The sequence below is a fragment of the Castor canadensis genome, chromosome X, assembly GCF_047511655.1.
Source record: "Castor canadensis chromosome X, mCasCan1.hap1v2, whole genome shotgun sequence".
Taxonomy (NCBI): Eukaryota; Metazoa; Chordata; class Mammalia; order Rodentia; family Castoridae; genus Castor; species Castor canadensis.
Genome location: NC_133405.1, coordinates 44,776,588 through 44,848,676, shown reverse-complemented (window position 1 = coordinate 44,848,676; position 72,089 = coordinate 44,776,588).

Below are 72,089 nucleotides of genomic sequence, written 5' to 3'. Positions count from 1 at the left end.
CCTAAAATATCACCACTGTGGGACTTTTGTGAAGTCCTCCTCTATGCTGACCTTTCACTCTTGGTCTGATGCCCCCATTCCTGAGCACAAAGCCTCCCGGGGACTTCCTGTTAGTCCGATGATTCATTTTATTGCTTCATCTGGGTCTTTCTTCTTCACCTGAATCAAAGCTGTTTACCCTATTACTTCAGGAGCTCAGTGAAGTTCTGTGACAGGAAGTATTCCTGCAGGATACATATTGTTCTAAAATTGAGTCAGCCACATGGGAGCCTTTTCCTGTATACATGAAGCGGGCTGGGTGCCCGAGGGCTATATTTTAATGTCACAGCTAGGTAAAGAAATTATTTCTTTCCTACAGTAAAATAAACAGACCCTCTGGGGTGGTGGTGGGTGGTCCTGCCTTTAGTACGTGGAGTTTACATAGCCATTAGCTTCCAAGGAGTTCACGGTGCTCCTTAACAGCAAAACAAAACGTGCTGTCCTTAGTGTATGAACATGACATCAATGACCTGTTAGCAGTAGGAGTTGGAGTAGGCAGTGGGCTGGGAGTTATTTGGCCAACAGCAGTGATGAAGCAGCACTCCTTCTTGCTTCCTTACTCAGGCTCCTTGTGACCAAGCACAGCCATTTTCCAGCCAAGATTAAGGCCTTCCTTCAAAGGGAATGAAGCCAATTTGATCCATAAGGCCCATTTCCCTGGCCCTGTGCTCTGTCACTTCAATTAACCATCTCAACTAAGCAGCCTTAAATGTGTTAGTGTCTAAAGGTTTTGATGTTTCTGAGTCCTCACCCATGACTATAGGAGTGCAGACTCTGGAGTCTAAATTCAACCCTTTGCTGACATGAGTAAATTACTTAACACTCCTATGCCTCAATTTCTTCATCTGTAAAATGGGAATAATAATAGTACTTGGCTGGCTCAATGGTAGAGTGCTTGGCTAGCATGCATGAGGCCCTGGGCTCAATCCCCAGTACTGCAAAAAGAGAAAGAAATAATAGTAGTAATAATAACAGTACCTACCTCTTAAGATTGTTACGGTTAAAAGAGGTAAGAAGTGTCAAGTACCTGGAGGAATATCTGGCATGTATTTATGTTTGTAATTAAAATTTAAACATGCAATTAATATTGGTTCTTGCTTCTTTTTGCCACCCTGGAGATTAAACTCAGGGCCTCACACTTCCTAGACAAGTGCTCTACCACTTGAGCCCCACCCCCAGTCATTTTTTGCTCTAGTTATTTTTCAGGTAGGGTGTGGAGCTAACTTTTCCTAAGCTGGCCTCAGGCTGTGATTCTCCTAACTCCCTTCCCAAGTGGATGGGATTATAGGCATTGAGTCACCAGCCATAAGTGACTCAATTGTTGTCCCCAAGAAGGGCAACAAGAGCTGGGGTAACTTGTCCTGCATACTCAGGTTTGTCCTACAAGCAAGCACCAATTTCTTCCCCATCTTCATCTGATTATAACCTAGATTCCTTGACAACCATGTAACACCCACCCCCAGCCCATCTTGACAATATTGCTCAAATACTTTATTTATGGAGAAGACACTGCTGTGGGTGCTGTGAAGAAATACTAAAAAGATATTGTCCCTATTGTCCACCTGAGGAGATGGACCAAAAGGAAGGCAGCAGCTTCAGTAACATGAACACCTTATTATGGTGCTTATAGCCCACACCCACTGGGACTGACCCAATACAGGCACAGCCCCAAGAATGTGCTTTTAACCCAAAGCTGGGAACACCACAACAAAAGTTCTGGGAGATATCTTTATAAGACATCCCTAGTTTAAAAAAAAAACTGGGGGGTCTGGGGGTCATGGCACAAGTGGCAGAATGCTTTCCTAGCAGTTGCAAGGCTCCAAGTTCAATACCCAAAAAGGGGGTCCTGACAAGGTGAGAAAAATCCACATCACCCAGAATTATAATGAATATATATATTTCTCATTTAAGCAGAAGACTGAGCCCTTAACAGTTTCCAAAGTAGCAGAAGCCTTGAAATAATTTTTATTAGCATTTATAAATTGTACAAAGGGGTTTCATTGTGCTTACACACATAAATATAGTGTACTTTGATCAAATTCACCCCTTCTTAATTGAAATAATTTTTAAAATAATGCAATAATTATTGGACAAACATATGATTCTACTTATAATGAGGTACTAAATATAAAACTGTAATAGCCAAATTCATACAGACAGTAGAATAGTAGCAAATTTTATGTTTGTGTATTTAACCACAGTTTTTAAAATATAAGGCTATGTTTTTCAAAATCCTCATATGGTTAAATTATACCATGTAGCCTCAAATAATTTCTAATCATAATGAGTTCAGAATAAGAAAAGCTGAAGGAGGACTGGATTAACTGAGAAACATTCTTTCTTTGTTTGTTGCTGTGCTGGGATAGAACTCAGGACCTCATCCATGTTAGGGGAAACCTCTGACACTGAGCTACACCCCCAGCCCTGGGGGAAAGTTTTATAGAGAAGGTAAGGGATGAACTGGCTGAGGTGAAAGGGTACAGTTTGGAGAAGGGGAAGTGAAGGAAGAAAAACTGGAGCAGAGGGTGAGAGCTAGCAATGAGTATGGTTATAATGAACAATAGCACAGTATCCCTAACTGAAAACATGTGTATGCTTTGGAGAGCAGTGGGAAATTTGGCTGCTTGAGTGACATGGGGCCTGACCTCAGAGGGACCTACCTGAACAGCAGGCAGGCATTTGAATTGAAAGTCTTAGGCACTAGAGATTCATTGCAGTCTTAAAATTTCACCATTTGGAGTGCTAGGGACTGAACTCAGGGCCTTGTACATGCTAGGCAGGCACTCTACCATTGAGTTACATCCCTGGCCTTTGAAATTGCTGCTGAAATATAAACATCAATAGTATACTTAGTTGTAATGAGCCAATGAGCCTGGTGTTGATTTTATATATATAGTATATATATATGATGTCACATACATGTATATACGATGTCACCATTGGAAGGAAGTTGGGAAATGAGGACAAGGGAACTTTCTGCATCACTTTTGCCATTTCTTGAGGGTTTATAATTATTTTAATATTTAAAATGTAGAAGGCTGGTGGCATGGCTCAAGTGTTAGAGTGCCTGCCAAGCAAGCATGAGGACCTGAATTCAAGAAAAGAAAATGTAGAAAATTGATCATTGAAAGTTGAATCAGTCATATGTGTGCATGATAGTTGGAAAAGTGGAAAAATTGACGCAGGATGAGAAAAAGTCATTCCTAGCAGGTATCTCCTTCCATAAACTTTTAAAAGTGATTCATTGAGAACAGAGATTGGTCCTGGGTAAACAAAACTGTCACTTGCAGTGTTCGGCCAAGGAGATTTTGAGTTTCCTCAATTTATGAGTCAAATGCTGTGTTTCTGGATATGGATGTTTGGTCTTGGAAGTTGGTGTTGAGAGTGACTTTTGACCATCTAGAAGTGAGTCAGGCCCTGACCTGTTTATAAAGAGACTGTGAGCAATTTCATCTGCTCAGCTGGTGAACCTCTAAACTGGAGCTTGTTCTCCAGGAAAACACAATGGAAACATCTCTAAAGGGCCATAGCCCACACAGAAGGTACTGAGCGTGGTACACTCTTCTGGAGCAAGTGAGCGAGTATCTGGCTACATGACACATAAGCCTATTTTGAGTGATGAAGACTCAAAAGCCCATCATTGTAAATCATCTGATTGCCCAACCAAGACATTCAGGATCCGAAATCCACAAAAGAGGCTGAACAGCAACAAGAGAATTTTTTCCTTCTCTCCTGCCTTGTGTTTCTCTTAGGGAAGACAGTTTGGTTGTGGTAAACAGGTGGAGAAGGGATAGAACTTGAAGGTCATCCTTCCATTCATCTCTCCTAACAGGCAGCTGCCATCCTCCCTATGCCTCACCCCAGCTAACTGTGACCCTGGATGAGCCGCTGGAGTAAATCCCACCAGCTAGCTACAGATGGTTGCCAGGATACCACACCAAAAGAGGAGATGGGAGGATGACAGGAAGGAACCAGAATCTCTTTGTCTGGTATTCTTCTTCCACTTGCTCTTCCTAAAGTTTCAACTTCCATCCCATTCAGTTTCTTGCTTCACATTTTTTTTTCTAGGGGACAGGGATCCTATTGCCAGTTGAGTTTGTTTTCTGCCTTGCACAACAGCTGACTTTCCTAATGCTTCTGAGATAGCTCAATTATCTTGATTGTTACAATTTGGATCTCAGAATTAAACCAGCTGGACATGAATATACAGAGGATTTCTCACTTAATAGCTGAACTTCCTGGATCATTAAAGAGTAGGAGAGGAACAGCCCAGTGATTGTTAATCTTGCAGAAAATGTAACAAGAAGATGACTGTTTGCTTCCTGTTGTATCCTTTAAGTTCTTCTCTGTGAAAGGATGTCTTGTATTTTGCCTTTCTGAGTTCTGGGGTCTGGAGCACAGTTTGGGGAGAAGTAGGGGTGTGGCAGGGTGAAGGGAAAGCAGAGGGGATTGTTTTAGACATCCCTGAGAGCAAGCAGGGTTCTTTTAGTTTTTGCATACCTTTCAGACTAGTGTCCTGCAAGGTTTATTCTGAAGGCATTTGCATGGTTTCCTTGTCATGATATTTGCATTCACCTTGGCAGGTAGCTGAGTTCCTGTTTTTCCCACTGCTCCTGTGTGACTCCAGTAAGGAGACAGAATGAGTTTGCCAAAGCCACTCACGACTTCAATGTCTTTCTTCAAAAGTCAGTTCCTGGGCTGGGCACCATGGCTCAGGGCTATAATTCTAACCACTAAGGAGGTAGAGATCAGAAGGATGGTAATTCCAGGACAGCCCAGGCAAAAAGTCTGTGAGACCCCATCTCAACCAACAAAAATCTGGGTGCTGTGGTGCATGCCTGTCAACCCAGCTACTTGGGAAGCATAAATAGGAATATCACTGTCCAGGTCAGCTGGGGCATAAACATAGGCCCTATTTGAGAAATAACTAAAGCAAAAAGGTTGGGATTGTGGCTCAAGTGGTAGATTACCTGCCTAACCAGTGCAAGGCCCTGAGTTCAAACTAGTACTACCAAAAAACTCAGTTCCACCCAGCCAATGGCTGAGAAGCACAATGCTCTGCAGAGCAGACCATTTACCACAGGTCAAAACTATACAGGAGGCCAAAATAATTTACCTTTTACTGTTAAAATGTGTGCTGAGGTTAGAGGTTGTTATGAAGAAGGGGCATACCTTGAGTACCTCATAACAGTTCAGCCGTATGACTGCATGCTTCTCTCAGTCTGTGTACTTTTCCTGTGAAGACACTGGACTACACAGCCAACCTAACAGTAAAAGGGGGGGGGGTGTGCATCCCCTTAGGGACAGGAGAGAAGCAACAAACAGAAATGAATGGCTATTCTCCATGTGATCCCATGGCTGATAGTGTCTTATGGCATTCCTCTGCCAGATGTATTTGCATTTTAGTAATGATGTCATCTAAATCATGAAGTCATCACAATCCAAAGGAAGGAATGGGCAATAGTGAAATTCCCAGGTACTGGGGACAAGGTGGCAAGAAAGGCATTTCTAGGCAAGTGGGCCACCGTGCCTCTGCCTCTCAGTGATCACTCAAGTGACTGTGTACTCTGCCCACTTTTCCTAGCATACAGCCTGCAGTGTTCTATTACAACTGTTGGGGGTCCTTAGTCTCTGGAGCACGGTTCTCAAACCTGAGTTTACATCAGCATCACCTAGAAGGCTTGTCAAATACACAAATTGCTATGCCCTGCTTCTAGAGCTTCTGATTCAGGTGATTTGGGCTGGCACTCAAGAATTTGCATTTGTGCAGGTGGAGTGGTTCAAAGGGTAGCACGCCTGCCTAACTAGCGTGAGGTCCTGAATTCAAACTCCAGTACTGCCAAGTAAAAGAATGTTAAGAATTTGCATTTCTACTTAGTTCCAGGTGACTAATGTCACTGGTCTTGTGACTGTGACTGAGAACCTTTGCTTAATGCTGAGAAGCACAAGCTCTGCAGCCAGACTGCCAGGGTGAGAATTCCCACTCTCATACTAACTGCATTCACAACCTTAAGTTAGGGACCTGACATCTCGTGCCTCAGTTGTCCTTAAGTTTGGTGGAAAGCGGAAATCCTAACGGGACCTCTCTCATAGGATTGGTGCGAAGTAGTTGAACAGTGTTTGGCCTCTAGTAAGCTGCATCACCCTCAAGCACAGAACTGCTGGACTACTTTTCTTTGAACTTGGAGTGGGCTGTAGACACTTCAGGGAGGATGCACACACTTGTACGGGGATTCCTGTGATGCCTGGCTATGGGGAAGGGTTTGCAGCTGCCGTGGTTCGCCCCAGAGACTGACTGCCCCTCTGGAGGAGTATGGCTGAGTCAATACTCGGTATTCTTTCTATCCCACCCTGCAAGCGCCCAGAACGTTTTCCAGAAGAATGCGCGTCAGTGTATCCACAAAGCAGCCCAAAGGATTTGAATAAAATATGGCCCTATAAACTCACAGACAAAGCCTTAGTTGTTGGAGAAGAAAGACAGCTTAGTTGAAACAGACACGTGCAGACCTCCTCGTGTGAGTGGAGAGGAGCTTGTGGCTGGGGCACGCGGCAGCGGTCAGCGCCGTGCGCATGCGCACACACAGGCTCGCGCGTGCGGCTTGTTGGACGTTTTTGCCTTTCTGCTTTAGGAGGAATCGTTTGGCTCATCTCCGCGGAAAGGCAGCCTTCCCCCGGATGAGGGAAACATCTCTTCCTCCCTCCAGGGAGGAAGGAACACACATTGAGTTTTGTGTGCACTGAGCCCCGCACCCAGCCTGACCTTCAGGGAAAATAAAATTGTTTTCCGTTGCTACTAAATTGGGCTATTGGGGGGGGGGGCAGTACTGGGGTTTCAACTCTACCACTTGAGCCACTCCACCAGTCTCCCTGTTTTGTTTTGTTTTTTAATGTTGGTTATCTGAAATAGAGTCTCACTTTATTTATCCTATTTGTGCTTTCCTGTAGCTGTAATGATAGGCACACGCCACCCTGCCCAGCCATTGGTTGAAAAGGGTCTCATGAAATTTTTTTGCCCTGTCTGGCCTCTAACCAAACCTGATCTCTGCCTCTCAAGGAGCTAGGAGCACAAGCTTGAGCCACTGTGGCCGGCATGGGCTCCAGTGTTAATAAACCACTAAGGCTCTTCCTGCTGAGCCCAGGAGGACTATTTCTAGGGGCAGTAAAAAAAGAGAAGTGGTCCAATGGAGACAGTGGCAAACCAGAGAATTTAGAGGGCTTAAATGGAGCAGCCACCACTCAGCAGCTATGAATATTTGACAACTGAAATTTGGGACTGTGTTGCTAGATCTTAAGACTTTAAAAAAAAAAAAAAGAAGTCAAAGTGCCAGCTTTTTATACGAAATCTCCTGATTTTTAAATCTTGTCCACCAACTGAATTAAAAAAAAATACCAGATGAGCCAAAGAAAATATGTTCACAGCTCATATTTGCTACCAACCTGTGACCTCTGGGTTGTTGTTATGGAAAAGATGGTTCTTTGGATGGAACAGGGGTTTATGGGCAGGCAGGTTGGGAGGTAGTAGAAAGAAGTGGGTAGTAGGGAGAAGTCCCTGCTCAAGAGGGACTCCCAAAGAGGAGCACATGAGAAGCACCATTTTCAGAAGTTGTGATAGACCCAGGCATAGTGATTCATGCCTGTGATCCCAGCTACTCGGGAGGTGGAGATTGGGACATTCGTTCCAGGCCACTGGGGCAAAAAGTAAGACTCCCATCTCAACAAACAGCTGGGCAGGATAGTGCACATCTATAATTCCAGCTACACATGAGGTGTGGTAGGAGGATTGTGGTCTAAGGCTGACCCTAGGCAAAAACATGGGACCTTGTTTGAAAAAATAAAGCAAAAAGGCTGTAGGTATGTCTTGTGGTAGAGCGCTAGTGTAGCAAGTACGAACCCTGAGTTCAAAACCCCAGTACTGCCAAAAAGAAAAAGAAAAGAAGTTACAATGGATCAGAATCATTGCTGACCTGCCACCCAGTCTTCAGGAGTGAAACATAGCAACTAACATTTATTAGACAGTCCATGGTGCGGGCTTCATTCTGAAAGATTTACATGTACAGTTATCCCTTGATGTTTGTGGGGGGATTGATTCCAGGACTCCCCACAGATACTAAAATCTTAGGATGCTCAAGCCCCTTATATAAAATACCATGGCAAAATGGATCAAGGACCTAAATATCAGACCTGAAACTCTGAAGTTAGTACAGGAAGGAGCAGGAAGCACTCTGGAAGTAATAGGTATAGGCAAGGACTTCCTCAATAGAACCCCAGCAGCCCAGTAACTAAGAGAAAGGATGAATCAATGGGGCTTCATAAAATTAAAAAGCTTCTGCACAACAGAAGAAATAGTCTCTAAACTGAAAAGACCACCCACAGAGTGGGAGAAAATATTTGCCAGCTACACATCAGACAAGGGACTGATAACCAGAATATACAGGGAACTTAAGAAACTAAACTCTCCTAAAATCAATGAACCAATTAAGAAATGGGCAACTGAACTAAACAGAACTTTTTCAAAAGAAGAAATTCAAATGGCCAAAAAACACATGAAAAAATGCTCACCATCTCTAGCCATAAAGGAAATGCAAATCAAAAACCACACTAAGATTCCACCTCACCCCTGTTAGAATAGCCATCATCAAAAACACCACCAAGAACAGGTGTTGGTGAGGATGTGGGGAAAAGGAACCCTTGTACTGCTGGTGGGAATGCAAGCTGGTGCAACCACTCTGGAAAACAATATGGAAGCTTCTTAAAAATCTAAACATAGATCTGCCATATGATCCAGCAATCCCACTCCTGGGGATATACTCAAAGGAATGCAACACAAGTTACTCCAGAGGCACCTGCATACCCATGTTTATTGCAGCGCTATTCACAATAGCCAAGTTATGGAAATGAATACCCCAGGCTTGCCCCAGTCAACTTCATGGAGCTGAACTTTGCTCTGTCTGGACAACATACCCCACAAATCTACTCACCACTGTAGGTGAAACACCCAGTTGGTAGAGAGCATGGGTTTCGTGCAACAATCTCATTTGTATATCCTAGGAAACCTAGCTTTCCCAAAGAGATGCCATAAAGGAGCTCTTGAACCTGTTCTTTTGGGGTCAATGAACTGAGTATGCTAATTTGCTAGAGTTGGGACAGTGGGAAGTAGTTACATGGTACCAGTTTTATTACTTGTTGCCTTAGGAACCAAGAAGCAGAGCCCTGAGGAGTGACCTTCAGGACAAGTCAGTTTTGATAAGAGGGACACCTTTAGCTTCTATTCCCTGGGAGGCTACTTTACATAGGACATTGCCAGAAAGAATAGGGGGGATCAGAATATAGCATGAAAGCATTGGGGACCAAGAGTAGAAAGGAGTGGGAAGGGAGGCCAGAAGGAAGAAAAGACAAAGTTAGCCTGCTACCCAGCTTTCCTAAGGGTCTGTCTTGTATCCAGGCCATTGGTGTGGCTGGGAAAGAGCCACAGTAGGAAGTGGGATTGGGAAATCCAATTAGTCCAAATTTTGGACCAGAGCCCCTGGTCTTTTTGGATGTTTTTTTCCATATTCGTGCATCACTACAGCCACAGAAGCAGAGGGGGTGTTTATGAATCTGCCCTTAAGGTCTTGGTTTATCATTATCTAAATATATATTTACCAAAGGCTTACCAAATGGGACTTTTTAAAGTTCTGAGTAATGTCCTTTCTGCTATTTTCTTAGGGAAATTAGCATGTTGCTCCATCAAATGGCTGGTTATTTATTCATGGAAAAAGTAACCAGGAGGACCATTTCCCCATATTGCTTAGTAACTTTTACACACACTCCTAAGTCTTATTTACATATTTGACTTAGGGTTTGCAATGACTGAATAACAGGAAATTTTGAAAAGGTTTTAGGGTATATATCAAAACTTCTTGGGTAGAGACAGTTTCCTGTCTACTTCATAATGTCAAAGGTGAAACTGGTGGGTTTTCCTCTCTCAACTACTGAATATGAGAATCCTTGGTCATTTCACAACATTTACTGGGCCCTAAATGTTGCCACCATTGTGCCAAGTCACAGATCTCCCACTTATTGAGTGCTTACTATTTGCCAGGTATTGGCTAAGTAGAGTATCTCATTTAATCCTGATAACCATACGGGTCCATTAGTGTTATGGCCTCCATTTTATTATTATTTTTTGGAGGGGACTGGGGGTTTTGAACTTAGGGCCTCAAGCTTGCTAGGCAGGTGCTCTACCACTTGAGCCACACCTCCAGCCCTTGGTGCTTGGGTTATTTTTGAGATAAGGTCTCATGTTTTTGCCAGGGCCAGCTTGGACCAAGATCCTCCTATTTGCACATCCCTTGTAGCTGGGATAACAGGCAAAGACCATCTCTCTCAGCTTTTATTGATTGAGATGGGGTCCCACAAACTGTTTGCCTGTCCTGGCCTTGAACCAAAATCCTCCCAATCTTTGCCTCCCAAGTAGCTAGGATTATAGGCGTGAGCCACCAGCTACAAGTCAGCATCTTGATAATAACAGAGCTGGGATTCGAACTCCATTGATTCAAAGCCCATACTTTTCCAATCAAACAACACTGCCTTGCTTCACTTTATCTTGAAATTGTGTTTATGCATCCATCTAACCTGCATGCCGTTTTGGTAAAAAGCTAGATGATAACTATTCCAGGCGACCATTCAACTCTGAGGTTGTTGTGTCTGAAAGCAGCCATAGAAAATACATAAACAAATGAGTGTGACAGTGTCCTCGTGAATCATTATTTATGGATGCTAAAATTTGGTTTACACCTGTCACAGCAGTGGGCATGATATGCCCAGTGGGCTCCTAGCCCCTAGCTAGCATAGACTGCTAGCTCCTTGAGGATAAAAGCTGTCTTATTCATCACATTCTTCAGGGCTTAGCCCTGTGCCCCTAGTTAGGGACCAGTAAATATTTGCTTAGAAGCAGTATAGAGTAACATCTATTGAAGGGCAGACTTCCACAATAGCCCAGACCCTAGATAGTTTGCTTTGGTTTAAATCCCAGCTGTGTCACTTTCTGTGTGACCTTAGGCAAGTCACTATAAGGTTACTCTCTCAGTTTCCTCATTTAAAAATGGGACTTGGTGGTGGCCTCATCAAACTCTTAGAGCAGTACCTATTACTATTATTGAAAGGTAATAAGATACTTCCATTCCTTCCTTCAAGGAACTTTTCATCTTACCAGCCAATTCACTGAAAACAGCAGAAAGCAAGTGAAACCATTTACAACCCAGCATCTTGTTTTTTTTGGTGGTACTGGGGCTTGAACTCAGGGCCTTCACCTTGAGCCACTCCACCAGCCCATTTGGTGATGGGTTTTTCAAGATAGGGTCTCAAGAATTATTTGCCCAGGCTGACTTTGAACTTTGATCCTCCTGATCTTTGCCTCCTGAGTACCTAGGATTACAGGTGCGAGCCACCAGTTCCCAGCTACACATCAGCATCTTGACAATAATAGACATGGATACAAAATCCTGTTTCTTTTACAACAGCCTAAAAAAATACCTAAGAATAAATTTAACAAAGGATGTGAAAGATCTCTACAAGGAAAACTATAGACCATTGAAGAAAGAAATCAAAGAAGACTACAGAAGATGGGAAGATCTCCCATGCTCATGAATTGGCAGAATCGACGTAGTGAAAATGGCTATACTACCAAAAGCAATCTACAGGTTCAATGAAATTCCCATCAAAATCCCAATGACATTCATCACAGAGATTGAAAAATCTACCCTAAAGTTCATTTGGAAACACGAAAAACTGAGAATAGCTAAGGCAATACTTAGCAAAAAGCAATGTTGGAGTTTTCACAACACCCGACTTCAAACTATACTACAGAGCAACAGCAATAAAACCAGCATGGTATTGGCACAAAAACAGACATGAAGACCAGTGGTACAGAATAGAGGACCTAGATATGAATCCACACAGCTATGCCCACTTGATTTTTGACAAAGGCACCAAAAACGTACGATGAAGACAAGACAGCCTCTTCAACAAATGTTGCTGGGAAAACTGTATATCTGCCTGCAGAAAACTGAAACTAGATCCATGTTTGTCACTCTGTACAAGTATCAACTCAAAGTAAATTAAGGACCTTAATGTAAGATCTGAAACTTTGAAGCTAGTGCAGGAAAGATCAGGGAATACACTGGAATTAACAGGCATAGGCAATGACTTCCTCAGTAGAACTCAAATGGCTCAGCAGCTAAGAGAAAGGATTGACAAAAGGGACTACATCAAATTAAAAAGCTTCTGCACAACAAAAGACATGGTCACCAAATTAAAGAGGCTGCCCACAGAATGGGAGAAAATCTTTGCCAGCTATAGAAGGCCAAAAGTCACATGTTTTCTCTCATAAGTGGAACACAGACCTAATACAAATACAGCAATAGTTTGAAAAACAGGTCACGCTAAGTGGAGGTCACATATAAGAGAGGGAGGATAAAAGAAGGAGGTTAAGAAGGGGAATATGGTTGATGTTCTCTATTCAAGAGTGAATATAGAATTTTTAAACCTGCTGAAACCACCATAAGAAAGGGACCAAAGGAGAAAGAAGAAAAATGGAGATGACCCAAATCAGGCTATAATACATATAAACATGGAAGTAACACAAGGAAATTCCCTGTGTAGCCATCTTAAACAACCAAAAATGTAATTTTTTCTTCTTCTTTTCTTACACAAATCAGGAAACAGGAGGACAGACAGGTCCTGCATGGGGGGGGTACAAGTGGGAGGAGTGAGGAGATGGGGAAAGGGCATGGGAGGGTGAATATAGTGCAAACACTGTGTACACATGTATGTAAATGAAAAAAAAGATATCTGTTGAAACTATTCCAGGAACAGGGGGAGGGAGGATGATAGAGAATGGTGGAAGGTCTGAATTCAAGTATGAAATATCTGATATATTCTAAGAACTTTTGTAAATGCCACAATGTACCCTGACCCAGCACAACAATTTAGAAGAGAAGGAAAAAAAATCCTGTTTCTGAAATCTTCCTGTCCTAGGTCTTGACCTAGACTTGGTGGCTGGAAGAAATGTCCTGAAGCCTTCTAACAGGGGACGCAATCTTTAGACCAGCAGCGAGATCCACAGCAGATGTGGCTTGTTTGCTCTGCACAGTGCTGTTCAGGTTGGTTTTGGCTTTGATTTTGAGTGTAATGTGTTTAGGCACAGCACACACACTTCACCTCACTGGGAACACCATGGCTCTCCAATGCCTTCAACTCTATTTCTCTGCTTAGCCCCGGAAGCCCTTGGAGTTTTGAGACCTCTATCTTGCACCTTCATTGGGGATCAGATGCTCTGGAGGAGCTGTGTTCTCTTCCATTCCTAAGTCTCCCCATCAAGTGCTGCCCTCCCTCAACACTGGCCCTCCTTTCTCTTGCCATCTCTTGTAGTTTCTGAGTTCATGCTCCATGCTTTGGCCAGGCTGAACTTTGTCCAGTTCCTCTAATAAATCATGCCGTCTCTCACCTCCAGTCACTAACACCTGCTATTTCCTCTTCTTGGCATGGTCTTAACTCCACTTTAGCAGATTAGTTTTCCCTCATTCTTTAGGTCTTAGCCCGGATGATTCTTCATCCAGGATCACTTCCCTGAAACCTTAAGTAAATGTTAAGAATACCTCCTCTGAGCCCTCATAAGACCCTCCGGTACTTTAATGGCAGAGACTGGCTACTTTCTCCCTAACTCCATATTCTTACTAGGCAGAGGGAAGATTACATTTCCCAGGCTCTCTTCCCATTTTATTGACTTCTGGTCACTTTCAAGTCTGGCCACAGATCTTGCTATGTGATACTCCATGAGCTGGCTTGGCTTTTTGGCCCACAGAATACAAGGGATCCATTGGAGAAGTCTGAGGAGGTCTATGGGATGGTGAAGCCATACAACAGAAAGAACCTAGATCCTGAGTCACTGCTTGGACCAGAGCTGCCCAGGAGAGCTGTTTGACCTCCACTGGCCTATGACGTGAATGATAAATAGACTTTTATTGTGGTGAACCACTGAGATGTAGGGGGCTCTTTGCTATAGATGCTAGAAGTAATTAATTTGACTGATGTATCTCCCGTATGTCATAGTACTTAATAATGTTGATTATATTTGCTCAGTTACCTGGTTTTACTAGTCACTAGAATGCAAGTTCCACCAGAGCAGGGAGTTTTGTTCTCCTATGTCTCCAACATCCGGAGTATTTGGCATTTACTAACTGCTCAATAAATATTTGCTGAATAAATAAACAACTGAGCATTTTATTCCTTTTCAAACCTACCTTGAAATAGTAGAAGGAGCCATGCCGTGTTACTGAGACCATGCTGCTCGATGTTGCCTGACAAGTAGTTGCCTTAGAAACTGCCAAACTCCCAAGTGATGACGGCTCTGGAACTGGCCTTCCAGGGCTAATCCCAACATACCTTCCTTCTCAGTTCACTTCAGTCATTGCCAGTCTAGTCCTGCCACCCCACCAAAACCTCTTGCCAAGGTCACTGGAGACCTCCAGGTTACCAAACCCAATAGTATCTTTTTTGTCCTCATCTAAACTTGATCTTCCAACAATGTTTGACACAGTTGACTACTCTCTCCTCCAACAATCTCCTCCATGTGCTTCTATGACACCAGACATTTTCCTTAATTCTCTAATACCTTTGCTTCCCTTTGGTCTGTTTCAAACACTCCTCCTGCATCTAAATCTTAGAATGCTCCCACACTAGTTTCTGGAGTTCCTTCTCTTCTCTGCCTGCAGTCTCTCCCTACATGGTCCCTTCTATTCGCATGGCTTTAAATATCTATGTGTTGGTTTCTGCTGTACACATACTCCTAACCAAAGCTTTCCTCCCAATGCTAGATCCACATGATCAACTGCTTAGACATCTACTTGGAAATCTCAGAGGCATCTTGAATTAACCTGTCCTAAGTAGAACTCTTTATTTGTATCCTCTTCCTTACCTACCCTCCAATGTAACTGTCCCTTTTCCAGTCTTTTCCATCTCATTGCAAGAAACTCCATCCACCATCTACCAAGTTACTAAAGCCAGGAACTTGCAAATCATTTTTGATTCTGCTATCTCTACCTCTCTCATCTAGTCATCAAGTTCTATAGTTTCCAGCTCAAAAAACAAACAAGCTCATCCCTGTCCACATTTCTATTTTGATTACCAATATCCTTGTCTAAGCCACTGTAATACTGTAATAGACACTGAACCCAGTTTATACTTTCTTGTTCCCTCCAATCTACTCTCCACTTGTTAGACAAAGGAACCTTTTAAAGGAGCTTTGCTTGCACTGTGTAATCTGGCCTTCCACCTCTTCTCAAGTCATGTTCGTCCAGGCCTGCTAGTCACACTGCCCCCTTTTGGGTCAGTGAACAAGGGAAACCTTTTTTCTGTCCCACGCCTTTAACATAAACTGGCTCCTCTGCCCAGAATTCACTTTCTTTCCTGGCAGCTCTTTCCCAGGCTGACTCCTTAACAAAAACATTTCCACATACAAGTCCTCTTCCCCTCACCACAACGTCCAAATATGCCCTCTCTATCACTCTCTGCAACTATCAGTCTTCTGTGCTTTTTTCATGCATCTGTCACAATTTGAAGTTATATGTGCATTAGCTATTCACTGGTTGACTGTCTCCCTCAATAATGAAATACTTTATGAAAATAACATCGGTTTTATTCTATCAGTATATGGCATAGTCCCTACCACGGTGCTTGCCACATAGTAGTTACTCACTAATTCGTATTGAATGCAACAGCAAGTATGTGACAACAGTCCACCTAACTTGAGGCTCTCTTGTCTCATCCCATTGTGAATCTCCCATTTGAATCAATTCTTTCTTAAGGCGTGAGTTGGCAAACTATTACCCACAGGCTCAGTCCAGATTGCCACTTGTTTTATATATTCAAGCGAAGAAAGATTTTTTTTACATTTCCATGTGATTGAAAAAAATAAAAGGAATGATATTTTGTGACATGTGAAAATTACATGCTGTGCAACTTATTTTGTCATTGGAATATAGCCACTCCAACTCGATTAGGCTTTGTCTATTGTTGATGCCATGCTGCAACAGCTGTGTTAAATAATTGCAACAAATGCTGGATGGCCTGCAAAATTGAGAATATTTACTATTTGGTCCTTTTCAGAAAAGTGTGCCAATCCTTGAGCTAATATCTTGAAGGATCTTGTGAAAATGTAAAAGTTGTCCAGGAAAGGTAGCAGACTGAGCTAGCACTGTCATCAACAGTCAAGCTTGGATTTGAGACCTGTTTCATTCATCCAGAAGGGGCCTAATAAAAAGGTGTAAATCAAGACAAATTTTATAAAGGGAAGACAGGAAGGTAGGCCCAAAGCAAGTATCCCTGATCATCTCTAGGGAGAAAAGGTACATTTATTTCTATTGGCCCAAATGAAGTCCTGAGTGGTGAATGAATAATGTGGGGAGGGGCTGGGGAAGGGCCTGCCCATGCTCCATGGGAAAGCGAGAAAGCATAGCTCCCTGCCCTCCCCTCCTCCTCGTGGGTTAACACTGAAAGTGCATGGGGGCCACAGATAAAGCAGCCCAGCCACGGAGTGGGTCACGCTTCCCACTTATGGATCCCATGGTGATGAACTTTGGGGATACTGGGTAGAGTTGTTCAGGGGAACATTAGGCATCCTGAGAGGCCAGAGTCCCTAGAGGCTAAGGTGAAGGGAAAGCAGCAAGCCCAGCTTGCCCTTCTTTCACTGTTTTGCTCTTTGCTGTCCTTCAGACAAACCCTCCAGATTTAAGTTTGAAATCACCAAGACCTTTTGAACTTTATTGCTTTGATGTCTTCATATTCAAAACTTGATGGATGGGATTTCTACTCTTTCCCAGCTCCTTTCTTACCCCAAGGTGATACCATGGTCTAGGACCTGTGGGGAGAGCTTCCTTGGGAGAGCTACCTCATATACTAGCGTCCTGCTTTAGCTTCCTCTACCTACCTGACCAACAATCAGCTGGCATGCCCACAGGGGCACACACTTCCTTTCCCTCTCCCATAAGGCAAAGGATTTCTGCTCCTGGAGTGAGTCACTACCCAGTCAGAGCTACCACAAGCCAGATTTCTGTGTCAGCAGTCCCAACATACTGGCTTTTTTAAAATGAAGGGTGGGAAAATAGGAGGGAAGGCATGAGAGGGGACAGAACAAAGTGAGCATACCACAAACCAAAGGAGTGACTATGGTCTTCTACTTCCTACTGGCTTGGAAGGGCCTTTGATGTGATGGGAAGCATTCCATTTGCCATTCAGTTTCATTTCCCTTGTTCTTGAGATTTGACTTGCTCCCTTGTAGACTCAGGAGTTTATGTTCTATTATGGCCCCATGGGACCCCTTCAGAGCTACCACAAAGGGGATTTAGTGCAGCCCTATGAAAATTCTCACAGACCTAAATAGGTATAATCTAAACCTAGGAAGTTAAAGATATTGTTGAAACAATAAATGGGGCACTGAAGTCCAAGGCCCATGTATCCATGCTATCCATGACAGCTACCAGGCCAGGGCAGGGTGAGAAAGCCCTGACTCAGAGAAGAAGGAAGAAGAGGAGGAGGAGGAGGAGAAGGAGAAGAGAGTATTATTCAAAGAAACACTGTTTTCAGATACACAAATACAGCCATATACAATACACACATAATGTGTTTAGTATGACCAACACAACAACGCACTGAGGTAGGTAGTCATCAGTGCCATATCACAGATGAGAACACCAAGGGCGAAGGCTCTAGGCCATGCAATCACAGAGCCAGAATTTGAGTCTAAGGGTTTGGCATGGAGTCCATGCCCGTAACTACCACACTGCCACTCTGAGAATGTACCAGTGCTTAGATATGAGTGGCCATTGTGTCCCGACCTCTTACATTTGGGCACATGCTGACTTTTGGCTAGGACTGGCAGAGTCTAGCCTGGTACAAGTCTTAGAGGCTGATACCACAGCTTTTAAAAGTTCTTTGTGTCTGTGTCATGAATTTATTGCTGCAGTCTCCTTGCCACCCACCATTCTCTCTCACATAACAGGGTTTTATGGGGCCACTTATATGCTTGGATAAGTGCACAAATTTTAAAATTATAAGATAGTACACAAATTTTGAGTTTAAGCACTAGAAGGTTTTTGGTAAGAGCAAGAGAGGAAGTGACTCACAAATGAAAAATTTAACTGGTCAGAACATTCTGTCTGATGCATTTGACCACTGATAGAGTAAGGAAGGAGTCTGCTATCATCTCCATCTTCAAAACAAAAAAAAAAAACCTGCCTAGGGTAAATATTACGCCTTCCACTGAAATAAAGTTCACCATCAGAAATCCTCTGGGACTGACTCTGGGATAAAGTTGCAGTCATGTGTGCCCAGAATCACACTGTAGATGTAGGTTTTAGCAGCACAATCCAGGAACTGTATTAAATATTCAATGACAGAACAATTCCTGGAACGTAGTCATTCTACTCACAAAAGACAATAATCTTTGAAACACAGCCTCTCTTGGATGGAAAATGAATAACTGCCCCATATTCAAACAGCTGCAATTTGATAGAATAAACTGAGCCAAACACAAGCTGCGTGAACAGAAAATATGCTATAAATGCATCAAGTAATGACTTCAAAAGATGTACTACAGTTTCTAGGGAAATTGCAATAGACAAAATATGAGGTGTGTCACAATAAGCACTAGAGTCACCTTCTCTACAAAAGAGCAATGGGAGGACCAAGGGATAAAGAGCATCAAGCTGAAACTACAGATCAAAGGTCAAAGGACAACCATTATATTTTGAGTGTGGATGATAGTAATGGTCATGGGTATAGATCTGCATATATAATTATATGTGGATACTGGAGACCAATCAGTGACTAACTTACAGAATGTTAACAGCTAACACATGGAGGAATACAATTCAGCTAAAGTGTTTACTGACCTCCAACTATATAGATCTTTCTAACTTCAACATAGGAAAGTAAAGACGGACAGAAATGTTAAAACCCAACTGTGATATTCTTTTTATATGTATATATTTTTAAATAGCAGTTGACTATGTAGCCCCAGGCTGGCCTCAAAAATCACAATTCTCCTTCCTCCACTTCCCAAGTGCTGGAATTACAGGCATGCACCACCACACCTGGCTGATGTCCACTCTTTCAAGAAAAAGCCATGACCATCTTTAAAGAGAAGAGAAAGGGATAGAAAAGATGGGATCTAAGAATGTGAAGCAAGGTTATTTTAAAATCAAGGTTGGAGAAGGAAGTTAATTTTTTTTCTATCTCTATCCACTTAAATTTTTGGCAAAAAAATCTTTATAGAATTATTAAACTAATTCTGGTACCTCTTGTGTACCAGAGGTTTTTAACCTGGAGCTTTCAAGGGCCCTGGATATGGAACTCCGTTTATGTGTGTCTTTGTTGACATGTACAAATTTTCCATAGAGAGAGGTTGTTCCGTTTTTAACATTAGCTGGGTCATTTTGACATTCGTTAGTATTTTTCACTTTTAACTATGACATATTTCCTGTCAGTGCAGTCAAGACACATATTTCCGGCCAGAATCATGCCAATGGGGAAAAACAGAAGATGCAGAACTAATACTCACTAGAAACTAGATTATTGAGCTGGTATCTGGTTCTTGCAGTTCAAAAAGAATAATTTGTCTCTCGATGTGGTACTTTATAATAATGTCACATTGGGGAAGGGGGAGAGAAGACAAGCCTATACCTAAAAATTACCTCCTGAAGTCCAGGCACTAGTGTTTGTTGATTGATTTGACAAATGCTTACTGAGTGTCTACTATGTTTATGTTTTGCTTTCTAAGCTCCACGAAGTATTGTTCCTCACATTTTATGGATGAGGAACTGAACATTCAGAGAGATTCAGAGGGGTTAATTAATTGCTTGAGGTCAAATGGAAATGTTAGGATGGGGTTTTGAAACCTGGCCTTGTCTGACTCAAAATAGGAGTTGCTGTCCATGACAGGATTTTAGGGATGAAAAAGCTGAGGCATAGGGAGATAAAATGGCTGATTCAATGTTACCAGTAACAAGGTGGTGGGAAGTACCCAGGGCTGTCTCAGGCCTCTGTCCTCTGGACAAGGCAGCTGAGAAGCAGGTGCTACAGCCTGAATCTGGGGCTCTTCCAAGCACTCTGGTCCTGCTCAGGTTGCTTTCACAAGAGCAACCATGTGCCTATGCTCTCCTTTCTAGCATATCTGAAACTATTAGATTACAGGCCTCCCTGGGGGAAGTAACAAATGGCTTCTAAACCTGTCAGCCACTTTACTGAATCCTCCAAGACAAACTTTCCTCACAGAGCAAACACAAAAAAGGGGCGGCTGTTTGTGACACCATTATTGGTCTTCACATTTTGTCCTACCACCAGCTTGCAACTGAGAAGTCTGGTTTTTGGCTAGCCATTCATGGTTTGTAATTAATCACTCTCTCCCCTTTAGCTGTCCTGTGGAAACTTTAGACAGGGTTTGATGTTGGTTTCTTAAATTAGGGCTGCTTTTGGTGCAGTCATCCCTCCTCACAACAGATCTGGTAAAGGTTGTCCTCGAGATCAAAGCACTCAGTGAGTATCATGGTAACCCTGCCTTGCTCATGCGGAGGAAATGGAGGTGAAGGCTTCAGGCCTTCCCGAGAACATCGGAGCTTTACACTGCTCCAGAGATCAGACAGAGGCTAAGGGTGAAGAATTTGACATGGCACCACATATCCTTAGAGTCACAGTCACTTGCCCACTGTCACACCACACTTCTACTGTGCCCACAGCGGCAGTGGGAGCACTGATGATGCTCTCCCGTCCTTTACATACAATGGAGTCTTGATTTGCCCAGTACTAAGTTTTTGCTGTGCAGGTCCCTGGAGTCTCCTGCTTCTGTTCTTCAAGCATGACTTCAGATTAACGAATGTAGAAAAGAGCTCTTGCTTTTTTCTACTCCTTAATGTGACCCTAAAATAGTGAGGGGTTGTTGAGTGAGCCCTACACATGATCTGCCCAGTGTTGGGCTTCTGGATGGTCCTAACGCACATGGCAAACAACCAAAAAAGGCAGAAGTAAGACATTTCCTGAGTTTCACATATCATTGATAGCTTCTTTGCAATGTTTGCCAGTTATAATTTCATTAGCATCATAATAAGCATGCCGTGTTTACTGTACCATACCCACTTAGATGCTGACGCTTCTCGGAATCACCACTGCATTTATCCTTGGAAGCCTGAACATTCCAAGTGCATGCTCTGCTCCGATGACAACCTTGAAAAATCCAAAGTCATCTATTTCTAGAAACCTCTCCTATCAGAAGTTTGCACCCTGGCTTTGGTGAGCACTCTTGGTTTATTAATGGTAACAACTTTACCCTTCTTACTCCAGCCTTCGTGGTTGTGACCACTGCTCAGAGGAGCTGGCTGATAAACCAATATCCACATCATATGACCAAGACCAGGCTTTTAAAATTAGGTTTTTTAAAATAACTTTAGAGAAAAATGTAATCCAATGCTCTCATTGCTTTTATGGGGTTTTTTGTTGTTGTTTTTTGCAGTACTGGGATTTAAACTCAAGCCTTCATGCTTGCTGGGCAGGCGCTCTACCATTTGAGCCACTCTGCCAGCCCTGCTCTCATTTTTGAGAAGAGAAAGACAACCAGTCTTCCAGCCTCTACTTCTCCCAAGCTATGCTTTCTTCAGCCATTTTGGGGGTGGGGTGAGGTGGTAATATAGGATAGCTTGAATGTTCTGGAAATTTCTCCAGCATCTTTGAGGGACTGGACTTAGTGGTAACTTGAGTGCTGCATTTCATTCTGGTAGCCATGTGAAGAATCCAATGTCTGGTAAATAGAGTCAAGTTTCATTGCCTGGACTTCATTGTTCATGTCAACAAGCACTCAGTGTATGTTTACAAGCATATTTGTTCTTTTTCTATGGCGCTTGGTATCGAACCTAGTGCACACTATGCAAGTGCTCTCTCTAACACTGAACTACATCCCCAGCTCTTGTTCTCACTTTGGGAAACGAGGGGAAAGTTCAAATGACAACAGATGAAGTTCCCTTAGGAGTTTGGTGGCGGTGTCTCTCCTTGTGCTTGCTGTTTCTCACAAATAGGCCAGAATAGGTAAGTGGAATGATTTCTAGTACAAGCAGGGAAAACTCATCTCAACTTTCTACTCGGCATGTGACTCAGAGAACATTCAATGGAACTTACCCAGGGCTTGTATAAGAAGTGCTACTGAGTCTGGTGCACAAAACCTTTTCAGCTAAATTGCACAGCAGGTGAAGCAAATATTTTTAGCCTGAAAAGCCAGGATTTTCTAGACCCAGATATAGGAGAGTATTTTTAATCTATGACTTTGATAGCACTGTATCTTTTACTCATCAAATGCAGAGAGAGTGAATGTTTTTCCTCAGATAATTACATATCTGAACACCTACTGTGTGTGATAATGTTTAAATGTGAATCCAATATTTGTGTGTACTTACCAAACGCCCCGGGGATATTTCACTAGAAAATATGGACCTTAAAGTTTTAATTCACATTTATTCAATTTACAGGCAGAACTTAGAGTTGAAATCAAGGAGTTTGGGTATTCTGGGTATACCAGAGACTATGTATGTATTAAGTAGAACCTGATAGGATAGGAAGGCTACTGTTTGGCCTCATTGTATTATTTTTGCCAAGACAAGGGCAACTTTAGGAAACTAGAGGAAAGGTCAAATGACTTCTGGGTAAGGTTCCTTTAGGAGTTCACTTTTTGGCCATGTTCTTTTGTGTTCATAAACTCATTGTGCAATCTCATAACTCAAGAGAGGTGGCTGTTCAAGAAATGTCATGGGGCAGGTCCTTACTAAGTACATATGTGTGGAAATTTTACTTGGGTACACAGCCCAAGTTCCAGGGAAGAAAAATGTCTTTATTCCAAGAAAATTCATTTAAGTGTAAGCTTTGACTTCAGGTTCAGAGGAGAAAATGAGTCATGAAACCTTTAAACTAGATGTTTCTGCAGGATGTCCTGCACAGCCACTTTGGTTCTCATCGTGTGTGTGTGTGACACTCCTTGCTATGAGGGCAGGGGAAGGGACAGAAAGAGATGTCTTTGAAAGGTGTGCTCCATTGATAGGTATGAAGCTCCTCTCTCTCTCTCTCTTACTTTATCCATTCTCACCTCTAAGCCTAATCCAGACAATAGTTTAATGAATCAAACAGTGAGTCACTTTGGAGCAGTCTTTTAGAGGATCCTTACTGCACTCTGAGGCTAGACCAGTTAGTCGGTTATCCCGGAAATACATGGTTTAGAACCCTTTGCTAGGTCTCCACATTTGCATTTTTCAGCCTAGCTCTTGAGCAAACAGTAATACTCAGACCACAAGGCACAGACGCTCTGGCTCATGGGGCTGTCTGGCCCAAAGGTGTTCAAGGGATTTTTATCTTCCTTACCTATCAGGGGCCAGGAACCTGTCTCCTGTCTTTATCCAAAACAACTATCCCCTGTGCAGGAATATTTTTTCAGCAGTATATTGTCCCCATGAAGTGTGCTCACATCCTTCTCCTCCAAGGAGAGACTTTATCCAAATCGAACGTGATAAATAAACAAGGAAGGGAGTCTTGAAAGCTAAAGAAAATGACGAGTTCTCATGAAGGGATCCCATGAAACAAGGATGGGAAGAAATTAAAGGAAGGGGAGCCAGCTTCAATTTCGTTTCGTTACTAATTTTAATGCATTCATAAGCACATTGATTGTTTTTAACTCCCACAGCTAAAGCCTCCAGTTCCTTTGTCCTTCCCTGCCCCCTCCTCTTCCTCCATCCTACCACCACCTGATCTCTGCGCTTTGCTGCTGGGTGGGAACTCCCAGAGCACAGGGTCAGGGCAATCACCCCATTAGCTGTACCCCAGGGACAGTTTGGGTCACTGCCCTTTCAGAAAGACTTGCCTAACAGAGGGGGAGGGTTCAGAGGAAGTGCTAGAGAAGAGCACAGAAAGAGATTAAGGGCATGGGGGGGCTGCCATATGGCATAAAGGAAGCATGATTAAAAAGATTAGCTGCTTTTCAATCAGAAAGACTGGGAGAAGGGTGCATTAGAAACTTTACAAATCACAAAGAGCCTTCTAGAGTGAACAATGAATTCCAAAAGAGAAAGAAAAGAAGAATCCCTTTTAAGTTCATGAGGTGAGCTTAGGCCAAATCAAGGGAAGTCTGATTTTACACAGCAGGGAGGAAACTTAGAGACTCAATTACCATGTGAAACTGCAGAAGTTGGCAATATAAGTCACAGAGAGATTCACTATTAACAAAACCACAATGGAGTATTAAAGGAAAGGGAGCTGACCAGCAGGAGGCTAACCTCAGGTCTCCCCCATGCCTCCCTTGGAGGCCCTGTGAAAGCAGCTCCATCCTTGGATTTAGAGCTATTGAGGTGACTGCCTCCTTGTGACCCTGGCACTTTCTCTTTCTGGAAAGACACACTTACTCTCATAAGTGTTCCCCTAAGATTTTTTGAAGCCAGTTTTTAAACAAATTATTAGCGTATATTAATTGTACGAAAGGGGTTTCACTGTGATATTCCCATACATGTATATAACATGTTTTGATCAAATTAAGCCCTCTGTTAAAGCCAGCTTTCTTCCCAATGCCTTGCATTACTGAACAAGGGGGCTGATACAGCCTTTTACATTTTTAGGTGCTTTGGGTTTGTTTGTCTTGTTGAGACAAGGTTTCACTGTGTATTCCAGGCTGGGCTTGAATTCCTAATCCTCCTGCCTCAGTGTCCCAAGCGTTGGGACTACAGGTATGTGCCAAATGGTACAACCTAAGACTGGTACAGCCAGTGTTAGGTTCTTATGCAATGTACTAAAGGTGTTTGAAGTCCCACATCTTTGGTCTCTAGATATTCCACCTAGAGAAGAATTAATCTATTGAAAATTATTTTTTCTAGGTGCCTTCTAAATATTGTCCAAATCAAGTTTCTATAATCAACCATGATACAAATAACTTTGAACTTGTAGTCACAAACATCAGTTAACCAAACAGGCTGAAAATGGAATTAGGGTGGGCCAAAATGAGATTGGGCTTAAAGACCTAAGAATCTGAATAAAAGTGGAAACCAACAACACACTTCACTGTTGCTAAAATGAAGGGAAGAACTGGGGCAAATTTCTGGCTCTTTGGAAAACTGAACTGGCAAATCTGAACAAGACTGACACAGAAGATGAGCTGCTCTCCTCAGGGTCACTTTTAGAGTGGTAAATAGCAAATGAAAAGATAGAAGGAGGGGTTTTTGCTGTTGTTGTGTGTGTGTGTGTGTGTGTTATACATTAGTTGTACTAAATAGGTTAATATCCAAAAAAGCAGAAGGAGGAAAATTCTAAGTAGCTGTACATTCATCTCTCTAAGGCTACCACTCTGTAGCATGCAGTGGTTTTAATTTTTCCAAAATTACCAATTATGCCATTTCACACTTCCTTCCCCCATGGAGTGGCTAGCTCTCTAATGCCATCTTAACCTGGTCCATGATACTACAGCAACTTATGGTAGCTAAAACAAGTCCATTCTGAGCCATAGTTCTGAGCAGGGTGCAGATGGCTCATGGCTGCAATCCTAGCAGAGATCAGGAGGATCGCAGTTTGAAGCCAGCCTGGGCAAATAGTTTGAGAGACCTTATCTCAAAAAAAAACCTTCACCAAAAAAGGCTGGTGAAGTGGCTCAAGGTGTAGGCCCTGAGTTCAAACCCCAGTACCTCAAAAAACAAAAACAAGCCCATTATGTTTTGTTTTGGGGTGTGTGTGTGTGTGTGTGTTTGTGGGGTTTTTTTGAGACAGGGTCTCACTGTGTAGCCCAGGTTGGCCTTGTAAAACACACACACACACACACACACACACACACACACACACACACACAGAAGCAATGCCCAGCCTGTGGGAACAATCAGAGCAGAGACTCAGTGAAGGACTGGTTACTCACAGGCAGTTGAATTCTACCTTGTCACAGGTAATCTCAGAAGCGTGTCAGTCAAGTATCACCAGGTGACACTCAAAATTCAGAATGGCCCCCTACAGATGCAGGATATTTATGATGCCCTTTTAGGGTCGACTGCACAACAACTTTTAAATACAACAGAAGAATTTGACTTTTCCCAGGGGCTGCTTTTAGAGTGGCTAGGACATTATTTATTTTTTTTTTCATTTTTCTTTTATTATTCATATGTGCATACAAGGCTTGGTTCATTTCTCCCCCCTGCCCCCACCCCCTCCCTTACCACCCACTCCGCCCCCTCCCTCTCCCCCCCAATACCCAGCAGAAACTATTTTGCCCTTATTTCTAATTTTGTTGTAGAGAGAGTAGAAGCAATAATAGGAAGGAACAAGGGTTTTTGCTGGTTGAGATAAGGATAGCTATACAGGGCATTGACTCACATTGATTTCCTGTGCGTGCGTGTTACCTTCTAGGTTAATTCTTTTTGATCTAACCTTTTCTCTAGTACCTGTTCCCCTTTTCCTATTGGCCTCAGTTGCTTTAAGGTATCTGCTTTAGTTTCTCTGCGTTAAGGGCAACAAATGCTAGCTAGTTTTTTAGGTGTCTTACCTATCCTCACCCCTCCCTTGTGTGCTCTCGCTTTTATCATGTGCTCATAGTCCAATCCCCTTGTTGTGTTTGCCCTTGATCTAATGTCCACATATGAGGGAGAACATACGATTTTTGGTTTTTTGAGCCAGGCTAACCTCACTCAGAATGATGTCCTCCAATTCCATCCATTTACCAGCGAATGATAACATTTCGTTCTTCTTCATGGCTGCATAAAATTCCATTGTGTATAGATACCACATTTTCTTGATCCATTCGTCAGTGCTGGGGCATCTTGGCTGTTTCCATAACTTGGCTATTGTGAATAGTGCCGCAATAAACATGGATGTGCAGGTGCCTCTGGAGTAACAGTCTTTTGGGTATATCCCCAAGAGTGGTATTGCTGGATCAAATGGTAGATCGATGTCCAGCTTTTTAAGTAGCCTCCAAATTTTTTTCCAGAGTGGTTGTACTAGTCTACATTCCCACCAACAGTGTATGAGGGTTCCTTTTTCCCCACATCCTCACCAACACCTGTTGTTGGTGGTGTTGCTGATGATGGCTATTCTAACAGGGGTGAGGTGGAATCTTAGCGTGGTTTTAATTTGCATTTCCTTTATTGCTAGAGATGGTGAGCATTTTTTCATGTGTTTTCTGGCCATTTGAATTTCTTCTTTTGAGAAAGTTCTGTTTAGTTCATGTGCCCATTTCTTTATTGGTTCATTAGTTTTGGGAGAATTTAGTTTTTTAAGTTCCCTGTATATTCTGGTTATCAGTCCTTTGTCTGATGTATAGTTGGCAAATATTTTCTCCCACTCTTTGGGTGTTCTCTTCAGTTTAGAGACCATTTCTTTTGATGAACAGAAGCTTTTTAGTTTTATGAGGTCCCATTTATCTATGCTATCTCTTAGTTGCTGTGCTGCTGGGGTTTCATTGAGAAAGTTCTTACCTATACCTACTAACTCCAGAGTATTTCCTACTCTTTCTTGTATCATAGGACATTTTTTAATTGTTTGAAGTGACTGCCAAAAAGACATTAAAAATGGATGGGTAGTTTTGGGTGATTTTAAGGAACTGGCAAGGGAACTGTTGAAAGTACAAGTTTACTTTGCTCTTCAGACTCATTGCCAAAGGCAATATCTTTGCTAGGGGCAAAACCAGTTAGTTTTGGTAACTGAGGCCAAGCAAACTGTTCACGGCAATGCTTGAACATTGTTGCAGAGAAAACAGAATTTATATTAAGAATTTCAGGTGGTCAAGATATTCCTGTGTAATGTATAAATCACAGGAAACTTTTTGTTCTTTTCAGACTTATTAAGATCAGTAGGACATTAGGCCTTTATTGTCTTAATTTGAGCAGTTTTAAATTGTTCATTTAAAAACTTCATACTGTATTTGTCAAAAACACCCTCTCTGAATACCTAAAGGAATGACTGGAGGAGGGCACCCCCACCCTTGGATTTAAGGAAGCAGCCTCCTAAGTGACCCCAGCACTTTCTCTTTCCAGTAAGGGATCCCTGCTCTTAAATGTCCCCCCCCCACCCACTTCTTGAAGACAGTTTTCTTCCTAGCACATTGGGTCACTAGGAGCTCTAGGTGCACCAGAAAATGCTTCTCTGTTAACTTCATGTCTTCATGTCTGTTCCTGATACCATCTTTGTCTTCATCAGCAACGTGGGTCTGAAATTTTTTTTGAAATGTTATGTATGTTAGTCATACCAAATAGATTAACTCCAAAAAAAGCAGGAGGAAAATTCTTAGTAACTACACATTCACCACTCCAAGCCTACCACCATGTACCGTGCAGTGAGTTTAATTTTTCCAAAATTACCAACTATGCCATTTCACACTTCCTTCCCCCACGGAGTGGCTAGATCTCTAATGCCATCTCAACCTGGTCCATGATACTACAGCAACCTCTAGTTGTTAATACAGACCCATTTGGGTTCCCTCCTTCCTTCCATTCTTTCATTCTTTCTTTCTTTGAGACAGGGTCTCACTATGTAGTCCAGGCTGGCCTAGAACTCTTTATATAGTCCAGGCTGACCTTAAACTATCAATCCTCCTGCCTCAGCCTCCCAAGTACTGGGATTACAGGTGTACACCACCATACACAACTCTCTAGTCTGATTTTTAATGTTTAGTTCTGTTTGAGTTGCAACTTTAGTCTTCTATTTGATTCAAAACTCTCTTCCTCCTCACTGCCTTTCTGTGCTTCTGGTCCCACCTGCTGTGTACTTCTTATGCTTATAGTGTTATCATCAGAAGAACAAAGAAAATAACAGTTGACTGCTTGCACCTCCTTTCATCAAATCTGCACTTGGGTCTATTGCTGAGGAGCTCCAAGGTGAAGAACATGCCCTAGGTACTTGCTGTCCTTGCATCTTCCAGCTGGTGGCCTCTGCATTCCTCTGATGCATATGCCTCTTGTTTCCAAATGCTGTCTGTGTTTTTCTGGGACATAGAGGTTTGGATGATGCTAAAACTTGTAGCTCCCAAACTCCTCCAAAGCCCTGGCTTCCATATTTCTTGAGAATCAGAGATTCAAGAAGAGCTTTTGAACCTCTTTGCTTTGCAACACCAACACCCCCTCTTTTCTACTCTAGAATTCTTGGCCCTTTCCAGTAGTAGTAGAGCTGCTCTGCATAGCAGAACAGATGGCTAAGCCGTTGCCTAACCACTGCAGTTCTCTGAAGCCTTCTTCCTCCAATGGTGTGCTGGAATAAGCACACCCCAGTTCATGACAGCCAATTGTGAAATTTTGAGAAAATGTATGAGACAGTTGACATCACATTGATATCTTGAAATTGGCCATGGTGGGAGAGTTTACACCATGGAGATGCCGCCACTGGGTTATTAAACATTTATCACCACACCATTGCCTCCCTCCACCCAGGGGAAGGGAAGTTGAGATGGGGATAGTCTATCTTCACCATAATTGCACCTCCCAAGAAGCAATCTCTATTCTCCTTTCAATCCAACTCTTGGTAGGTGTTTGGTGTGGGGATTATGGGAAGGTCAGTTCAACTGAAATAGAACCTTCATTAAGTATCTCTGTAGGAGGTAGGCAGCTAGCCCCAATTATTAGGGCTAGTAGATTGTTTATAATTCCTACCTACCATTTTTATTGTACCTACACACCATGACATTTATAATCAACCTCTTGTTCTAGACATTTAGATTATTTCTATTTTTCACTATGTTTAACAATGCTGCAAAGAGCACACTTGTACATAAATCTTTGCGTTTCACAAAGTAAGCCCTCAACAAACTTGTTGGCTATGATGACGATGATGGTGATTTTAAGTGGGGTTACCAGGCTCAGCTGAGGGCAAGGGTGGTACTAAACAGCACCTCAACCTTCACCTCTTCCATCAATAGCCTTAATGCTGGAAGTTAAACTTATATTCTCAGGGTAAAAAATTGGAAGTTTCCTCCCTGGGGAATTTGATTGGGTTAAGAGAAAAATTCACAGATTCTGAATTTATAGAGTCTGCCAATGAGGAGCTAAGATCCATCACTCAATGACTTGCTCCAACATACACACACGTGCACACACACACCCGCACACACACATACCCTTTCAGTTCCTGCACTCCTAAGGTCCAAATGAATAGTAAAGGATAATAAAACATTGGAGAAGGCTTGAACAAAAAATGCAAATCTGAGATGATGCTGAAATAAAGAACTTGAAAGAAACAGAAGAAGCCATAAAACAAACCCCGTAGTTAATGTTCTTAGAGAGACACATAAATGCGTTATCTCCATGAAGTTAATGCTAGAAACAAAAAGGATCATTCTAAGCACAAGGATGAGCTCTTAAACATTCAAACTATTACAATAGAAGATTTTTTAATCCAATAGAAGATACAAATACATTAAGTTCTTAGGCTATAGAACAAAAAAGCAAGTAGAAGGAGAAAAGAGGAAAAACTATGAAAATCAGAGAACCAATCTCCCTTATGAGTGCCCAGAGAGAGAACAGAGTAAAACGGAGATGAAGAAACAATGACATGATAAAATGTTTGAAGGAAATATTTCCAGATTAAAGGATCAACTAAGCATCTAGTACATTGAGTATGATACAGAGTGAGGCACATTATCATGAACTACCAGAATGCAGGGAAGCATCTAGAACTTGTGCTCCACCACAAAGCTCAGAGGGCAACATGGAATCTGGGAACCAGTGGATCTAGCATAAGAGGTTGTTGAAGAAAATTCTCAGGGTGAAGGTGAAGAGAAAGCCCAGGTTGGAGACAGGTAGATGGAAGGTTCTAGAAAAGTACCTCCCAGGAAAAAGATGGATCATAAAGTTTCCAGGCATTTTGACCGTATTGGGAAGAGTATTAGGGTCCTTTTGGAAAGCCTAGGTTGAATTAATAAAGATTGGCAAAAAAACCCCAAAAACTCAACTAGTGAAAAAAGGAAATCATTACTAACTTTATGAAACACAGACAAGTGTGCATATGTAACATGGCGACATGGGGGAAGAGTTAAAAGGGACCTAAATCATCACATCCCCTATAGATAGAAAGTGAATAGAAAATATTTAAAATTGAAATATCGACCATTAGCAATATAAGCTGTAATTTGGGGGTTTAGCGTTAAATACAAAAGCAAAATTTTTAAAAAACCATCAAAAGAGATGAGAATGAGGTTGTTGCTTGGAAGAGAGACACTGGGACTGGAAGGGATGGAGGTAGCTGTTTTTTCAGTATAGGACTGCTGGGTACGATATGTTCAACTATGTGCATGCATTACTTTGATAATAATAGCAAGTGCTGAAAAGGAGTTTGTGGGCTTTACATAATATAATGCAGATAAGCTCTTAGCATGCTATTTGGAGCATATTGTGAGTCAAAGTTGTCTGAAAAGTTTCATGTACATTAGAGATTCTGCAGATTGCCTGACTTTCGCTGAGGTGAACATTGTGATAGCGGACAGATGATCTTGGGCTAGCTCTTGTCCTGCTTTATCCCTCGTGGTACTGAGGACTGAACCCCAGGCCACGCACATGCTAAGCAAGTGCTCCACCACTTGAGCTACACCTTCAGTCCTTTTGTTTTTATTTTGTTTTTGACACAGTGTGTACGCTACCTTCAATCCTCCTGCCTCTATCTCCTGAGTAGCTGGGACTACAGATGTGCACATCCCACCCAGTCTTTAGTCTATTTTAATAGCCATTTACTATCACCTTCTGTATCTGACTTAATACTCTCTTGACTTTTAAATAAGACTACCTTTATCACCAAGCTTGACACCTAGCCTCCACCAACCCTTGAAGTGAAGGATGTGATAAAGACAATACCTAAAGCCTATAGATTTTCCCACCTTGCTGCAGTCCTGCCTACCTGATGACTTCACTATGTATTTTGTAAACACATTAATTCATGACTTTCTTTTCCATGACTACAAAAGTTCGTGCAATCTTCTCGATGGTGGACTGTGCCATTCAGGGTAACTTTAATCTGAGTTCCTGGGCCATGGTCACCCATACTTGGCTATATTAAGCCATTTCTTATTTCCTTAAAGCAAATTAGCATTTTTACATTGACAATATAAATGTCACTGTTTAAAGCACCTGTCACACAGTATATACTAAAAGAATTTAAAATGCAAAGTTATATTAGCTAACAAAAGCTATCATTAGAGAGCAAGAGAGGGGGTGAATTTGATCAAAGTACATTATACGCTTGTATGGAAACATCACAATGAAACCCCTTTGTACAATTAATATATGCTAATAAACAATTTTAAGAAGAAAGCCATAATCAGGAAGGTTAGTTGACTGTACAGTGTGTTCACATTAGTCTTCATTTTTCAGCCATTTTGGATTATTAAGGCCACTTCCTACCTTCTGTTCACCCACACAATTGAGAGCTTTGCTATCACTTCCTTTATTCTTATAAGTCCATTTCCTCTGTTTTTTGGGAGTCAAGAAAGCATGTATTTGTGCCTTTGCCTCTCTGACATTTAGCCCAGAAGTGAAATGAGCTACAGTACAAATGACATAGCTTTGTTTTGCAGAGTACTTGAGACCTTGATGTGTCAGACTGAATGTAGTTTTTTCACAGCTTTACCAAGGTACCAACACTTCTGTCTCCAAGGCTGAAGACATTGACTCTTCCTGACAACTGAGCAACCAAAACACTGGACCTTCAGCCTACGGAAACAGAATCTGAATGGACCGCTTATAGGTCCCCTATGATCTTCTCCACATCTGGGAGTGTACCAAATGAGGTTCCCCCCCAGACTCCTCCCACCTGGGAGTTTTAAGCTCTGTTTTATTTGTTTAGAGTTTTTCTTTGTCCCATTTAATTGCAAACCATAACTGCAAACTAGAGCCATGTGTTGACACAGTCTGATTTTAATCAAAGGCCTAGTCACCCATAATCAGGATAAGCCTTCTTATTCTCCAACCTATTAGAAAGTTCAATGAATAAAGAAAAGGTGTAGGTGGTATGGTATTCACTTAAAGCTCACACTGGGGGAGCGGGCAGATAGTGCTGGGTTTGAGTCTCACTTCTACCACTCACTATCACCTTAAGCAAGTTACTTAACCTATGCCTCAGTTCTTTCATTTGAGAAATGGAGAGAACAACAGCAACCACCCTGTGACATGCTTGTGAGGGTAGCATGAGCGATGGGATGTAAACCATTGTGTGCAATGACTGCTGCATAGAAAGCACGGGCAAGTTATTCCTCTTGTCTCTGGGAAGGAAGCAGCTCCTTTCCACGTGAGATACGAGATTCAAAACACACGCCATAGAATTTAAAGTCTCTTTGCTTATCATCCAAACTGGATACATGCAAAAACTGAATGGAACCCCAAACCATCAAAATTAATGTTTTTCATTTCTTCAACTTTGCAAAACTGCTTTCTTAAATTCATTTGTAGTTTCTCACTGTACCTCTGGCGCCCACTAGTGGCAAAATATATGAATTTTCCTCAAGTTTGTTTTGCTGCGTTTTGAAAACAGAAGCCCAAAATGTGAGCTCCAAATTGGAAATGAGAGACAATTTATTAAACTGAAGATGTGGCATTTGTTTTTTATTTTTATTTGTTTTATTTTTTTGGAGGAAAGGAAGATTTATTTTCCCTAGCGGGCCAGCACCTGGATCTCTCCAAAATGGCGTGGGCCCTTTAGCTCAGGGTTGTTGGGGTTTTATGCCTCAGAATTCGGAAGCAAGCAAGCGGGAAGGAAAAAAGCAGATGTGGTGGTTAGCCTTTCGCTGGGAGGTTATGATATATCACACTAGTGATAAGCATTTATTTTTAAACCTTCACTCAATTCAAGATGCAACATATTTTAGGTGCATTTGTCCTTTTTTTTTTGCAGTTTTTCTCCCATTTACTTTTTTTTTCATTTTTCTTTTATTATTCATATGTGCATACAAGGCTTGGTTCATTTCTCCCCCCTGCCCCCACCCCCTCCCTTACCACCCACTCCGCCCCCTCCCTCTCCCCCCTACCCCCTCAATACCCAGCAGAAACTATTTTGCCCTTATTTCTAATTTTGTTGTAGAGAGAGTAGAAGCAATAATAGGAAGGAACAAGGGTTTTTGCTGGTTGAGATAAGGATAGCTATACAGGGCATTGACTCACATTGATTTCCTTAAAACTCTGAGCAGAAAACATACTTACATATACACACACACACACACACACACATGCACACACACACACACATGCACACACACACACACACACCTTCCCAGGTCAATTTAAGAGAGTTAGATTGGGATTCTCTCTCTAGATAGAGATGAAAATACAGGATGCCCTAACAAAGAATTCACAAAGCACTGGGTGTGGTGGCACACACTTGCAATCCCAGCAATAAGGAGACTGAGGCAGAAGAATTGGGAGTTAGAGGTCAGCCTAGGTGACATTGTGAGTTCAAAACCCGGCTGGGCTACACAGAAAGACCTTGCCTCAAAAAAAGTCAAAACACAAACAAAATAGAACTGACAAATGAATAGTAGTTACCACCTCAGAGAACACTATGTCAGATCAACAGATCTCAGACTAGCACTGGTAGCTCATAGGTAACTTTGGTGCAGAAAATGACATTTTATAACCAGCACATAGGGACTTCTGGGAAAATTCATTTGAGGTTGAATTAATTATCCAGCCAATTATTTTCATACTAAATAATTTTGACTGGCTCTAACTGCATGTTTGAGAATGATTCTGAAGAGATCAACTCAGCTACATTTTAATTAAAAGACAATCACAGAACCTTCTAATTTGTGTCACCCTGTAACATCTGGTCTGGGGGAAAAAAAGAAGGGATATTTCTAATTCTGGTGACTTAAGTAATTCCTGCTATAAAAGTTCTTTTAAATATTTATTCAGAAAGAATGATTAAATTCTTTATCTCTTCATGGTTAATGGTGTATTGTGTATTTCTCTATTTTTTCCTTCTTTTAATATTTTCTTTCACTGTGTCTGTTGCTACATCTGCTGCTACTCCTTTTCTCTGTATCTCTCAATCTGATTCAGCTTTATTTTAAAAGGTAGGAGTCAGCTTCCAAGTTTCCTGAGACATCACCCCACACAACCATTTAATTAATATCATCATTAAATAGTGGATTCCAGAAAATGTGACTAAATAACCAAAGTTGCCATGGTAGCAGAGTTTCTAGGAAGGGAGTTGCCTTCCTTGGCTTGCTCTGAAATATGTTCCCAAAATGTCCAATTTTGCTTTCTCTTTGTCTGTTGGAGATTGTGACCTGTACTTTCTTTACTCTACACCTACCACAGTGCCCAAGACCTCAGTTATCATGATCTGGTATATATTTCTGCCTATTTGGCAAGTGAAGATAGTAACTATTGAACCCAGTAAATAGTGTCCTGTACTCATCATGTACTGAGCACAGAACACACTGGGGAGTTTTAATGGGGTACAAAAGCATTTCAGCTGTGGGGATCATCTGAGAAAACCTTCAGCTAATGAGCTTAGTAACGTCCGTTATGACAGCTTTTATAACTGGTTTTGCCAGTTAAAATATGAGCCTCTCAAAGCTGCACCGAAATTGTTTAGTCCTCCTGCCATGGATCATAATGATGAAATTCAAAATCTAAAAAGGAAAAACCAACAAAGAAACAGATCTTAGGTCCCTGAAATACAACTTTAAAAAGCAAGGGGACCTAAAGTTAGAAAACCTGCTTGTTGTGAAATCTGAGCTTACTTCTAAAAGATCATCTTGAGCAGAAACGGACTTCCTTGTGTCTTCTGAGTCTTTGGTATCTGCTCCTGAAGTCAGAAAACTACTCTTCAGGGACTCAAGTAAGCACTGCCACATGAACTTAACTATGCTTCTCTTGGTTTAGGGAGAACTGTAGTTACTGAAATGGTTGCGGAATTCTGGAACCAGGTTCAGCCCATTTCAGGCTGTGGGTTTATCCACTTCAAGGGAAGTGCTGAAGTTAGCCCACTTTCTATGACATCAGCACCACTTCAATTGCTGTTTGTCATGAGAGCAAGACCCTGAAGGGGATCCAGAGCCCTCAAATTAAAAAACAGGGGCTGGAGATATAGCTCAGTGGTAGGGTCCTTGCCTATCATATGCAAGGCACTGGGTTCCATCACCAGCACTGCAAAACCAAATGGCCATACTTAGTACAATTGTAACATCAAATAGATTTTACTACCTTTTATTCTATTTAAATTAGTAAATTCCCATACAGGACACAAGCAGTTTCAAGCTTACAAATAAAGTTAGCTCTTAAAAATGTTTGTAAATTTTTTTATTTTTTCTTTAACTCAGATTCCATTTTCTCAAGAATCAATGATACAAATGCTGACTCAGTTCCAAGTGCAACCCACAAGAGCTCATTTAATGTTTTATGTTGCTGAAATGCTGACTCTTGGCCAAAGAAAATAGCAGAACATAGTTGTAGTAAAACCAATAATTAAATGAAGCAAAAAGAAAATTGAATAATTATTTTAATTTTTTCTCAAATGTTAATGCTTGAAGCCAAGCAAGTTTAATTGTAGAAGGATGAGGAAATGGAGGGAGGTAGTGGTTGTGACTTCAATGGGGGTGTGCCCTAGCACACTAATATACAGTGAAACTGTTCTTTATAACATTGGTTTTTTGTGATAGGGTCTTTCTATGTAGTCCAGGCTGGCCTCGAACTCACAATCCTCCTGCCTCAGCCTCCTAAGTTGCCTTTCAGACTTTATTAATCAATGGCAAAACTGAAAGTATAGTGATAGTTATATCCAATTTGTCTGCACATTTATTGAGCAAAAAGAATAAGCATATTTGCTATGCTATTTGGGAAGAAAGCATGGAGAAGTGGCAGCCTTCTCTTCTGATGTTATCATTCAGAAACAAAATACTTAAATTACGTAAGTGAATTTATTTTTATGCCACAAAATACAAGGATCTCAAACATGATATGAAAGCAGCTTTTGCCTATTTTTGATGCCATAATGCATACTTAAATTGCTTTTGACATTTTAATCTATACCCAGTTTTCAAACAAACACTATAATGTTATATTTAAATGTATGTTGTAAAAAATCATGTTTGTTTTGCATACTTTAAACAGCATGCATCACTCAAATAAGATAAAATCAACTTTTGCAATATTTTAAATAATAGTAAAGATTGCATAAATGTACTTTCAAATATGAGCTGTGAGGTAGGAAGCCCCTGAGACAACCCTGGATGATCTTAGTATTCCAGGCTCACATGTAATGCCTTCCCCCTCAAGTGTGGGTTGGACCTAGTGACTCTAACTAACAGACTATGGAATGTAAGGGGATTTCATTTCCAAGACTAGAATGATTTGTGCCTTGTTTGCCCTTTTTTTGCATGTGGTACTGGTGATTAGACCCAGGTCCTCACACATGCTAGGCAAGTGTTATACCACTGAGCTACACCCTCAACTCCTTGTTACTTTCTTTCAAAAATCTCTCTCTCCCTTGCTTACTTTGAAGGAAGCCAACATCCACGTTGTGAGTTGTGAGCTGCCATATGGACAGTCACACATGGCAAGGAACTGATAACTTTGGTCAACAGCCAGAAAGAAACTGAATCCTTCTAGCAACCATATAAGTGAGTTTGGAAGCCTACTCCTTCCATTGAGCCTTCAGATAAGACCACAGGCCATGGCCTATGTCTTGTGAGAGACCCTGAGCTAGAGACAACACACTAAACCATGCCCAAACTCCTGACTCACAGCCACTGTGAGAAAATAAATGTTGTCTTAGACTGCTGATCTGGGGGTAATTTGTTTTGAAGCAACAGATAGTTAATATGATCTTTAAGAAAATAATCTAAAATTAAATCTTTTGCTTAGCAGTACTGTTCATTATATATTAGCACAAGAATGAGAAAACATTTCCACAATTTCTAAACAAAATTCAAGAGATTATACATTAATATGAAAGAGGTACAGAAACTTGTAACAGATTAGGCAATGCCTTCTTTCTCTCAAAGGAGAACACTTGGGTTGTAACCTACAGGAATGATTACAAAGGGAACCAATCATTTCCCCTAGGGATGAGTTACATGGGGATTCTGTTTAAAAATTCAGATTTCTGGGTTGGTGAAATAGCTCAAATGTGAGACCCTGAGTTCAAACCTCGGTACTGCCAAAAATTATTTTTCAGATTTCTTTTCTTTTTATGTTCATAGTAGATGTACTCATAATGTCCAATACAGGAAACAGTCCAAGAGTCCACGAACAGGAGGAATGATAAAATTGATAAAAGAATTGTTATATGGTATAACATTTGTAATAAAAAAGAACAATCTATTCATTTATGAGGCAACATAGATGAGACTCAAAAATATTATATTGAGCAAAAGAAGCCCGACATGTAAGGGTATACACCGTATTATTCAACTTATTTGGCAATCAAGTGCATGCAAAACCAACGAGTAGTGATGGAAATCTGAGCCATGGCTGCCTCTTGGAGGGACTGCTGGAAGAGGCTCAACAGATGCCTCTAGGATGCTGGAGAAGTTCTCATGCATACGGTCATGAAAATTCCGTGACTTATACACCAAGGTGTATGTTTAGATCGCAATCTCACAGTTAATTAAAAATAAATATGTACTGGCTTGCTTTTTAATTTTTTGTTTTAGTTTTGAATTAACATACATTAATGCTACCAGGGCTTCATTGTGATAATTCCATACACAGATGCAGTGTGCTTTGAACAAGTTCTCCCTTTCAAATTCAGATTTCTAGAGCCTGCCTCAGAGCCACTAGATCAGAGCTAGAGGGCTGGGCCTAGAAGTCTGCATTTTCCAAGTCCCACCTTTCAAGAAATCCCATGCCCACTGAAGCACCAGAGTTTTCTCTTTTCCAGTGTTTATATATACTTGGATTTAGATCTTTCTATAATTCAGCTTTTCTAAAGTCTTACTGCACACCAGACTAATATTGTGAGTTAATTCCATGCTTGTCCATTCAGAGTCATTGAGAACAGGTCAAGCAATACCTAGTAAGTTCTGAAGAAATTCCCTAAGGACAAGCCAGGCTTGGTCAGTAAATATAACCGAATCATCTTTGGCTTGTGCCACCCACCTGTCCTGTCTTAATACACTCACTTGGAAAGTACTGCTTATTACCAAGTATTGCAGATGTTATCAATCTAGAGGCAGCCACCAGTGGGTGGCCCAGGTCACATGGACTAGGAGAGAGAATAATAGCCTGTGCTTGGGGAAAAGGCCCCTGGGCTACACACAATGACATTCAATGAGGACAGGGTGGGAGTAAAGCACATAAATGAATATTCCACAGTTCTGAAGACTCCCGCAAGTCAGGTCACATGGACCATGGAACAAACAAGGACCCTGTCATGAACAGTATCTGGAAATCAATGTTCTCAAGGGCGGCTTGATGACGCATGAGTACCAAGCAATTTGGCCTGTTTAGTAGCTGCCCCCTGTCCTTTTCCTTTTTTTTTTTTTCACTATATTCCAACAAGCAGGCAGATGAGATCTGTGACAGCAACAGCAAGCCTCATCTCTGGACTCTTGTTACAGTCAAGTCCTAAGCAAAAGACTTAAGATGCTTGCTTAAGACTTAAGATCTTCGCATTAACTGTGTGAGGGAAGTATGTTGCTAGTCCCCATTTAAGACACCAGAGAACTAAGGTGCAGAGAGTTCCAGCGGCTACCCTGGCTTACAAAGCTCAAAAATGATGGACCTTGGACTAATAACCAAGTCTGTTTGATTCCAGCGCTAGGACCTTAACTGCTGATACTTTTGTATGTACCCGTTCCCTTTGGCTAAGGCATTCATCACAAGGCTAACCATGGCTATCACTGGGACTGATTCTTCTAGTCTAGTTTCAGGTCTTCTTTAAGATAGGTGTCAAGTTGACCTCACACAGTTCCAAGCTCTGACTATAAGTTCTGAAGGATTCTGTAGCTAGGAATGGCCCCTTCTCATAAAATCTGGCTCCAGGGATGGTTATACAGACAGGAAGACAAGACCCCAGAGTAACACCTAAGCTGTTCTAGGCAGTTTCAAGGGTTCTCAAAACCCAATCTGCTGCTAGGATTTTGGCATTCTTAAGACCGTAGTCCTTTCAGACATAGTGGCAACTGGCTCTGGGATAAAAAGGAGCTAATAGTCTTGTGTTCCCCACATGTTAACAGTTTATGCCAGGGACAAACTGACTCTCATAATTAGTTCTGAGAGTAACTTGAGTACTCAGGCTGACCCTTGCATAGGGGGTGTAAAGGACTGCAAGGCGGATAAGTTTATTCAACTGTGTCAGGTGGGCAGGACTCTGCAGCAGACTGTGTACTTCTCAGGGATATTATCTAGCATTCCTGTCCTGAGTGTGCTTAAGTGTACTGGGGTAGATGTCACTCCACTGGGCTTGGAGATGCTATCCTGACTGCCTGGACCCGAGGGCCTTATCTGCTAGTTAGGACCACAGAACAGGTCTTGGAGTCCCTGGCGGAGAGCCTGAGTTAGCCCTCAAGGACCCCTCAAACACCATCCCTGGGAACCAGTAATCAAAAGCCCAAATGAGAAGACTTTGTGGATCCTTAAATCCTAATATTTCAGAGCAAGGACAGCCACAGTAGCTCATGTCCTAGCCTCCTGAAGCCAGGGATTATTAAAGATGGTTTCAGTGGGGACATCCTAGATCCAGAAAAGAAACAATTAGATCCCATGAGTTGGGAAGACTCGTTGACTATATCCTGAAAGCTGATGCATGGCAAGAGATTCTAGACACTTGGAGTTTGTTAGGGTCTTTCCTACCATCCTGCAGAAGTTCTCAACAATTGGCTTTGGGACTCCAGGAACTTAAAAAATAATTGGGAGAACAAGATCATCCTGGATAGAGTGTTCTGAAGATAGGGTAACAGTCCTGGGTCAATCATCAGGGCCTATGGCTAACCCGGAGTTTCTTGTAGGTTCCTTGCCAGCTTTGGAGGACCTCTGGGAGAAGATAACCAACCTTCTGGTTGTTGCCTTTGCAGCAGGGAAGGCTAGTTAGCACTCAGGTATGGGAGCTACATCATGGTAGCTGTTGCCTGGGTTTACTCACATTCCTTGCACTTGAAGCTCAGTTACTCACTGCCTAACATGAGAAAGAAATGCCTGAAGGACAGCAGTTCTGAGGACAAACCATAGATTTGTGTTGGAAGAAGTGTCTGCTGGAAGTTGGGGGAATATCTGGGTCCCGAAGGGTAGAGCACTGAGCAGTTACTGTTCCCAGTGACAGTAGTTCCAGAATTTCTGGTCTGTATTCACGTGGTATCTGGGAGAGGGCTCCAAGTAAGTATACTACTCCTGAAAAGAAGGAAGGAGACAGAGGAGAGGCCTTGGGTAGCTGGCTCCTGTTCTATACCCTATAGAGTCCTGTCTTAATGTTTGTACTCAGTCCAGAACTTGTTAGAGAGCAAAATATAACAGACATCAAATGACCCAAGAAGTTGTGAGTGTGTATGTGTGTGTGTGTGTACTTTCCAGTTTCTATGTCCTTAGCTCAGGTAATAGTGACTCTTGATGACAAATCTAAGCTGAATCAGGAGCTTTGATTGCCATTAAGAGTCATTTCCTACTATCGAGGGTAAATGCTACCTGCATTCAGAGTGAGAGGCAGACTCTCACGCCTAACTTGTTGCATTAGATTTATGGGATTATGGGGTTTGGTTTGGGACCTGCTAGGTCTAATTAAAGCTTTAGGACTCCTAGGAGACCGGCTGTGGTTTGCAAAGCCTGGATTTCGAAAACTGCCATCTCGAATGCAGTCTCAGCTCCATCTCTGCAGCACGAAAGGCTGAGTTGCTCACCTTGAATGCCCTAGCACTCATCGTGAAGCTGTTGTGTTTGTCCTTTTGCAATAGCGCAGGCAGAAACCATATTTATACTGTAAATGCTCCCAGTCCTTTCCTTAATCTGTTAACAACCACACCCCTCCTTTTCACATGATAGTCTCTGTACTGCCTCCTCCTCTCCCCATGTATATACAAATTGGTTTATATAAAAGAAAGTGCAGACGCTGGCCCCAGAAGATCCACATACAGATGGACTTTCCAAAAGAACAGAGGGAGCTGGGGAGTGTAGCTCAGTGATAGAGCACTTGCCAGTTATGCACAAGACCCTGGGTTCCATTCCCAGCACTGTGTTGTTTTTTTTAAAGGTGGGATTTTAGCCAGGGTTAGTGGTACACACCTGTAATCACAGAACTCACGAGGCTGAGTCAGGAGGATTCACCAGTTCAAGGTCAGTTTGGGTACACAGTGAGACCCTGTCTCAAAACAAACAAAAAAAAAGGAGAAGGACATAGCACTCTGAAGACAGAAACCTGTCCCAACCCTAGGGGTTTCCCAGCCACTGTCTCACTGCAACCCCTCACACCTCATAAAGGCTCTTTACATTCCCTGACCCCTTGAGGATGGAGAGTTGAGATGGAGAGGTCTCCTCTATCTTCCTCAGGACTGGCCTTGAATCAACCTGTTTCCTTTCACCAACTTCTGTCTCCAAGGTTTTCAGTAGAGAGGTGAGCAGTATGGAACACAGATTCTGGTAACACTTTCTGCCCAAAGTCCACAGTCATTAATTTAGTAGATTTCACTACCACACATTTCCCTTGTTAAAAAAAGAGTCCCAAGAGCAGAAGTGACTGCTGTCCTTGCCTCAGGGCCCGGTGTAGACATGGAACTCCTTACCACCTTCCTGCCATCCTCTCTCCTTCCCTTTACTGGCCAGAGCTCAGACCTGATTTTGGCAAGGGTCAGAAGAAGGGGATCTTCTCACTCCTGGCCAGTGGCACCCCACCTCACCCCTTAAATGCTTGGCTCACCTGGCTATATCCCCAGCTCCTTGCCCTAGAAGAGCAAAATAAAAGTCTTGAGAGACACTCTACTAGTCCCATGGGAACAACTAATACCACTTGGACCTTGCTGTCTTCCTAGCCCCAAGTCTTGCCTGGCCTGTAAGCCAAGATTCCCAGGTCTCTGCTGGAACCACAAGCACTAGTCTAAATTGAACTTGTCACCTGTCCATCACTTCCCCTCCCTACTAATTGTCTTTTGTTCCCTACCTCCATTGACTGTATCAGCAGACCCACAGAAAGGTAGCATCATTGTCACCTTTCCCCTCTCCTTGACCCCATGACACCCTGCCCTGTAGTTTCTACTTATTGCCGTGTGACTAATGCTGACCTCTCCTCCCAGTTCTCCCTGCCACATTCCTGGCTAAAAGCACTTTCTACCCTTGTCTGGACCCTTGAGGTACACCCCCCCATAGGTCCACATGTCTTTAGCCTCTCTCCCCTCTAATCCTTCCCCACCCTGCGGCTATAAGAATTGTCTTCCTCGTCTGTCACCCTTCTGCATTAACACAAAACTTCAGTGGCTCCTTTGCTCACAGACTAAACCCTCAGCTTGGCCAACGAACCCCTGAATAGCCAACCCCAGTCAACTCCTCCACTCCTTTCTGCTTCTGCCAATTGCACCCTAGCAATCTTCCCATGGAACATTCATGGTGCACTTTCATGCAGATGATGCCCCTCGTCCTGGAATACCCTTCTCTCCTGCACTGCTCCTCCTGGCAAAACCCTCTGTCCCTCAGATCCAGATAAAACTCCTTTATCTGCAAAGCCTTCCGCAACTTCTCCAGATACCAGGACAGTATCCATCCATCACTGCCCCATAGAACAGGTACTGTTATGCTCTGAAAATGACCTGTCCATCACAGGCTCACGTGTTGGACACTTGATTCCCCTGCTGGTGGCACTATTTGGGGAGGTTATGGAAACTTTAGGAGGTGGGGCCTAGCTAAAGGAAGTAGGTCACTGGAATGAGTCTATGGGGGTATCTTATCCCTGGTCCCTTCCTCACTTACTCTCTTTTTCCTCCTTTGCCACACAGTCCTGCAGTCACAATGTCCTGCCCAAGAGCATGAGGCCAAGTGGCTATGGATTGAATCCTCTGAAACTGTGAACCCAAATAAATTCTTCTTCTTTAAACTGTTTCTTTCAGGTATTTGGTCACACTGATGAAAGTCTAATACAGACAATTGGTACTGAGAGTGCGGTCATTGCTGTTACTAAACATGACCATGTGGTTCTTAAGCTTTTGAAACTGGTTTGCAGGAGAAACTTAGAAAAGTTTGGTGTGGGCTAGAGAAAACCTAGGATGCTGAAAGCAGAACTTAGTAAGCGATTCTGGTAGCTCAAAAATCAGAATGCTGATAGAAATGCTGCCAGCAGACTGTGCTTACAAGGTTTCGGGTAGAAATAAGGACTATACTGGAAAATGGACTAGAGGTCATTTCTGTTAGGTTCTAGCAAAGAATTTGCCTACATTTAAAAGTAATGGCACATATGAATAATAAAAGAAAAAGAAAATAAATAAATAAATAAAAGGAATACTGCCTAAAAAAAAAAAAGTAATGGGCTGTGCCAGGAACATGCTACTCAGGAGGCAGAGACAGGAAGATCAAAGTCAGAAGCCAGGAGGGGCAAATGTGGGAGAGTCTACTGAAAATAAACTAAAAGGGAAAACAAAAGGCTGGGGGTGTGGCTCATGTAGCAGATTGCTTCCATAACAAGCATGAAGCCCTGAGTTCAAATCCCCGGTACTAACTAATTTGACAGAGGAAATTTCAAGACAGTGTAGTATTCAGGTTATGGCATGAGTATTTTTTTTTATTCATATGTGCATACAATGTTTGGGTCATTACTCTCCCCTCCCCCCCTTACCCCCCGCCCCCTTCCTCTCCCCCCCTACCCCATAGCTACCCAGCAGAAACTATTTTGCCCTTATCTTTAATTTTGGTGTAGAGACAGTATAAGCAATAATAGGAAGGACCAAGGGTTTTTGCTAGTTGAGATAAGGATAGCTATACAGGGAGTTGACTTGCATCGATTTCCTGTGCGTGTGTGTTACCTTCTAGGTGAATTCTTCTTGATCTAACCTTTTCTCTAGTTCCTGGTCCCCTTCTCCTATTGGCCTCAGTTGCTTTAAAGTATCTGCTTTCGTTTCTCTGCATTGAGGGCAACAAATGCTATCTAGTTTTTTGGGTGTCTTACCTATGCTCATATCTCTTTTGTGTGCTCTTGCTTTATCATGTGCTCAAAGTCCAATCCCCTTGTTGTGTTTGCCCTTGATCTAATGTCCGCATTTGAGGGAGAACATACGATTTTTGGTCTTTTGGGCCAGGCTAACCTCACTCAGAATGATGTTCTCCAATTCCATCCATTTACCAGCGAATGATAACAATTTCGTTCTTCTTCATGGCTGCATAAAATTCCATTGTGTATAAATACCACATTTTCTTAATCCATTCATCAGTGGTGGGGCATCTTGGCTGTTTCCATAGCTTGGCTATTGTGAACAGTGCTGCAATAAACATGGGTGTACGGGTGACTCTGGAGTAACCTGTGTCACAGTCTTTTGGGTATATCACCAAGAGTGGTATTGCTGGATCAAATGGTAGATCAATTTTTAGTTTTTAAGTAGCCTCCAAATTTTTTTCCAGAGTGGTTGTACTAGTTTACATTCCCACCAACAGTGTAAGAGGGTTCCTTTTTCCCTGCATCCTCGCCAACACCTGTTGTTGGTGGTGTTGCTAATGATGGCTATTCTAACAGGGGTGAGGTGGAATCTTAGTGTGGTTTTAATTTGCATTTCCTTTATTGCTAGAGATAGTGAGCATTTTTTCATGTGTTTTTTGGCCATTTGAATTTCTTCTTTTGAGAAAGTTCTGTTTAGTTCACTTGCCCATTTCTTTATTGGTTCATTAGTTTTGGGAGAATTTACTTTTTTAAGTTCCCTATATATTCTGGTTATCAGTCCTTTGTCTGATGTGTAGCTGGCAAATATTTTCTCCCACTCTGTGGGTGGTCTCTTCAGTTTAGAGACCATTTCTTTTGTTGAGCAGAAGCTTTTTAGTTTTATGAAGTCCCATTTATCTATGCTATCTCTTAGTTGCTGTGCTGCTGGGGTTCTATTGAGAAAGTTCTTACCTATACCTACTAATTCCAGAGTATTTCCTACTCTTTGCTGTACCAACTTTAGAGTTTGTGGTCTGATATTAAGATCCTTGATCCATTTTGAGTTAATCTTGGTATAGGGTGATATACATGGATCTAGTTTCAGTTTTTTGCAGACTGCTAACCAGTTTTCCCAGCAGTTTTTGTTAATGAGGCTGTCTTTTCTCCATCATGTATTTTTAGTGCCTTTGTCAAAGACAAGTTGGTTATAGTTGTGTGGCTTCATATCTGGGTCCTCTATTCTGTTCCACTGGTCTTCATGTCTGTTTTTGTGCCAGTACCATGCTGTTTTATTGATATTGCTTTGTAATATAGTTTGAAGTCAGGTATTGTGATACCTCCTGCATTGTTCTTTTGACTGAGTATTGCCTTGGCTATTCGTGGCCTCTTGTGTTTCCATATAAATTTCACAGTAGATTTTTCAATCTCTTTAATGAATGTCATTGGAATTTTGATGGGAGTTGCATTAAACATGTAGATTACTTTTGGGAGTATCGACATTTTTACTATGTTGATTCTACCAATCCATGAGCATGGGAGATCTCTCCACTTTCTATAGTCTTCCTCAATCTCTTTCTTCAGAAGTTTATAGTTTTCCTTGTAGAGGTTGTTCACATCTTTTGTTAGGTTTACAACTAGGTATTTGATTTTTTTTGAGGCTATTATAAATGGAATTGTTTTCATATATTCTTTTTCAGTTTGTTCATTATTAGTGTATAGAAATGCTAATGATTTTTCTATGTTGATTTTATATCCTGCTACCTTGCTATAGCTGTTGATGGTGTCTAGGAGCTTTTCAGTAGAGTTTTTTGGGTCTTTAAGTTACAGGATCATATCGTCTGCAAATAGGGATATTTTGACAGTTTCTTTACCTATTTATATTCCTTTGATTCCTTCCTCTTGCCTAATTGCTCTGGCTAGGAATTCCAGTACTATGTTGAATAGGAGTGGAGATAGTGGGCATCCTTGTCTAGTTCCTGATTTTAGAGGGATGGTTTCAGTTTTTCTCTGTTAAGTATAATGCTGGCTGAAGGTTTGTCATATATAGGTTTTATAATGTTGAGGTACTTTCCTTCTATTCCTAGTTTTCTTGGAGCTTTTATCATGAAATGATGTTGGATCTTATCAAAGGCTTTTTCTGCATCTATTGAGATGATCAAGTGGTTTTTGTCTTTGCTTCTGTTAATGTGGTTTATTACGTTTATTGATTTTCGTATGTTGAACCACCCCTGCATCCCTGGGATGAAGCCTACTTGGTCGTGGTGAATGATCTTTTTGATGTGTTGTTGAATTCGGTTTGCCATTAATTTATTGAGGATTTTTGCATCAATGTTCATTAAGGAGATTGGCCTATAGTTCTCCTTTTTGGAGGTGTCTTTGCCTGGTTTTGGGATAAGTGTAATACTGGCTTCTTAAAATGTGTTAGGCAGTTTTCCTTCCCTTTCTATTTTGTGGAACAGTTTAAGAAGGGTTGGTATCAGTTCTTCTTTAAAGGTCTGATAGAATTCAGCAGAGAATCCATCAGGTCCTGAACTTTTCTTTTTGGGGAGACTCTTGATTGCTGCTTCAATTTCATTTTGTGTTATAGGTCTATTCAGGTGATTAATTTCCTCTTGGTTCAGTTTTGGATGATCATATGTATCTAGAAATCTGTCCATTTCTTTTAGATTTTCAAATTTATTTGAATATAGGTTCTCAAAGTAGTCTCTGATGATTTTCTGGACTTGCATGGTGTTTGTTGTTATCTCCCCTTTTGCATTCCCGATTCTATTAATTTGGGTTTTTTCTCTCCTCATTTTAGTCAGGTTTGCCAGGGGTCTATCGATCTTGTTTATTTTTTCTAAGAACCAACTTTTTGTTTCATTGATTCTTTGTATGGTTTTTTTGGTTTCTATTTCATTGATTTCAGCTCTTATTTTTATTATTTCTCTCCTATTTATTTTGGGATTTGCTTGTTCTTGTTTTTCTAGGAGTTTGAGATGTATCATTAGGTCATTGACTTGGGATCTTTCAGTCTTTTTAATATATGCACTCATGGCTATAAACTTTCCTCTCAGGACTGCCTTTGCTGTGTCCCATAGGTTCCGGTAGTTTGTGTTTTCATTTTCATTGACTTCCAGGAACTTTTTAATTTCCTCTTTTATTTCATCAATGATGCATTGTTCATTAAGTAGTGAGTTATTTAGTTTCCAGCTGTTTGCATGTTTTTTGTCTTTACTTTTGTTGTTGAGTTCTAGTTTTACTGCATTGTGATCAGATAGTATGCACGGTATAATTTCTATTTTCTTATATTTGCTGGGGCTTGCTTTGTGCCCTAGGATATGATCTATTTTGGAGAAGGTTCCATGGGCTGCTGAGAAGAATGTATATTGTGTAGAAGTTGGATGAAATGTTCTGTAGACATCAAGTAGGTCCATTTGATCTATTGTATATTTTAGATCTTGGATATCTTTATTGATTTTTTGTTTGGATGACCTATCTATTGATGATAGTGGGGTGTTAAAGTCTCCCACTACCACTGTGTTGGAGTTAATATATGCTTTTAGGTCCTTCAGGGTATGTTTGATGAAATTGGGTGTGTTGACATTGGGTGCATATAGGTTGATAATTGTTATTTCCTTTTGGTCTATTTCCCCTTTTATTAGTATGGAATGTCCTTCTTTATCTTGTTTGATCAATGTAGGTTTGAAGTCTACTTTGTCAGAGCTAAGTATTGCTACTCCTGCCTGTTTTGGGGGGCCATTGTCTTGGTAAATTTTCTTCCACCCTTTCATCTTAAGCCTATGCTTATTTCTGTCGATGAGATGGGTCTCCTGTAAGCAACAAATTGTTGGATCTTCCTTTTTAATCCATTTCATCAAACGGTGCCTTTTGATGGGGGAATTAAGTCCATTAACATTAAGTGATAATACTGATAGGTATGTGTGATTCCTGTCATTTAGTTGTCTTAGTTGTTTGAAGGTTTGATTGTGCGTACCTAAGTTGAGGTTACTCTCTACTTTCTAGCTTTTTCTTTTCCTGTAGTTTGGTGCTGCCTGCCCTTTCATGGTTATGTTGGGTTTCACTTTCTGTGTGCAGAATCTCTTGAAGAATCTTTTGTAGTGGTGGCTTTGTGGTCACATATTGTTTTAGTTTCTGCTCTTTATGGAAGACTTTTATTGCTCCATCTATTTTGAATGATAGTTTTGCTGGGTAGAGTATCCTGGAGTTGAAGTTATTTTCATTCAGTGCCTGGAAGATCTCACCCCAAGCTCTTCTTGCTTTTAATGTTTCTGTTGAGAAGTCTGCTGTGATTTTGATGGGTTTACCTTTGTATGTTATTTGTTTTTTCTCTCTTAACAGCCTTCAATATTCTTTCCCTAGTTTCTGAACTTGTTGTTTTAATGATGATATGTCGTGGGGTAGTTCTATTTTGATCCGGTCTGTTTAGTGTTCTGGAGGCCTCTTTCATCTGTATGGGAATAGATTTCTCTAGATTTGGGAAATTTTCTGTTATTATTTTGTTGAATATATTACGCATTTCCTTTGCTTGCACCTCTTCTCCTTCTTCAATGCCCATGATTCTCAGGTTTGGTCTTTTGATGGAGTCGGTGAGTTCTTGCATTTTCTTTTCACAGGTCTTGAGTTGTTTAACTAATAGTTCTTCGGTTTTTCCTTTAATTACCATTTCATCTTCGAGTTCTGAGATTCTGTCTTCTGTTTGTTCTATTCTGCTGGATTGGCCTTCTGTTTTGTTTTGCAATTCTGTTTCATTCTTTTTTCTGAGGTTTTCCATATCCTGAGTCCCTCCCTCTTTACTGTTTATTTTTGTCCTGAGTTCATTTATCTCTTTATTAATAGTGTTCTTTGTTTCACTTTGGTGTTCATACAGTGCTTCTATGGTTTCTTTTATTTCTTCTTTTGCTTTTTCAAATTCTCTATTTTTGTTGTCTTGGAATTTCTTGAGTGTCTCTTGTACATTTTGGTTGACCATATCCAGTATCATTTCTATAGAATTCTCATTGATTACCTGTAGTATTTCTTCTTTGAGATTGTTCTTGTGGGCTTCATTGGGTTCTTTGGCATAGTTTATCTTCATTTTGTTGGAGTCTGGATCTGAGTATCTGTTTTCTTCATTTCCCTCTGGTTCCTGTACTAATTTTTTGCTGTGGGGAAACTGGTTTCCCTGTTTTTTCTGTCTTCCTGTCATTGCCCTTGGTGTTGTTATTGTCCCTGTACTGTGTGCAATTAAGTATTTTCTAGCTTGTAATAATAACAATGGTGATATTTAGAATGGAAGTGTGAGAGAAGATGGAAAGCAAAAAAGTTAAAGAAAAAGGGAAAAACAAACAAGTAGAAAAAAACAAAACAAACAAACATGAAAAAAGTTTCAAAGATATAAACAGGGAGAGATAATGTACTAATCAACAGTAAGCTTGTTGTCTGCATCTTCCCAAGCCATCTGGCCGCTGGTGTCTGGCAGCAGTGCAGGAGCCCTCCTGATTTCTCCATTTAACGTGAAGTGGAGATGCTATGCGCAGGCTGGAGGTGTGGAGGAGTCAAAGTTTTGCCTCTTCTGGGTGGTTTTTCCTGTAATGTGTATCTCCAGCATCTCTCCAAGATTTTACTTTAGGAGGCACGCTTTTTGCTTCCTCCCTCTAGCCGCCATCTTGGAATTCCCCATGGCATGAGTATTGCTAGATGCTTTTAGGTAGGTTACCAGGCAGAATTTGGATCAAACAACAAAGGGAAAATTTTAAAAACATGAAACTTGGCTAGAAAAGGAGCCAGTATGGTGTTCTGTTCAAGTTGTTACAAGGAGGTAGTGGTTGTTAAAAAGATTAGAGCCATTCTAAAGAAATAAGCCCCTTGCACAGGACAAGAGGAAAGATGCCTTAAGTGCATCTCAGGAGTTTGCCAGTCCCCACCCATTGTAGAATCAAAGGTATAAAGTTTTTAACTCATTTGAAAGACTTTCCTTTGAGACAAGAACACCTTTTTCAAGGCACCTAGGAAGTTGTTTCCCCAAGATTCATTTCACCATGCTCAGCTACCCAGGCCCTCAGGGGCCACTGCAGCCATGGTCCTAAGGAGGCCAGGATACTGCTCAAGCTGTTGGAAGACCTGGGTGGCATCCACGTGATGCTGGTTTTGCAGGCATGCAGAATGCCAGAGTAGCAGGATTGTTATGGTTTGAATGTGAAATGCCCCCTACAGGCTCATGTGCTGAATGCTTGGTCCCCAGCTGATGGCACTATTTTTGAAGGTTCTAGAAACTTTAGGAGGCAGGGCCTAGTTGGAGAAAGTAAGTCACTGAGTGCATGCCTTTGAAGGTTTTACCTGGTCACTGGTCACTGTCTCACACTCTCTGTTTCCTGTCTGCCATGAGGTGAGCAGCTTCCTCTGCCACACACTCCCACTGCCATAATATTCTGTTCAAGTGAATGGGACCAAGTCACCATGGACTGAACCCTCTGAAACCATGAGTCAAAATAAATCTTTCCTCCCTTAAATTGTTTCTCTCAGGTATTTGGTCACAGCATCAAAAAGTCTACTACAGGTACATTCATCATTGGACCATAAAGATTTGTTTGCCTCAGTCCCCTCACAAGATGAGAAGGTCCCCAAAGGCTGCCTGCAACCATATTAGGTTCTTCTTTGTATTCTCAGAACCTAGCACAATGACTGGTATACAGTAGGTGCTCAATAAGTGTTTGTTGTTTGATCTATTCTTAGTCTAAATTCCAGTCAAATATGGCAGGCTCATTTCAAACACATAGCTCAAAGCCTTTGCATACACCATTTCCTCATCTTGATTTCACATTTCCTTCCTCTGTTTTTTCTTTATTTTTTTGAATATCCAGCTCAAGTTCTCTCTCCTAGGAAAACTTTCCCCATGAATTTCACTCAACTCTTCTCATTTGCCTTGACTTCCTGACAACCATGTAACTGTAGCTTCCATAACATAATTCTGTCTATCAGAGCCCTGAGAAATGCCCCCAAATCCCCCTCCCACAAAAATGACGAGTCTTCAGGAGAGGAAATTCATTTGTGGTTCTAGTTCAGCTGTCTTTCCGGTTTATAAACATTCACCCCTAAGTAAGAATAGCCAGGAACTCTGACTCATGACTTGACATCCCACACAATGATGTCAATTTTTAGCTTTTACACTTCTCCCAAATACCAGAAATGTTTAGTCCCTGTTCAGAGAAGAATTACCTGATTGATGTTAGAGGGAAAATTTTTCCTCCCAACCCTTTCTAATGGACTAAGACATATATTGCACAAGGAACCAGGTTAAGGGTGGTGGTGTCATACAAAAATAACAAGCACAGGTTTTGTACATATAATTTGGGGAGTTTCACCTGAAAAAACTGTGCTGTAGTTCAATAAATAGGAGTTTGGTGGGCACTCATTCAGTGAACAGAATATAAAAGGTGATTAAACACATGAGCTCAATCAGCACCAGACCTGGGTTCCAATCCTGACTTTGCAACTTAGGAACTATGCAATGTTAACTTCAGTTTGCTTATCTGTAGAATAGGGACAACCAGAGTTTCCACTTCATGGTTTGTTGTGTGGATTACATGAGTCAATCTCTGGCAGTCAGTGGTTTCTAAATGTCAGACATTATTATTATTCCCCTTTTATTCTGTCCCAGATATAAGATCCTTATCTTTCCCCTTATTGCACTGAGTAATAGGAAATTCTTTAGGAGCACAGGCTTAGGGAAGCCGGGAGCTCACAGATTAAAAATTGGGGCACCAATGTGCTACAAACTGAGAGGCATCAGTGTTGTACAGGGCGAGGATGCCAAGGGTCCCACACCCTTCAAAAAGGTCAACCTTTAAGTGCTGTACTGGCATAGTCACAGGACAAGAAGGCAAGAAAGATAACATAGCAAGTGATTGAGTCAGCTTGCTGGCCTAGGCTTCCCTGCCTCCTCCTCCTCCATTCTCAAGCAAGGCTGGCCTCCAGCAGCAGGTGGGATGGTAACAGCTCACCTTTCACCAGAGTGAATGCAGGGCAAGCCCTCTCTGGCAAAGCCACTTCCCAGATGTGCTGGCCCAGATGTGCTGCGGAAAGATGAAAAATTTGCTCACTACAAAGTCTGCAAGTTACATTGTAAAGTTTCGACTTTCCAACTTGCAATATTTTGAATAAACCTGGTGATAATTATCACCAATTTGCCATTCTTGTTTCATCTATCCAATACTCTCCTTAATTAAAAAAAAACTGGGGAGGGGAGGAAAAGAGTTTTTACAGCAAATCTCAGATGTTTTGTCACTTCACTCTCAGAATATCAGTATGTAGATTGTTTTTTAAAAGCATCATCACAATATTGCTCCTAACAAAATTAGCAATAATCTTCTAATATCAGTTAATATTTAGTTTAATTTTAATTGTCCCTGATCCACAAGCTCTGCTCACAAAGGAACTTTTCAAATGAGAAGGTGGCTCTGAAAAGGGACATGCTTTGGTCAAGGTCAAGTCAATAAAACAGCTGTAAGGAGAACCCAGGTCCCTTGGTCCACTGTCCCGTGTTCTTTTTCAGTTCTTCATGATGTTTTGTGTGTGTGTGTGTGTGTGTGTGTGTGTGTGTGTGTGTATTGCTTCCCCTTTCCACTTACAGCCTCTATGGTCTTTCCTAGCTTTTTCTCATTTCCATTTGACAAAAAAGTCATAAATTTATATTTTAGGGTTAACAAAACAACAATAAGAAGTAGATTGTGATGTTAGAAATCATGGCTACTCTATATTCTTCAGGGAAGATTCGGCAGCGGTTCAATGCCAGGCTTAATTGCCAACTGGCTTAGATGATTCGTGGCAGCCTCTTGTTCAGAGGTTAAAACCAGGGGCATCCCCAGGTCTCTGTCTTTACAGGTTTGCTCATCTGGGCACACTGCTTCACCACTTGAAGATTTGGGAACCTTGTAAATACTTGCCCAGAATGTCAGCCCTTCTTGAATCAGCGGCACACCCTGGCACAAACAAGAGGAACATTGTGAGGTACTGGCCAAATGCACTGCAGAAGTGCAGTGGGATTAAAAGCTACAGCTCTTAATAGCAGCTGCCATTTACAGATCCCTGCATGGTGGGGAGGTGGGCCCTAAGGGCCAGGAGAATGGTCCAGGGAAAGCAGGGCTGAACATATCCTGCAGGAGTTCTGGGTCAAGATCAGAATAGCTAAAGATCAGGATCCATGCTGGGGAGTGTGTGACATTACCATGGGCAGACTGTGGCATGCCACATGTGTGTTTAGTAGAGGAATTTAGATTTTTATACTGACTGCAAACAAATGAACAAGCAAATCAACAAACCACCAAGCCAACCTATGATCAAACAGTTAGAAATGTAAATGAAAGTCCTATGAAAGCAAGTTCCTATATCTTCTTCTTCTTGGTGGTGGTACATGGGTTTTAAACTTAGGGCCTCATACTTGCTAGACTGGCACTCTACTGCTTGAGCCATGCCTCTAGCCCCTTTTTTTGCTCTGGTAATTTTGGAGATAGGGTCTTGCTTTTTGCCCAGGCCGGCCCGGACTGCGACCCTACTATTTTAGGGTTACTGCTGTTCTGGGACGACATGTGCCACCATGCCCAGCTCTTTTCTGTTGAGACCAGGTCTTGTGAACTATTTGGCTGGGCTGGCCTTGAACTGCAGTCCTCCAGATCTCAGTCTTCCAAGTAGCCAGGATTACAGGTGTGAGCCACTGACACCCAGCTGCCCGTATCTTTTCATTGCAAGATTTCAGCTTCTTGCCTGCTTGTCATATCACACATTAAACTAAAAGAAATGCAGCTGTTATATTGGCCTGAAATCAAGCCCTGGCTAGTAGCTTAAGAAAGCAGATCCATCCATCAGAACACCCTTGAGTAAGACTGTGGTGTGGGCTCCAGCCAGCCTGGGATGAGGACAGGTGACATTTGGGGAATACTTAAGTTCTTGAATTTTTCATAGCAGCTCAAAGTCCATTGACTGTAGGCAAGGAAGAAAGAAAGCATGACTCCTAACTCGTTAGACCATGGAAATTAGATAATAATAATCCAAAGTCATGTTCAAATAACTTTACTGTCCTATAGTTTCAGAGTCGAGCTATTACTCAGATCGGTTATTTCCCACAATTACCCAGGCACACCACTCTCACTCATGCTCCATGATGCTATACATTGCCTATTTCTCTGTCTCTTCCATCACAACCTGCTATTATCCTGAGCTTGTGGGTCTTGGTTTCTTCATCTGTGATACACAAGGGTTGAACCGGATAACATTCATGAGTACTGCTAACCTCGTGTTCTAGAACTATTTCTTCTTTTAGCATCATGGGCTATCTGGGGACTGAGTTACTACTGCATCTCGCATCACTACGTTGAACGTGGGTTCAATGTCAGGCTCTTGGGGACTTCTAGCTTTATTTCCAAAGTTCCCAGGGTGAAAATTAATCTTTCCAGATTATGCTAGCAGGAAGAAGAGATACTAGAACAATAAACATGTGTACAGTTGCTTGTAGTGTGGATTTCCTTGAGGCTATGGGAAACATGACTCTGTAACAACAACAACCCAAAGTGTATCTCGATATGACCTTCCTTCCTCTTTCTGTAAGAAGACTTGTTTCCCATGCAGTTCCTCTATTAGCTAGCATGTTTCACTGTTTTTGAAAGAACTAACTATAAGAAAGTCATTCTGACTAGGAGTCCTGTCAGTGGGACAGGATGCCTAGCATGCATGAGGTCTTGAGTTTCATACCTAGCACTGCCAAAAAAAAAAAAAAAGCCATCCTGAACCAGGGAAACCATACTTAAGTCTTCAGTTGTGACTCAGGTTGTATCACCCGCTCTTGGCCCCACAAACTACCTTCCATCTACTTGTGTTCATCAGCATTCATTAAGAGTGTGCTTTCCAGGGGCAGGAAGGAGATCTCAGAGTCTCCCAGAGAAGACATTTGAGCTGGATTTTGAAAGAGGACAGGAGTTTGCTGGGAAGCAGGGAGGGAAAGTAAAAGGAAGCATTATTCTGACCAGGGAAGCAATATCTACAAGGTCAACAGGGCGTAAAACTCCTGACATATTTCGGGGCTCTGAAAGTGACTCATACTGAGAGCATAGGGAAAAGGTTGAAGGTGATGTTGGAAAAGTGAGCGCTGAGGACAACCAACCGAGGTCTGTGCATGCTGTGCTAAGGGTGTGGATTTTATCCATCAGGATATAGAGAGCCTTGAAAGCCATAGGCAGGAGATTAAAATTTAGATCTGCATTTAGAAAAACCACTGTGGCAGTAGTGGGAAGGATGACTTGGAGAGGAAGATGACCAAATGGAAGGGAACTTGTCAGCACACTTTTACAACGTTCCACTTGAAAAAGAGGCCTGAGTCAAAGCAGTGGAATGAGGCTGAACCAAACTGGACAGCTGGGCACAGGAGAGGGGTATTTAGGACATAGGTGACGAGGCTTAGTAACTGATAAAATGAGGGAGATGCAGGAGGTTTCTGACTCAGTGGATTGGCTAATGAGAGTGTTGTTTATTAGAACAGGGGACACAGAAGAAATCAGGCTCCAGGGAAAATTACAGGACACATTGTGAACTTGGTCAGTGTGAAGGGGTCTCTTTCAAGTTCTGTTACATAAACAGCACCTGATAAAGGTAAACATCTTCCAGGTAGCTTAATGAGAAACGTATAATTCTGTACAACTAATAAAATGGGAGATTAAGTTCTTATTAATGGTTTCGTTTCTTAGCAAGGAGTCTATCGTATTTAGAAATCTTCATTAATGTAAAAAAAAAATTTTAAAAACCAAAGCTTTTATAAACCTGGAGTGAATTTAAGAAAAAATACATTATTGTGACTTTATTAGGTTACTCATGTAGAGTATTTTTAGCTGAGTTGCATGAAGCAAATTGGCCAGCTTTTCATTCTTCATCATAAAACCTTTTTTTTTTCCAGTGACTTAGAGCCAACTCAATTAGCTATGCTGATGGAAAGAATAGCATAAGTAATTGAAAACCCACAGACAAATCACAGCTCCATGGACAATTCCCATGAAAACATGGCCTGTGTAGCTCTTCAGAACTCTGGGTTGACCCCACTGACAGATGTAACTGGTTGGGCAATGACCTTCAAGGAAAGTCATAGAAAGTCTACATTGATAAGTAGAAGGTAAAAAACAACAGTGGGAAGAAATAATAACAAAACAATAATGAAGCACAAAACTAAGAAAAAGACTGTTCATTGTCATTTCCACACAGCAATTGGTGGGGGTCGGATTATTTGAGAGAGCAAAGAGTGAAAGCTGAAGTGAAATAGTGAATGAGTGACTAAAGAAAAATGAAAAAAAAAAAAAAAAACAAGGACAGATCTATATTTATTTTTGAGTTATAACTAAAGTGCTTTGTTTTCCTGTAGCCCCGAAGATATCTAAAGGTAACTAAAACAAGGACTGGGAGTGTGGCTTAAGCAAGTGAGAGAGGTCCTGAGTAAAGTCATAGTACTAACAAAAAAATAGCAAAAAATGTCATTTATTTGTTTGTAATTCAGGCCAAAAGTCTCGAAGTTATACCTGATTTCTCTTTTTCCCTTCTACCCCCATACTCTACATCCATATGTACTGATGGTTCTACCTCTGAAATATGTACTGAATCCACCCAGTTCTATATCTTCTCTTTTATCTCCTCAGTCTAGGCCTCTGTCACCTCTTGCCTGGACCCCTGCAGTGGTCTCCCTGCCTCTACTCTTACCCTACTCTACAAACCATTTTTCACCCGGCAGATGGAGGATTGTTTGAAAAAATCCTAACAGATCATGTTACACCTTTGTTTAAATCCCTCCAATGCCTTCTTACTGTGTTCAGAAAAAAATCCAAATTAATCAAAATGGACCATTCTATCTGGTCTCTCCCTACTTCTCCCATACTATCTCCCATCGCACTCTTTCTTACTTGATAAACAACAGCTACATCTGGCTTCTCTGGGTTCCTCAAATAAACCCAGCTCTCCGAGAGACACTCTGAGAGGTTACTGCACTCTCTGCCTGAAATCCCTTTTGCTTACATTGTAAGGGGAGCAATGACACGTGACTCCATTTTGGATAATGGAGACACTTTAGAAGCAGACACCTGAAAGGGCGTGAGAAACAACAGGTTCTCAGAGAAATAACAAGCCTCTTACCAAAATAACAAAACACAGATGCAAGATGTGGGTGGTGGGCCCTAAGGCCAGGACGAGCTGACCAGACCCTCCCAAGATGTTCTGTTCTGTAAGGATGGGGACAGATAGGTGACTGGGCTCAGCAGGAAGTTGACTAGATGCCAACCAATCACAAATGCAGTTTCGAGGTAGAATGGTTGGATCTAAGCCAGACAGAGCACTATAACACTCCAGCTATACTACAGCTTCACCTTTCCTCAGCCCCTCCCATGCTAGGATCCTCGCTGACTTTTCAAAAAACCTTCTGCTTGCTTGCTTTACTCTTAACTCCTGGTCTGGCATCTTCCATCACTGACTACTCCAGGAAACCAGCTCAGGATCCCTGATCCAGTACTGACATCACCAAATCTCTCACTCATTTGCTCACTCACTCTTTCTTTTTAAATGTTTTACTGTCACTGGGAAGTGAGTGTTGTTTCTTAGACATTCCTGATCTGATTCTTATCTTTTTTTTTTTGCATTGAGATATAACTCGTATACCACAAAACTCACCCATTTTAAAGAGTGCAATTTGGCAGTTGTAGCATGTTCAGAGTTATGAAACTGTCAGTGCTAACGAATACATTTTCATCACCCTTCAAAGAAACCAGGAATCGTTCAACTATTACCTCTCACCAGTCGCATCCCTCACACCAGCTCTCACCAACCACTAATCTGCTTTCTGTCTCTGTGGATTTACTTATTCTGGATATTTTATATAAATTAAATCATACAAGCTGTGGCTTTTTGTGATGACTTATTTTACTTAGCATTGTGGTTTTGGAATTCATCCAGTGTTTCATTCCTTTTTATGACTGAATAATGCTCCATTGTATGGATTTTGTTTATCCATTCATCAACTGACAGATAAGTCAGCTGCTTCCGCTTTTTTGGCTATTATGAATAATGCTGCTATGAATATTCATGTATAAGTTTTTGGGTGGGTATAGATTTTCATTTCTTTTGAGTACATATGTAGGAGTTACATTGATGACTCATATGTTAAGTCTATGTCAAAGTTTTTTCATTGTTAAGGTCCCGATCGGCCTTAAAATTGTGATCCACTTACCTTTGCCTCCTGAGTACAGGGATTACAGGCACATGCACCATGCCTGGCTCATGTGTTAAACTTTTGTTGATTGACTCCGTCTTTTACCTATATAAGACTTTCTCAAAGGTCATTGCCTCTGAGAAGCCTTCCCTGACTACTCCTAAAATAATCACTCACGTCCACATCAATGTACATTGTTTTATCCCATTTTGTTTTCTACATATCACTTACCACTATATAAAATAATCTTGTTTGCCTTGTTAGTATACTTATCTGTCACTCCCCACTTGGAACACCAATTCCACAAGATCAAGGACCTTATCAGTCTTGCTCACTTCTGTACCTTCAGCGCCTATGTCATTGATCAGCATACAGTGGGAACTCAATAAATAGTTAAAGACCCCATGAATGAATCTACAGCAGCAATAGATATTAATTCTTTTTTCCCACTATGAGGCTTATCCACAAATTTACTAATGACTATTTTCGTGCTTTCCTTTCCCCCTAATTATTCTTTGGGGAAAGTAAAAACTAGAAGCCCATCGAAATTCTAGAAGAAAATGCTGTAGCAAAGACTGGATTATTTGGCTTAAATTTCTCACGTCCCACTCAGTCTCCTCTCTTGCACCCTAGAAGTTGCAAAGTGCAATCAAACCCATATACCTTTAGTGGCAACTCCCTAAGATTGCAATAGATGGGTATATTAAAGGAAAGAAAACTCTAGTAAAGAAAAAGATATGAGATGTTCCATGTTGCAGAATGATAAATTAAGGGTTTCTCCTTTGAAAAATGAGGTACTGTCCAAAATGCCTGGAAGTTCAATCTTAAATTAAAAATTAAAACACATTTTTCTTGACAATAGTCACATATTTTTTATTTGGAAATCTTTCTAAGAAGAGCAGTCCATCTTTATCAGAGTTCATCATAGACAAACTGTGTCATAACCTGGTTTTGACCCTGAGAAAATGTCATTTGCATAAAATAGATGGTACAAGTGTTGAGGGATGGGAGAAGGAGGTACTGGATGGTTTTTGTTTTTTCAGTAACGAAAAAATAAAATCAAAATTTTTATGCAAAAACGTTCTCCTAACTCCTTGCTTCAATTTGCCTTCATAGGCCCTTGTTGAGAATGGAAGCTTAAAAAAATCCAGAAGCCAAATGGAATAAATGTGACTGCTCATTAACATTTTAGAAATCAGAGTTGCCCGTGTGCTATTTCATATGCATCCCCATAGCTTCCCCCACAATGTTGCATCTCAAGGTTGCCTTTTAGAAAGCCTTTGTTATTTGAATCTGCTGGTTGAATCTTTCAAAGCTTTAAACAAGCATGTTTTGGGCACAGCCTTGGATGGAGAGTAGGAACGTGGCACAGGGAGTAGATGTTTTCTATAGACTCCAGGTTAGCGATTCTCCCAAATCGAATCACTTCTTTTAAAGTTTCAAGGACATCCATGATCTCAAAATATACAAGGAAAATAACCTGACATATAAGCAGGTAAAAGTGTAGATAAATTTCTCACAAACCATTTATTTTCTAATGCATGCCCTAATTCTATAACAACATGCAAAGCTATGTGGAGCAAAACAAATCACCATGTACATGATGCAGAATCCTGCGTGTAGTTTAGGGGTGCACGCGCACATAGGGGAAGTACAAAAAATGTGCGTGAGAGTGACCACCTTCACATTCAGGACTTCTGCAGACTGAAAAAACATGCAGAAGTTTCACTTACATCTATCAGTGAGTTGGATGTATTGAATGTCAGTATATTAAAATATGACTTTGAAGTGTAACATGTACACAAATTAAAAACCCACTGGGGTAAACAGCATTGCATCTGTAGAATGTGAATTCTTAGGATGAGTGTAAGTGTTGGTTACATTGTCTGTGCTTTTTTTTATATACTTGAAACATTTAATTTAAAGGTTTTTTCAACTCTACCAGAGCCTCAAGTATTTAGACTTACCAATCCTTTAAAACTCCAGTTTTAAAGGCCTCTGAAAATCCAATCAAAAATAGGATCTTTGGGCAAAATAAACTGAAAACTATAACTGCTATAAGTTATAATTTTTGCCATTTGGTATTTCATGTATTTTTTAATATATAGTATAACATCAAAATGTAAAGAATTGTAAAACAGACATGAAGACCAGTGGAACAGAATAGAAGACTCAGATATGAATCCACACAGCTATGCCCACCTAAAAAGATATGATGGAGAAAAGACAGCCTCTTCAACAAATGTTGCTGGTAAAACTGGGTACCTGCCTGCAGAAAACTGAAACAGATCCATGTCTTTCACCTTGTACAAGTATCAACTTAAAGTGGATTAAGGACCTTAATATAAGACTGAAACTGAAACTAGTGCAGGAAAGAGCAGGGCACACACTGGAACTAATAAGCATAGGCAATGACTTCCTCAATAGAACTCAAATGGCTCAGCAACTAAGAGAAAGGATTCACAAATGGGACTACATGAAATTAAAAAGCTTCTGCAAAGCAAAGGAAATGGTCTCTAAATTGATGAGTCTACCCACAGAATGGGAGAAAATCTTTGCCAGCTATACATCAGATAAGGGATTGACAATCAGAATATATAGGGAGTTCAAAAAAACTAAACTCTCAAAAAATCAATGATCTGATGAAGAAATGGACAAATGATCTGAACAGAGCTTTTTCAAAAGAAGAAGTCCAAATGGCTAAAAACACATGAAGAAATGCTCACCATCCCTGGCCATAAAATAAATGCAAATCAAAACCACATTAAGATTCCACCTCACTCCTGTTAGAATGGCTACCATCAAGAACACCACCACCAACAGGTATTGGCGAAGATGTGGGAAAAAAGAAACCCTCATACACTGCTGGTGGGAATGTAAGCTAGTACAACCACTATGGAAAACAATATGCAGGCTTCTTAAAAAACTAAACATAGATCTGCCATATGATCCAGCAATCCTACTCCTAAGGATATATCAGAAGGAATGTAAGTCAGGCTACGGTAAAGGCACCTGCACATCCATGTTTATTGCAGCATTATTCACAATAGCCAAGCTATGGAAACAGCCAAGATGTCCCACTACTGATGAATGGATTAAGGAAATGTGGTTGATAAAAGCGAGAGCACACAAGGGAGGGGTGAGGATAGGTAAGACACCTAAAAAACTAGCTAGCATTTGTTGCCCTTAATGCAGAGAAACTAAAGCAGATACCTTAAAGCAACTGAGGCCAATAGGAAAAGGGGACCAGGTACCAGAGAAAAGGTTAGATCAAAAAGAATTAACCTAGAAGGTAACACCCACGCACAGGAAATCAATGTGAGTCAATGCCCTGTATAGCTATCTTTATCTCAACCAGCAAAACCCCTTGTTCCTTCCTATTATTGCTTATACTCTCTCTACAACAAAATTAGAGATAAGGGCAAAATAGTTTCTGCTGGGTATTGAGGGGGGGAGCGGGAGGGGGTGGAGTGGGTGGTAAGGGAGGGGGTGGGGGCAGGGGGGAGAAATAAACCAAGCCTTGTATGCACATATGAATAATAAAAGAAAAATGAAAAAAAAAAAAAAAAAAAGGAAATGTGGTATTTATACACAATGGAATTTTATTCAGCCACAAAGAAGAATGAGATTTTGTCATTTGCAGGTAAATGGATGGAACTGAAGAGCATCATCTTAAGTGAAGTTAAGCAGGTTCAGAAAGCCAAAAGTTGCATGTTTTCTCTCCTATGTGGAATATCGACCTAATCCAAATACAGCAGTATTATAAAAAACAGGTCACAGTAAGAGAAGGTCACATACGAGAGGGGGAGTGTAAAAGAAGGATGTTAAGATGGTGAGTATGGTTGACGTATTCTCTATACAAGAATGAATATAGAATTTTTAAACCTGTTGAAGCCACCACGAAAAGGGGGCTAAGGTAGAAAGAAGAAAAATAGAGGAGATGAACCAATTTGGGTTATATCATATATAACTATATATCTATATATGTGTATATATGTGTGTGTGTGTGTGTATATATATACATATACATACACACACACACATGGAAATGTCACAAGGAAACATCCTGTGTAGCTATCTTAAACAAACAAAAATGTCATTTTTTTTTCACTTACAAAATCAGAGAACAGGAGGGCAGTGCAGGTCCTGCCTGGTGGATTTGTACCAGTGAGAGGGGGAGGAAGTTAGGGAAAGTGTGTAGGAGGGTGAATATGGTGTAAATACTATGTACACATGTATGTAAATGGAAAAATGACACCTGTTGAAACTATACCAGGAATGGGGGGTGAAGGAGAATTGTGGAAGGGGTGAATTCAACTATGATATATTTAATACATTGTATGAACATTTGTAAATGCTACAATGTACCCTCACCCAGCACAACGATAAAAAAAATAAAAATGAATAAAGAACTGTATTGTGGGGATCCAATGGAAGGAAATTTAATGTGGATGGGGGAACCCTGCCTTTTTCTTCCTCAGCCACCTCTTAGTCCATCCTTGAATTTCCTCAAAGTTGATAGGGAGTTCTGTTGCTTGTTACCGGAGAATCCCATCTCCTTCTGCAGAGGGAAAGGATGACCAAACTGAACCTTGAGAACCTTGGTGTCAAGGTTATTTTCTGTTTGGGTGCTATGGATGCTGCCTTCTACTGGTGGACGACTCAACTTCCAGATGGCCAGCTGCTGCATTATTTTCCTGCTATCAAATCTAGGCCATGGCCAATTTATAAACAGGGAGTGCATGTAGAAATCCATTATTTAAAGCTTGCCTGAATTTCCAAGAAACAAAATCACTCTTACATGGTGGGTGAGCCTCCCCATCAATCAATGAAGTTATGAAAACCTATACGTTTCTATGGAAAATGCTAGCAACACAGATCAAGGGCTTATAAAGCGTCCCCTATGTGAAGGCATAGCCAAGGCCAGAAATATGATTCAGAAAGACTCTTCGCCTTCGAGAAAGTCACTTATCTTGTACAGGGAAATAGGCCATTGACAGAAGAGACTACAAGAGGCTATTCAAGGTGCTACATGCAGGCTGGTAGAGTGGCTCAAGTGGTAGAGCACCTGCCTAGCAAGTGTGAGGCCCTAAGTTCAAACCCCAGTACTGCCTAAATAAATAAAAACAAGAATGAGTCAAAGTGCCACATGCAGAGGTATACTCAAGAAAGAGTGAAGACCTTTGAAAAGAGGAAAATAGCAAATCTGGAGAGGAGAAACCAGGGGAAGCTTCAAGAAAGCAGGGACTATGACATGGCTGGGACGAGTAAATGGGACATGGCGATTCAAGGAGAAGGGATAGCAGAAGTAAAGGCAGGGAAATAGGAAAACTTGGGTTGTGGTGTAGAAATGGCTATAATTACTCCTGTTGGGCTAGAGTATCAGTAGAGAATCCAGATATGAAACTCCCAGGCTCTCCCTGACAGCAGGAACAGGGACCACTTGTTGGAAGTGCTTGGAGCTGGACAGTGACTACTCTCCTAATTTAGGTGGAGCAGAGTGAGGGTAATGGCAGGGAGCCCAGTTAGTTGAAGGCTGTGAACTGCTAGGGAAAGGTTGCTGGGATCTCGAAAAGTTTGGAGATTGTAGGAGAAGCCCTGGTGAGGGCTAGGAAATGAGCAGGAGGTAGGAGACAGAGTGCCCTACTTTCTCCCATTTTGCTCCCCTAGCTTTTTCTCCTCTCCCTACCTCTGAACAGCCCAAGAAAAGGCTGGCATTGGAGAGCAAGAGAGTGAGGTGGGGAACCTCCAGAGGTAGCAGGACTGTCAGAGTAAGATAGGATTCTTTTTCTTCTTTTCTCCCTGTTGGCACTACTTTCTACTGGCAAGAGGGGTTGTGGTGATCTTGAGGCGTAGCAGGGAGATGAGAGTAGCCTTGGAAAGTAGTGGCTGAAAAAGATTTCCTTGCCATTCTTTTGAACCTTCAGAAGTTGGTCTTTGTTATTGCTGGCCCTATCAGGCTTTGGTTCCACCATAGCAGAGAAATAGAGAAAAAACGTGGACATCCTCCAGCCGTGCAATTTCTAGATGGTGTGTGGAGAGTGGATTATGAGAAGCCTATGAGAACTGGACATAAGCAAGGCGAGATGCAGCTCAATTGCTTTTATCTGTAGGCCAAGATAGGCACAGCCCCTGCCACAAACAGAAAGAAGCAGAACAGCTGTGTCTCCTAAGCTTGCGTTCAGAGAAGCAGGAATGCAGGTTTCTCCTGTTACAATGTCACGAGAACCTCTGCTCCACCCTGTTTGCTGCTGTTTATAAAAGGCCCGCTGAAGGAGGGCTGGGGGCTTTTGCTTTTTGCTTTCGGTTTTTTGGGGCTTTGGCTTTTGGCTTTTGCTTTGGGCTTTTTGGTGTGGGAAGCTTTTGAAAGGGAAAAAAATTACTGAAGGGAAAAGAATAGTTAAAGAGGGGTCGATAGAAAGTCTGCACTGAAAACTTTACATAGGCTTTAGAAGCTAAAGAAAAGCCAAAGAGAACATGGGACAGTGCAAGATAGAGGACCAAGACTTTGCAAGTCTGAGCACCGAGGATTTAAGAAAGCTAAAGAAAGAATGCCAAAGAAAAGCTGCAAGCCTGGGGGCAAATGACTTAAGAGTGATTAGGCTAAAGATAAGCTAAGAGAAAACATGGGACAGAATGAGTCTCAGGAAAGAGGTTTTAAGGAAGGTTTTAAAGAACTGCAAGGAGTAAGGCCCAAAAGAATAAAAAATAGGGAAAAGAAGCAATTAGAGTTGGGCGTCTCCACCCGAGCACCCAACACACCTGACCCCACTTTCTGTCTATCCTGTGTCTTTTCTGAATCTCCAGTCGCCCCCAAGTTAAGGCCAGTTAGGTTCGGTAATAACCAGGAGCATGAGAGAAAAAGCTCACCCCAACAAAGAAGGGAGAGAAAAAGAAAAGCTCCCTCCAGTGGTGGACAGATGTGGTTAGTTATACATACATCAAAGAAGCTACAGACCAAGCAAGGTGATATGAGACTGTAATTCCAGCTACTCAGGAGGTGGAGGTAGGATGATCATGGTTGGAGGATGGCTATGCAAACACTTGAGACCCTATCTAAAAAAATTGATTAAACTAAAAGCAAAAGGACTGGGAGCACAGCTGAAGTGGTACAGTGCTTGCCTAACAAGCACAAGGCCTGAATCCAATCCCCAGTAATGCCACAAAAAAAGTTTGCTTGCCTCTTCCTTCTACTTAAGTGGAGGAGCTAAGGACCAAATAGCTTGCACTTGTTGAGGGAATGCCTTGTGGCTGGCATTGGACTTCCTCATCTCATTGAACCCTCAAAGTAAAGCAGTAGAGACAAGCCCAGAGGTCAAGCCAACTTGAGTTTGAATGTTGACCCTGCCACTTACTAGCCCAAGCACAATGCTTGACACAGAGTAAGCGCTCAATAAATATGAACTAAGTACTAATCCACTAACCAATCAACTGATATTAATAGTTAGTATCAATAAATGTCCCTATACATCCAATCCTATGAAGTATGTACTCTTATTATCCTTATCTTGTAAATGAAGAAATTGGGGCTCTGAGAAGCTAAGGAATTTATATAAGTTTGCACAGCTATTAAGTGACAATCTGAATTCAAAATCGGTTGCCAGTACAGAGTTTCTGTTTGGGATAGTAACAAAGTCCATTTATTAAAAACATTTTTATTAGTATATGATAGTTACACAGGGGGTTTCATTGTGACATTTCCAAATATACATATATTATACCCCAGTTTGGTTCATTCCCTTCCATTAATTTCTCTCTTCTCCCACTCCCCTTTTTAAAATGGCTTCAACAAGTTTCAATGTTCGTATTCATACATGTTTAGAAAATACATCAACCATATTCACTCTCCTTTACTCTCTTCATTTATCTCCCTCTCTCATTACTGCCCTCCCCTTAACATGACCTGTTCTACGTTCCTGTCCATTGTTTTAGTGTCTATTTTCTTGTCCTAGCATTTTACCTGTAAATATATTGTACTTTAGTCAGTCAAACTCCATTAGTCTTCCTTATCCTTTCCCCTCTAGCCTATATTGTTCAACGGTTTTCAGTGCATTTTGTTGCCTCTTGTTTCTACAAAGGTGTGACATGTTTCAATATTATTCTCTATCATTCTCTTCTTCTTTCTCTCCTCTAGTCTCCTCTAACAGTCCCACTATTGGAAATGTGAGATAGATAGATATATGATATGATATGATACTGCTTGTATTTGTATTTGGATCTATATTCCACATATGAGAGAAAACACACAACCATTGTCTTTCTGAACCTGGCTAACTTCACTTAACATGATGCTCTCCAGTTCCATCCATTGACCTGTGAGTGACAAAATTTCATTCTTCTTTGTGGCTGAATAATATCCCATTGTATATATATGTACACCACATTTTCTGAAGTCATTCATCAGTTGTAGGGCATCTGGGCTGTTTCCATAACTTGTCAGTTGTGAATAATACCGCAATAAACATGTGTGTGCAAGAGCATTTATTATATACTGACTTGCATTTCTTTGGATTTCCTGAATGGTATTGCTGAATCATATGGCAGTTCTATGTTTTAGTTTTTTGAGGAGGCTCCATACTGTTTTCCATAGTGATTGTACTTATTTACATTCCCACCAACAGTGTATGAGGGTTCCTTCCCTCCCCTGCCTCCCTGCCGCATCCTTGCCAACATTTGTTGTTGTTTGTGTTCTGATAATAGCCATTCTGGTTTTGATTAGCATTATGGCCAGAGATATTGAGCATTTCTTCATGTGTTTTTTGGCCATTTGGACTGCTTCCTTTGAAAAAGCTCTGTTCAGTTTATTTTCCCATTTCTTCATTGGGTCATTAATTCTTTGGGAGTTTAGTTTCTTGAGCTCCCTGTAAATTCTGGTTATGAATCCCTTGTCAGATATATAGCTGACAAATGCGGGCTGTCCCCTCAGTTTAGTGACCATTTCCTTTGCTGTGAAGATGCTTTTAGATTTTTTAGTTTTATGTAGTCCCATTTGTCAATCCTTTCTCTTAATTGCTTAGCTATTTAGGAAGTTATTGCCTATGGCTGTAAGTTCCAGTGTATTCTCTGCTCTTTCCTGCAGTTGTTTCAAAGTTTCAGGCCTTATATTAAGGTTTTTGATCCATTTTGAAATGATATTTGCACAGGGTGAAAGACATAGGTCTAGTTTCAGTCTTCTGCATGCAGATATCCAGTTTTCCCAGCAGCATTTGTTGAAGAGACTGTCTTTTCTCCAACATATGTTTTGGGCACCTTTATCAAAAATCAGATGGCTGTAGCTGCATGGATTTATTCTGTTCCATTGGTCTTCATGTCTATTTTTGTGTCAGTTCCATGCTGTTTTTATTGTTATGGCTCTGTAGTATCATTTGAAGTAAGGTATTGTGATACTCCCAGCATTGCTCTTTTTGCTGAGTATTATTGTGGTCTATTCCTGGTCATTTGTGCTTCAGATGAACTTTAGGTTTGATTTTTTATCTCTGTGAGGAATGTCATTGGAACTTTGCTGGGGATTGCACTGAACATGTAGGTTGCTTTTGGTAGTACAGCCATTTTCACGATATTATTTCTGCTGATCATTGAGCATGGGAGATCTTTCCATCTTCTGGTGTTTTCTTCAATTTCTTTCTTTAGAGGTTTATAGTTTTTGTTGTATATGTCTTTTACCTCCTTATGTTTATGCCTAGGTGTTTTATTTTTCCAGGCTATTGTAAATGGAATTATCTTCCTAAATTCTTTCTCAGTCTGTTCATTGTTGGTGTATTGTAAGGCCATTGACCTTTGCATATTGATTTTTGTGTCCTGTTACTCTGCTGAAAGTGTTTATGATGTCTAGGAGTTTTGTGGTGGAATTTTTTGGGTCTTTTAGGTACATTATTTGCAAATAGGGATAATTTGCCATCTTCCTGTCCTTTTCAAATTCCTTTTATCCCTTCTTCCTATTTTATTGCTCTGATGAGGAATTCAAAGACTAGGTTGAATAAGAATGGAGAGAGTGGGCTGCCTTGTCTCATTCATGACTTTAGAGGAAATGGTTTCAATTTTTCCCCATTTAGTATGATGTTGGCTATAGGTTTGTCAAATATAGCCTTTATTATGTTGAGGTACATTCTTATATTCCTAGTTTCATCAGAGGTTTTATCCAGAAAGGATGCTGAATTTTGTCAAGGTCTTTTTCTGCATCTATTGAGAGGATCATGTGGTTTTTGTCCTTGCTTCTGTTTATGTGCTGTATTACATCTATTGATTTGTGTATGTTCAACCATCCCTGCATCCCTGGAATGAAACCAAGTTGATCATGGTGTATGATTTTTTGATATGTTGTTGAATTCAGTTTGACAGTATTTTATTGAGAGTTTTTGCATCTATGTTCATTAAAGAGATTGGCCTGTAATTGTCTTTTTTGTGTGTCCTCGTCTGATTTTTGGGATGAGTGTAATATTGGCTTCATAGAATGAGTGTGAAAGTGTTCCTTCCTGTTCTATTTCACAAAATAGTTTGAGGGGTGCTGATGTTAGTTCTTCTTTACAGGTCTAGTAGAATTTGGCAGCAAATTCGTCAGGCCCTGGGATTTTCTTTTTTGGGACACTTCAATTTCATTGCTTGTTATAGATCTTTTTAGGTGGTTTGTTTCCTCTTGGTTCAATTTTGATTAGTCATATGTGTCTAGAAATTTATTCATTTCTTCTAGATTTTCCAATGTATTTGAGTATATGTTTTTGAAGTAGTTCCTAATGATCCTATGAATTTCACTATTTGTTGTGATATAAACAGAGGGGTATTGGAAAAAATGAAAGTTGTTTGCATAGAGGTTAAAACTTAGGCAGTAAAAATAATGCAGTGGGAGAGGAGATTAGGAAGGAGGATGAGGATGGGGAGAAGAGATGGGAGGTGTGGGGGTTGCAGGTTAATAAGATTAATGTGTGGAGAGGTGTAGTTGAATTATTGTGGAGGAGGGTGCTATTGTCAGGGATTGCAGAAGGATAGGGAGGATGGGAATATTATAAGAAGGAGGTAGACACCAACAAACAGGTGTTGGCGAGGATGCAGGGAAAAAGGAACCCTCATACACTGTTGGTGGGAATGTAAACTAGTACAACCACTCTGGAAAAAAATTTGGAGGCTACTTAAAAAGCTAGACATTGATCTACCATTTGATCCAGCAATACCACTCTTGGGGATATACCCAAAAGACTGTGACACAGGTTACTCCAGAGGCACCCCCACACCCATGTTTATTGCGGCACTATTCACAATAGCCAAGTTATGGAAACAGCCAAGATGCCCCACCACTGACGAATGGATTAAGAAAATGTGGTATCTATACACAATGGAATTTTATGCAGCCATGAAGAAGAACGAAATGTTATCATTCGCTGGTAAATGGATGGAATTGGAGCACATCATTCTGAGTGAGGTTAGCTTGGCCCAAAAGACCAAAAATCGTATGTTCTCCCTCATATGTAGACATTAGATCAAGGGCAAACACAACAATGGGATTGGACTTTGAGCACATGATAAAAGCGAGAGCACACAAGGGAGGGGTGAGGATAGGTAAGACACCTAAACTAGCTAGCATTTGTTGCCCTTAATACAGAGAAACTAAAGCAGATACCTTAAAAGCAACTGAGGCCAATAGGAGAAGGGGACCAGGAACTAGAGAAAAGGTTAGATCAAAAAGAATTAACCTAGAAGGTAACACCCACGCACAGGAAATCAATGTGAGTCAATGCCCTGTATAGCTATCCTATCTCAACCAGCAAAAACCCTTGTTCCTTCCTATTATTGCTTATACTCTCTCTACAACAAAATTAGAAATAAGGGCAAAATAGTTTCTGCTGGGTATTGAGGGGGTAGGGGGGAGAGGGAGGGGGTGGGGGCAGGGGGGAGAAATGACCCAAGCCTTGTATGCACATATGAATAATAAAATTTTTTTTAAAAAGTTAAATTTAGGTTAAAAAAAAAAGAAGGTGATAGAATAAACCACTAGTTGAGTGGTTTGTAAGGAAGAAATAGGGAACGTGGGGCAAAAAGGAGTAGAACAGAGAAAAGAAAAGGAAAAGAAAAAAGGAGGAAGAATTGAAAAAGTAAGGAGAAAAAATTGGAATAAAAGAGGTATAGACAAACTGAAACTTTGGATAAAAGGGGAAAAAAATTAAGTTTGAATTTCTTCCTTGGGAAGAGTTTCTTCCATGGTCATGAGTACACTGGACGCTTCCCTTGAATTACTGGTCCTCAGGTTTTAGTCTGCAGTTCTTAGGTGTCCCCTCTGAGTGGTGTCCCTCCTAGGCCATACAGGTCTGAGTCCCTTTAGACAGAGGCTTTCTCTCAATCCCTGCTCCTCCTCAGAATAGATATGCAGGGCTGAGAGGGAAGCAGCAGCGAGCGTCCTTCCCTGCCAGGCAGTTTTGGGGATCTCCACTCAGGCTGTTTAACAGAAGGCTCCTCTTAGAGGGAGCAGTCAGTTTTAGCTTACTTAGCTAGGATGCTTCTCGGAGGTGGTTGGAGGGGGCTGAGCAGGGAAGAGTGGTCCCATGCCTCACCAGGAAAGTCTGGAAGCTTCAGCTCAGACTGTTCAGCCAAAAGTTCCTCGCTAGGGGGCAGTCAGATTCAGCTTGCTACTAGGCGTTTTGGAGGTGGTCGAATGTCGTTTCCCCCAGGCTGGATTCAGTCAGGTCTGGCTAACCTGCACCCGCACGGTCTTCCTTGGTAGAGAGAAGTGCTGGCTGAGCCAGGAGCCACGGTGCCCCTTTCCCACCATGCAGAGCAGGAGATTTCACTCAGTTTATTAGGCCAAAAG